The sequence below is a fragment of the Zingiber officinale genome, chromosome 3A (assembly GCF_018446385.1).
Source record: "Zingiber officinale cultivar Zhangliang chromosome 3A, Zo_v1.1, whole genome shotgun sequence".
NCBI classification, from domain to species: domain Eukaryota; kingdom Viridiplantae; phylum Streptophyta; class Magnoliopsida; order Zingiberales; family Zingiberaceae; genus Zingiber; species Zingiber officinale.
In genome coordinates, this window is record NC_055990.1 from 107,652,063 (window position 1) to 107,724,151 (window position 72,089).

At 41.0% G+C, this 72,089-nt stretch overlaps 2 protein-coding genes, 1 long non-coding RNA gene and 1 other non-coding gene across 5 annotated transcripts; 1 reads left to right on the forward strand and 3 right to left on the reverse strand.

The window, feature by feature from the left end:
- Nucleotides 1-5,661: 5,661 nt before the first annotated feature.
- LOC122053945 lies at nucleotides 5,662-6,279 on the reverse strand. Its single transcript, XR_006132462.1, has 3 exons — nucleotides 6,182-6,279; nucleotides 5,914-6,092; nucleotides 5,662-5,819 (listed from the first exon to the last, which is right to left on the reverse strand). It is a non-coding gene; the product is annotated as an uncharacterized LOC122053945 (long non-coding RNA).
- Nucleotides 6,182-6,259, forward strand: LOC122054533. The gene has a single exon (XR_006132820.1). It is a non-coding gene; the product is annotated as a small nucleolar RNA snoR35 (small nucleolar RNA).
- Nucleotides 6,280-30,478: 24,199 nt separating the features above from the next.
- On the reverse strand, nucleotides 30,479-31,148 carry LOC122053946 (60S acidic ribosomal protein P2B-like). 2 transcript variants are annotated; one of them, XM_042615844.1, is made up of 3 exons: nucleotides 31,024-31,148; nucleotides 30,724-30,956; nucleotides 30,479-30,516 (listed from the first exon to the last, which is right to left on the reverse strand). In XM_042615844.1, the coding sequence occupies exons 1-3, from the start codon at nucleotides 31,109-31,111 to the stop codon at nucleotides 30,490-30,492; spliced, it is 348 nt and encodes a 115-aa protein (XP_042471778.1). In that variant the 5' UTR covers nucleotides 31,112-31,148; the 3' UTR covers nucleotides 30,479-30,489. The 2 variants fall into 2 exon arrangements, with proteins under 2 accessions (XP_042471778.1, XP_042471777.1); XM_042615843.1 differs by having other exon boundaries at nucleotides 30,724-30,971; nucleotides 31,003-31,141.
- Nucleotides 31,149-31,219: 71 nt separating this feature from the next.
- On the reverse strand, nucleotides 31,220-31,738 carry LOC122050564 (ethylene-responsive transcription factor 3-like). The gene is made up of 2 exons (XM_042611460.1): nucleotides 31,680-31,738; nucleotides 31,220-31,610 (listed from the first exon to the last, which is right to left on the reverse strand). Exons 1-2 carry the CDS (start codon nucleotides 31,736-31,738, stop codon nucleotides 31,220-31,222), a joined length of 450 nt encoding a protein of 149 aa, XP_042467394.1.
- Nucleotides 31,739-72,089: the final 40,351 nt, after the last annotated feature.

Below are 72,089 nucleotides of genomic sequence, written 5' to 3' on the forward strand. Positions count from 1 at the left end.
ATTATCTCTCCGTTAACACCAACATCAAATTCTAGACAGGATAAGCATACATGCTCAAACAAAAAAAAACCACAACTTATAATCCAACTTTTTATCTCATACATACTTGCATGCAATATTTCCATATTCCATAATATGCATGGCCATCAAAACATAATCAATACATACATGATTATTAAAACATGACATACCTGCTAAAAAAACACAACTTATTGAAAAAAAGCGAACTAGAAACATTAAAAGATTCTCATCCTTATATTCCAAAGCATAGGAGCGCACAAGGAAAAAAATAAAGGTGGAAAACTTCCTAGGGGATACCATGATACATAATGCCTTAAATTCTAACAACGAAGCAAGACAAATCTTAAACCTGCTGTCCTATTAATATTATAAAGGCATTTAACAATTATCCTCAATAGGCAATATGATTAATCACATGACAAGTACTCTGATCTTTATGTTTCAAAGCATGAGAATGCACAAGAAAACGTAAATGAGAAAAACCTCTTATTAGCTACCATGAATCGTAATGCCTCTAATTCTGGAAAGTGGTGACACAAATCTTAACCGTACAATCTTTTTAATATTAACTAACCTTTTTTCCAACAACTTATTTAACTCATTGACTTATTATCTTATATGAAGCTCTGTTATTTGTTTTTTCCTAACAAATATTAATTAAAAATTAAAACATTAATAAAGTTATGGTGGCTAACGAGTGATTAAAAATAACGACTGCAATATCGCATGATATTAATAACATAACAAAACTACAAAAGTGCAACATGGGGATTTAGAACGTGCATGATCACATGATATGGTATGATACAATTATTAAAATATAAAAATTTCACAGCCTCCTAAGGTCATTGAAAATCTAACTTCAAGATATCTAAACATCCATGAATTTAGGGAATTAAAATAAAACATAATGTGAGAAGAATATGCTAAATCCGGAACCTAAGAATTTGGGTAAACTTGGTTGCTATTCTTCTATTACTTTCAAGTGTATCATGGATAAAAATATATACATGTTAGAGGTTATTATTAAAGGAACTGAAACCCAAGAGTTTAGGTAAATATGATAGGGAGTAAGAATAACATAAATACACTAAACAAACTCCGAAGTTATCATCTAACCTATCATGATATCTAGACATACGTAAATTTAAGAGATCTAATTAAAGCATATCATAGCATAGAACATGCTAAAGTAGATTTCCGAATAATAATATATCACCTATGAAAAAAAAATCATACTAGGAAATAAAAAGAGCATGAGCATAATTAAATTCAAATCCGAAAACTCAACCAAAACTAGAATCCGAAATCTTCTCAAGGCATATAAGGTTATCTTGATTAGAAAACAAGTAGAAAACATAAACACCATCACAACTATCTAAATTTTAAAGTTTATCACTTAACTTACCATGGTATTTAAACGTACATAAATTAAAGGGAACTAATTAAAATATAATAAAGTATAGAACTTGCCTTAAACTCTATCTTACTACCAAGCCTTCCCTTCTCTTCCTCCTCTTAAAGCTAGGACCGGTGGTGGGGCTAGGGCGGAAATTGCAAAACAAATATTGGAGCAACTCTTTTCTTTCTAAGGATGCATATATATATATATTGGTGGTGCCAAGTCCATTCTAAAAATAAATTTGAATGATTCCATAATAAACTCAATTTCTATACATATTAATCTTCATATCAAGTTAAATAAATTCAAATTTATTTATATTCATATCTCCTACAAATTTATTTATATATATATATATATATATACAAATTTTCCTACCTATTATTTTTGGATTTTTATCTTAAAAGAAATATATATGTATATATGTATCTTAATTAAATTTCTTACATAAAAATCATAGGAAATAAATTTTATATAAATTTTATATTCTTACTAAGTCTTATAAATTTTATATATACCTATTTTTTTATAAAATAAACTTTATTTATATCCAACCGTTATAATTGATCAATCCAAATTTCATAAATATGAACTGACTTAATTAATTTAATCTAACTAAATTTATCTGTTTAAATTATTCAATTATGTATGAATTTATCAAATAAACCCTCTTAATTAAAATAATTTAATTTCAGGCACTACACCTTATGTGTCCGCAATAGGATTTATCATGTATGTTATATTATGTACAAGGCCCGATATATCATATGCTTTGTGTGTTACGAGCAGATATCAGTCAGATCCAGAAATGAATCATTGGTCGGCTATCAAGATAATTCTTAAGTACTTGAGAAGAACTAAAGATATGTTTTTGGTATATGGAGATGGTGATATGATCATACACATGTATACAGATGCCAGTTTCTAAATGGATAAGGATGACTTCAAATTTCAGTCTGGATTCATATTAATAATAGATGGAGGTGCAATTAGTTGGAAGAGTTCTAAGCAAGACACTGTTACATATTCTACTTATCTGACAGAATACATTATAGCTTTGGAAGCAACAAAGAAAGCAGTTTAGATCAAGAAATTCGTTACCAAAGTTGGTGTGGTTCCATTCACTATTGAAGCATTACTTATTTACTACGACAATATTGGAGCCATTGCACAAGTAAAGGAACCTAGGTCTCATCAGCGATCTAAATACGTGTTTCGCCGCTATCATTTGATCAAGGACATCATTAGTAGGAAAGAAATACAACTAGAGAAAATTCCTGTTGAAAGGAATCTAGCAAATCCTTTGATAAAGGCTCTACCACAAAATAAGTTTAAGAGTCACGTCCAAGCTTATGGTTTAGGACACTGTGGCAATTGGCATCAGACCAAGTGGGGGTGTTAGATTTTGAGGGATGTCCTAAAGCAATCATCTTATAGTTTATTATTTATTTGATAAATATAGATTCACTATTTGAGTGCATATTATATGTTTGAATAGTCCTAAACTCATTTACTGAAGCTCCTCAATATAATTCATAGTATTAGAGAATTTGTGATTGGATCACAACTTGTGATTATCTCTACATGTGTAATTATGAGCGTATTGAAATTTCTCTAGTTGTCGAATTAGTGCATTCGGATATTATCAATTCTATAAAACTAGCATGGGTTATACTCCAAGCGGCTATTTCTCACTAGCTGAAGACATTGGGATGTCTAGAATTAAACGTGGATGCTAGTTATGGTAAATAGTTCATTGGAGTAACTTGATGTAAGACTTCATATGATTCTCTACATATATGGATATGTCTGTGAAGTTCTTATTGCAACTCGAGTGCTAATTTTCTTCAACTTGAGGTATATAAGTCATCTTGGTTATGGAAATTTATACTTTGACATCTTAAGCAAACATTTCTTGGAGGTGTGGACACGAGATGATTGGGTATAAGTCAAAGTGCTCGAAGGTATTTGGATAGCCCACCTAGGATTCACTGCTCCTTGTGAGGAGACATATATCCTATGGTCACTCATTAGGATTATTACTCAAAGTCTTTGGCCAAAGTATTACATGTTAAGAGTATGAGACTCTTGTACATATGTACGAGTAATTTGAATCAGCAGAATGAGGAAGTATTATTTGGGCTAGGTGTGACGTAGTCAGCCTAATAGGGGCAGACACATAGACCATGTCCTGAACCAAGTGTGTATAAGACAAGTGAAAGAAATGAGGTGCGACTCACTGAAGCTGCTGAAGGGTTCAGAATTAGTTCTGAGATCAACTGTGATTTTTCGGTTAATTGGGGATCATGATGTACTATAAGGTGTCACTCATGATCATTCCATAATTAAGTTGTTAATTATGGATAACCAAGATAAATCAGAAACCTATTGGGTCACACGCACTATGAGTTTCTAAAAGACGTAAAACAAGTTAGAGAATAAGATTCTCAGATTAAGAGATAATTGTTTGGTAGGACCATACATAAAATAAATATAGAAATATTTGTTGAAACGGAAGTGCGGATGGGTCACATCTCTTATGAAAGAGTTGGACCCTATTTGGATTAGTCGTGAATTAATTTGGTTTAGCCATGAACCAACTTGATTTAGTTGTGAACCAAACCAAGGGGTTAATGGACTAATTTTTTGTTAAGGCATAATGGGTTGGATTTGGACTTTCTAATCCAACTCATTAAAGAGAACTATATATTGATATGGTTAAGAGAGAATTAATATACAATTCATTATTGGCTTGATTAAGTTTTGGAAACCTAAATCCAATACCTCTCTCTCCCTCTCTCTTACCATCGACCACAACAAGAGATTCTCCTATTGTTGCCATGAGCCACCCAAAGGAAGATCTTCCTTTTTCCTCTTCTTCCTCTTCTTGATCCTTCTACTTCACTCATGGCTAGTATCTTCTGAAGGAGAAGATTGTTCTCTTGGAATTATCTAGATGACCTCGGTATGGATACAAATAGAGGCGAGGTTTGATAATGTCACAAAAGGTTGGTGCTCTTCACGTTATAGGTCATCCGTAAGGTATACATAGAATAATTATTATTAAATTTTATTTTATCACTACAACAAAAACCTTCATAGACATCGATTTTCCACTGGTGTCTATTTCATTTTCGACCGATGTCTATGAAGCCGATGTTAAAAGTCTGTCATTTTAGACATCGGGTTAAAACCGGTGTAGTATCACTTAACGACACCGGTCATCGAATCGGTTATTAACCAGTGTAGTATCACTTAACGACACTGTTTAATCAACGGTGTAAAACCGATGTAATATTGTATGTTAATAACACCAGTTTTGGCAGCGGTAAATGACCGATATAATATTAGTTAATAACACCGGTTTTACAGCGGTGGAAAACCGATGTAATATGTATATTTTTTAACAGCACAATTTGATTTCCGAAACAATGAAAAACCGACAATAACAAAAAAAATACACAAATATTCACAAATTATACAAATATTCTTCATTCAATAATATCCATAAAACACACAAATATTCACAAATTATATAAATAATCTTCTTATAACAATATCCATAAAATACCCAAACATTCTTTTTACATCAAAAGCTAGCTAATAGATATCAAAATCAAGGTAGAACATTCTTTTAACACATCAAGGTAGAACCGCACTTCAAATGTAATCTAGCATGCATTCAGCCCACTCGAACCGCACTTCATCAATTTCAACTCTGGAGTACTTGAGATTTGTAAACTGTAAAAACACATAAATCCACCATATGTCAAATAACTAAAACAAATGTGTACATGTATCAAATAAAATAGAATACTGAGTTTTTAAAGGCTGCTGTGGAAGATAACGAATATAACATAGAATCTAAAACTTTCATATATGACACTTAGTATATGCTGCTTAGAATATAACATAGATAATTTGCTCCTTCTAATTCAAGTGTACAGATTGATAAGAACCGACAGCATCATACAACAACTTACTAGGCATGATAATGGTTGAACAAAGAAATATGACTACACAACAAATCCAGTGAAGGAAGCATAGAAGAACAAAGCTACCTCTGATGAAGAGATATACTATTTATTGTACTACCTCTGATGCCATCTTGGTATCCTGAATATCCTACAAGCAGAGATAATCCTCCAGAACTGATGCTTCTTCCCATGTTACCACTGCCAACAATGTTGCCTACAGAGCTTGTAAGTCTTGGCCCTACATTACCCAATATCGGAGAAACTCCCAAACCAGGAACAGAACTACGATTCCCAGAAGCTGAACTTGAGGAAATACCAGTTATTGACCCAGTGACTTCATTAATATTACTACTACTAAAAACATGATTTCCAACAACATTAATACCCCCTCTATTTGTGACACCAGAGCCATGAGGCATCTGCATGAAAAAAAATCCAGAATCAATACTATAAAACACATTCAAAGGACCATATGATGCAGTGAAGTAATGTGGAAATAAACTCATGCCAGACCTAAGATAATGCAACCAAAAGATTGTTTGATGAGAACTGTCCACTAGGAATGCTTCCTCCTGGTTGCTGAACACCACCTGATGGTACAACACCCATTGCGGCCTCTCTGGATGCAAGTGAACCAGGCACATTTGGCAGGTTGAAGCTTCCATGAATATTATGCAATCCTTGAAGACCACCTATTTTTTTACAAACCGTAATCAAAATTCCACATACAAGCAAAATTTCACATGAATATGTTAATAAAGTTTATGTAGGAATGTCTAACCAGAAGGATGGAACCCAGGCACTGCCGCAGACTGGCCAGAAAACAATGTGGTATAGGGTCGGCCTGAGGAGTCCGCAAGATTAGATGTTGAACCATTATGAGTTGACTGTACCAAGAGACCCAGTAATTTGATCTGCAAAAGCAAGACTAGTAAAAGCACAGGGCATGGGCTAGGTGCTAACAAACTTGGTATGCTAACCAACAAGAAAGAAACAACCGCGTCAAGTTAGTATTTACATAAACTGTATTGAACATCTACACCAAACAACAAAAGCTACTCATCTCTAACAATTGAAACTCAGCTAAGAATAAGAAATTATATTATTAATACCAAGAGTAAAATTACATCAGATACAAATCCCATACATAAAATAACAGATAGGTAATTTGGGATGAATATTGAAGTCTATAACTATTTATTCTACTTCTCTCCATCAAGCTAGAACATAATGGAGCATAGACATTGATGGTGCTTAGTTTGTCAAGTTGTACTCAATAAAGATTTGAGTAGCACTTTAGATATTAAGTTAGCAAATCATATGAAGTGGCTACACTGGTAGCCGCTAGAAGAATAAATGATGCTAGTCATACTATAAATACTGAAGACTTGTTTAAAGTACTTGATCCTGTCCGAATGCTGAATCAGTGGACGCTGGGCACGAGGCGCTCTCCGACTGCTGACGTGGATCTTCGACTGGTGGCACGATGCTCTGGCGGACCTGCACAGAAGTCGGGCCAGGAAGGGGTTCCTGGCGGCGACCCTCCGACGCTCAAGTCAGGTAAGCAGGTGGTGGAAAAAGTAGCTCCAAAGGTCTTGAACGCGTACCTCCGGCGAAGTATGAGGCTCTTTATATAAAGCGGTGAAAGAGATCCTGTGCGTCCACCGAGGCACATACATGTCCGAAGCCCATACTTCGGTATGTGTGTGTCAGAAAGCTTACCTGACGCCATTCTGCTACAGTCCAATCACGTCTTCGATGGGACAACAGAACACCTCGTTGTCAGACTTGGAGTATGGCCTAGCCAAAGGACTTGACGGCTGTGAGAAGATGTTCCTGCCCCCCTTTACCCACCGCCAACCGGGATGTACGTCCGGCCGGCTGGACGGAGACCGCCGTCCGGCCGGCCCTCATCCCCTGCGCCGGCCGGGCGGCACGCCCCTCACGTCTCGCCTGTCGCCTGCATTGATATGCTGGGGAAACTTCCAGGCGAGTGCCTTCCGCTCGGCCCTTAGACATTGTTTCAACTGAGCGTCGGAACCCCGACCCCTGTCAGGGCACCTTTTACTGTTGGATGCTCCTCGGTTGGCCGATCGGTCTATCCTTTTCTTCCGAGTCCGGTCGGCTCATCCTCCTCCAGTGGACCCCCCCGGCCCTTTGATCTCCACGTGGCGCTGACCTCTTGCAATGGGGTCCCCTGCCTTGACCACCGGATCACTTGTCTTCCCCTCAAGTCTAGTCGAAGGAGGCGAAGTCCGACTGACTGGACTGCCGATCTGATCGAATGGCGACCGATACCTTAGTCCGCTCGGACAGGCTAAGGGTTACTCGGCCGTTCGGCGATATCTTACCCGTGCCTTGGAAATTATGTCGCGACGTCTGTCAACCACGTGCGTTAACCCGTAACTTGCTGACACGTGGCTACCTTTCTCTTGTCAGGGTATGGCGGTGGCGTCACTTCCAATGGGACAGCCATCATTTGAAATGAACGGCTGGATGATGACCTCGTTATCGATGACCTGGATCGGACGGCTGAAATTGATAGCGGTCGCCCTTGCCCTTATAAAGCTCCGACTTCCATTTTCCGTCGCATTTCGGCCTCATCTCCTCCCGACGTCTCGCTGCTCCTTTCTTCTCCGACGACCCTACAGCTTCTTCCGATCATTTCCCTTGCCCGTAAGGCTTCCTTTTCCTTGCTGCTTCTCCTTTCTTCTATCTATTAGCTATTTCTTTTATCATCCCGCACTCTTTCCTAGTTTTATTTCTCCTTCCTTCCATCACGCGTCCATCCCTGGCCTTATACCATGACCAGTACCTCACAGCCGACCGGCGGTGCTCCTGGTCTTTGGTATTCGACCATGGAAAGTCGGTTCGACGAGGAGGACGCCTTGCGCCTCACTCGAACCTATGATCTGCCGACCGACCACCACATCATAGTAGCTGACACCACCGACCGGCCACATGAACCGCCGCCCGGCACCGTTCTTTTCTTCCGAGACCAATTTTTGGCCAAGCTGCGTTTTCCACCCCACCAGTTCTTCTTGCAAGTCTGCAATTATTTTCGCATTCCGCTCGGCCAAGTAGTCCCTAACTCCATTAGGCTGTTGAGCGGAGTGATAGTCCTTTTTAAACTGAACAACATCCCCCTCAACCCTAAGATTTTTCACTACTTTTTTTATCCCAAGCGAGTCAAGTGGGGTACCTTTATTTTCCAGTCAAGGATAGGTTTCGTCCTTTTTGATAATATGCCGAGCTCCAACAAACATTGGAAGGAGCACTTTTTCTATGTGCGTTTTCCCGAGCCGCCAACTTTCCGTACCAAGTGGCAGACGGCGATGCCGGCGCAACCAGAGCTTGGCAAATTTAGAGGCGATGCGGCATACCTTCATGTGGCCGAGCGGTTGGTGGGTCAGCGCTATCACATTGACAAGCTGCTCCTTCCGGGAGTAATGTATATATTCGGCCTGTCTTCTACCCCCGCCAATTTGCCCTGCAGCATGAGTAAGCGATTCTCATCTCTCCTTTTTCTTTTGTTCTAATTGATTTAATCTTTATTTCTGCAGCTGAAGTTATGTGGCGTGCTAAGGCGACTGAGAAGCTCAAATTGAAGGCCGCTCAGATTGAGGCGGTGAAGAACGGGGAGGTCGCCGAGCTGGGCCTTGATCCAGCTGATCCGACCGGCGAAGTAGGTGAGGGGACTCAGGATGCCCCCGAAGCCTTAGCAGCTACTACCTCTCATGACGAGGCAGCGGGCAGCCCAGAACCTTCTACCCAAGCCGAGGTGGAGGGTCGTTCGGCCGATGATGTTCCCCTACTCACTCGGAAGCATAGACGGCCAGAGCCGGCATCTGCATCAACTGCCTTTGATGAGCCACAGCTCGAGCGGGGCGCGGATGCTCCGATGTTATCGGGGACCATTTCTCTAGAGAGTACCCGACCCCACATGGCTCTCCAATGGCAAGCTATGAGGTGTCGCCGTCCAGCCCTTCAAGAACTCTGCGCCGTATTAGGCGTTTGGACGAGCTTCCCTCCACGTCCACCGGTGGGCCGTCCGGTAAGGCCGAAGCTTCTCAGAGCGAGCCGAGCGGCCCGAATTTAATTAAAACCGTCCTGCGCCTCCCCTCAGAGGAATACATGGCTGCTGCTGATCGGCCATTGGTCCCCGAGCAGTAGATCACCTTGACGGGCCCTCTTGCAAAAGCTTGGGAGGATGCTCGGCGCCGAATAACCGCGATGACTCCTAGGCAGCTCGGCGACAGCAACCTTCAACAGGCCACCGGGGTATGCTCTTTTTCTTTGTTCGTGTATTTGGATTTAGTTTTTAACCTGTTCACTTTTGCTCGCAGAACTGGGTGGAGCAGATTGCCATTAGCAATCGGTTGGCCGAGCTGGAGGATGAATTGAAAAAACTTAGAGCCGCAGGGGACAACCGACAACCGACGGCCGCTCTGGAGAAGGCCAAAAGATTACTGGAAGCCTAACAGAAACGAGCTTCCGATCTGGCGAGCGAGGTCGCTCGGCTTGAAGCGGTGGTCAAACAACGAGATAAGGAGATCAAGACGGCAACCACTCGGAAGCGCCAGGCCATCGATGACATGGACCGAATGAAGGTGGAGATCAGAGGGCTAGAGCAACGCATCAAGGATTTGGATGCCCTTCTAGCCACAGAGAAGGAGGGCCGCTCGGCCGATCTACTCAAATTTGAAGGGGATTTAAAGGCTCTTCGTGCTGCCAACGATGCCTCCCAAGCCGCGCTCAAAGAGTATCAGGATGGGGAGTCGGCTCGTTCTGACGAAGTGAGGAAGGCGTTCGTCCGCTCGGACGATTTCGGAGAGAAGTTCAATGACAAGATTTCCCTCACTTTTGAAGAAGCGATTAAGGCGGCGGTAGATTACTTGAAGACTAAAGGCCACCTTCCTGCCGAGCTGACCATCCCCCCAGAGGATCTGTCTACCGTGATGGGCGCCATTCCCGATGCTCTTTTTGACTTTGATGCGTGAGGAGTGTTTTTTACCAACTTTTTTGTATCTTCACCGTTCGGCGCAACTTATTTTCGTTGTAACCCTTGCTCGCCCAGCGTTTTAGTGTAAATGGATCGTCTTTCCGTTCTTGCAGCTTTTGTTTTGACAAGAAATTTTTCTTTCGTCACATTTAAGTGTTCTTTAAAACTCCTCCGCTCGGCTTCATACTTTAACATGGACTCAAGCCGATTGTCTTCAAAAAGTCTTTCGCCATGCAACTGCGCAGCCGCTCGGCGTGCGAACGTCACTCGTTCACGTGCTTACTTCTTTAATTCTTCTTAACCATCCTTCGATTTACACCCTACCTCAACGGGATTTTACTAAGCGAGCCGCTCGGCCGGGTGTTGGCCTTAAGGAACAGGTTCAGTCATCGGCCGGCTCTTACCGTCGGATTGTATTACGTGGATGGATATCCGCTCTGACGTTTATAGACGCCGGTTCATCTCTCGATATTTAACGTCGGAGCTCGACGGTCTTCCGCTCGGACGTTTATAGACGTCGGCTTGTCTCTCGATATTTAACGTCGAAGCTCGACGGTCTTCCACTCGAACGTTTATAGACGCTGGCTCGTCTCTCGATATTTAACGTCGGAGCTCGACGGTCTTCCGCTCGGACGTTTATAGACGTCGGCTCGTCTCTCGATATTTAACGTCGGAGCTCGACGGTGTTCCGCTCGGACGTTTATAGACGTCAGCTCGTCTCTCGATATTTAACGTCGGAGCTCGACGGTCTTCCGCTCGGACGTTTATAGACGCCGGCTCGTCTCTCGATATTTAACGTCGGAGCTCGACGGCCTTCCGCTCGGACGTTTATAGACGCCGGCTCGTCTCTCGATATTTAACGTCGGAGCTCGACGGTCTTCCGCTCGGACGTTTATAGACGCCGGCTCGTCTCTCGATATTTAACGTCGGAGCTCGACGGTCTTCCGCTCGGACGTTTATAGACGCCGGCTCGTCTCTCGATATTTAACGTCGGATCTCGACGGCCTTTTTAAGGCTAACTTCAATACAACCGCTCGGCAACGATATCTTTCTCCCAACTCGGATAACGTACTCCTGGCCGAACGGCTCGGGGTCTTCTTCGTCGAGCGCTTGGCTCGAATATTATACCTTTGGCCGAACGGCTTGGGGCCTTCGTCATCGAGCGCTTGGATCGGATACTATACCTCCGGCCGAATGGCTCGGGGCCTTCGTTCTCGAGCGCTTGGCTCGGATACTATACCTCCGGCCGAACGGCTCGGGGCCTTCGTTATCGAGCGCTTGGCTCAGATACTATACCTCCGGCTGAACGGCTCGGGGCCTTCGTTCTCGAGCGCTTGGGTCGGATACTATACCTCCGGGCGAACGGCTCGGGGCCTTCATTCTCGAGCGCTTGGCTCGGATACTATACCTCCGGCCAAACGGCTCGGGGCCTTCGTTATCGAGCGCTTGGCTCGGATACTATACCTCCGGCCGAACGGCTCGGGGCCTTCGTTCTCAAGCAATTGGCTCGGATACTATACCTCCGGCCGAACGGCTCGGGGCCTTCGTTCTCGAGCAATTGGCTCGGATACTATACCTCCGGCCGAACGGCTCGGGGCCTTCGTCATCGAGCACTTGGCTCGGATACTATACATTAGGGAGATAGGCCGCTCGGCAAACCCATTGGCCATCCTTTGAATTAATTTTGCTTCCTGCATTACAAGGGTACGGGTGACCAAAATATATGCAAAAATAAGTTACATTAGTGCACCTTTCACCCAGCCCGATAAGGCTGGAGATGATTCGCGCTCCACGGCCGGTCCAGTTGACGCCCGTCTTCATCCTCCAAATAATAAGCGCCCGAGCGGAGCTTTTCAATAACCTTGAAGGGGCCCGCCCACGGTGCCTCTAGCTTGCCGACGTCGCCGACCGGCTTGACTTTCTTCCAGACGAGATCGCCGACCTGGAATGATCTGGGGATTACGCGGCGGTTGTAGTTTTGCTTCATCCGCTGCCGGTATGCCATCAGCCGAACGGACGCCTTGGCTCTTTCTTCTTCGACCAAATCCAGCTCCATGTTCCTCCGCTCGGCGTTGTCCTCATCGTAATTTTGGATCCGAGCGGACTCGACGCCGACTTCCACAGGAATGACCGCTTCGCCGCCATACACCAAGTGGAAAGGCGTGACGCCCGTCCCTTCCTTTGGAGTCGTTCGGATGGCCCATAAGACGCCCGACACTTCATCTACCCAACTTCCTCCCAAGTGATCGAGCCGAGCGCGCAGAATGCGAAGAATTTCCCGATTGGCTACCTCGGCTTGACCGTTACTTTGGGGATAGGCCACGGACGTGAAGTGTTGCTCGATGCCATAGCTTTGACACCAATTTTCGAGCAACTTTCCTGTGAATTGCCGCCCATTATCGGAGATAAGTCGACGGGGGATGCCGAACCGACAGATGATGTTCTGCCAAATAAATTTCTTGACCATCTGCTCGGTGATCTTGGCTAGCGGCTCAGCCTCCACCCACTTGGAAAAATAGTTAACCGCCACTAATAGAAATTTTCGTTGTCCGGTCGCCATAGGAAACGGACCCACAATATCCATTCCCCATTGGTCGAACGGGCAAGACACAGTGGCGGCCTTCATTTCTTCTGCCGGTTGGTGGTAGAAGTTATGGTACTTCTAGTACGAAAGGCACGTTGACATGGTCCGAGCGGCGTCCGCTTGTAAAGTCGGCCAAAAGTATCCAGCTAGCAGGATCTTCTTAGCTAGTGATCGTCCGCCCGGATGCCCTCCGCACGATCCTTGATGTACTTCTTGGAGGATGTAAGTGTTACGCTCCGCAAGTGTACGGAAATGTCGCAAGTAATATAAAAGATTATCGTATCCACAGGGACTGGAATAAGCACTAGAAATGTCTCAATGCGAATTAGCTAAACAACTATCCAATTGTTTCAAATGCAAAGTGAAAGTAAACAAATCTAATATTAAAGATCAACAAACAAGAGTTTAGTGTTTTGGGTTATGATAAAGGGAGATTCTAGGAGTTTCGGTTTCTTTGTAAGATTTCTTGCATGTAAATGGTTCACCAATTCTTATCCCTCAATTGTCAAACACTTGTAGAAAGTTGCCGGTTCTCTCTTGCAATAGATAACCGGCTAAGGACTGAGAAATGTATCTAAATATGATCAATTAGACGTGAACCTACGTTGTCCTTACACAGAAGCGCACCTATTACTATGCCTTCCTCGGATATCAACATAGAAGCCCACAACTTATTAATCTATCAAGATACAAGAAACTAATCACAAGATCCATCCTACTCTCTTGAATATTCCTATTTCCTCTTCAAGATTATCTCTCAAACGTCCGTACACGGGCTTGCACCTGTCACGTGGATCCCTCGGATGATCGAGTGAGAGTTTATCTTTACAAAGTCCACAAGAAATCCAAACAATCAATCAAGAATGAGAATTAAGCACAAATCACCATTAATCATTCAAGATCTAATTGATACAAGCAAGACAATGTCATTGAAACAAAGAAATGGCAAATCCATAAGACATTACATCAATCCATCATACAAATACTCCCTTAATCCTAGAATACAAGATCTACTCCATGAATCGAGGAAGAAAACCCGAAGAAATAAATATTACAAGCATTTCTTAAATCCCCAATCCAAGAAACCAAGAAAAGGGGGAAAGAGAAAACTTATCTACGAAGAAGTCTCGTCTTCGGATCCAATCCTCGCTCCGGAGTTGAAATCGTCGAGAACTCCCCTCGAATCGCCCAGAAATCCTCCCAAGAATGGGAGGAAACCACCAAATCTTGCCTTCTCCCAAAAGGGGAGAGATCCCCTTTCAATTCATGAAGGAAGGTTTAAATAGAGGAGGAAATCGGGCGACACATAGCCCCACGACACGGTCGTGTGAGATTCACACGGCCATGTCCAGTTCCTTCTCTGCCAAAGCTGCACGGCCGTGTGGTTCACACGGCCAAGACCCTTCTGCTCTCTGGAAATGCTACACGGCCGTGTGGTGCACACGGCCACCACCTGCTTGGTCTCTGGAAACTTCACACGGCCGTGTGGTGCACACGGCCACCACCTGCTTGGTCTCTCGAAACTTCACACGGCCGTGTGATGCACACGACCACCACCTGCTTGGCCTCTGGAAACCTCACACGGCCGTATAGATCCACACGGCCATGTAAGGCATATGCTCTGATTTCTTCAAATCAAGACACGGCCGTGTGAGATTCACACGGCCATGTCCTCTTCCCTTCCTGTTAAGACTACACGGCCATGTGTGGTGCACGGCCTGATGCTCTCTCCCTTCAATTACTTCCAAGCTTGCCCAAGGACGCATAATCTTCACCAATTTCGACTCCTGTGTACAGAAAATGCACAAAAAGCAGATCTCCGAACCAAAAGAGTAAATATGCTAAAAGGAAAGCTGGAAGTATAAAAATGCATAAATCAAGCATGCTCAAAGTATGTAAATGTGCGTAAAAACATGCATAAAAGAGTATACAATCTACGCACATCACACCCCCAGACTTAAACCTTTGCTTGTCCTCAAGCAAAATGCAGCAGTCTAAATTCATATGTTCTACAACACATTCATAAAACCTAGTGCACTTTCCTAATTCTATCAAAAAGTTTCATTAACAAGCATGATCATGGAAACAAGTAAAGTATGGTTCAAGCATAAGAATCTTGTGCACAGTGTAAAAGTAACTCAACACCCTTCAAGTTTCAATCCATGTCCTAGTCAAGTCGTCATCAAATTTGAACTCCTAATGTTTCCAGTGAAAGACAAGTAACCAGTGATAGGCACTTACTCACCATTCACTTGGTTCATATTTCTCAACTAACCCAAGGTCTCAAAGGTGTGCTCAATCTCAAGGGAAACTAAGCAGTCATTTTCCCAGTAACCTAACTCGGTCTCAAAGGGGTGACTTGCTAGATTTCACTCATGACAACTATTTTTTATATCCCTTTTTTTTTTTTATAAGTGTTTGCATTGTGCAAAACTTATTCACAAATGTACTTTTAGCACACATGTTGGGATATTTTGATTTTTCCAAATGAGCTTTAATGATTTGAGCCTCATCTAGTAACCAAAATGAAAGTTGAGAAATCACCATGGAAACCAAGTACTAAGCAAACAAGATGAATCATGACTATTTCAATGACATCAACTATTCAAGCATCAAGCACAAGTGTAGTGAAGGTAAAATCCTTAAGGTTGAACCAAAACTAAAACTCATCACCATAAGATTCTTAGCTTATTAATGCTTCCCAAGATAGAAAAAAGAACTACACAAAGTTTACTACTAGCATCATTCGAACATCATGAATCAAGACAATAATCGTGCTAACATTTCACTTGAATCCAAGAAAGCATATAAGTGAAGATTTGATGTTCTCAAAAAAAATTTTTTGCCATGATTATTTCAAAAACAAGCAAAATAAGGCAACAAGCAATGAAAATAAGAACCAACATGAAAAACTAACAAAAACTAAAAACTGAAAACCAAAAACATGAAAAACTAACAAAAACTAAAAACTGAAAACCAAACTAAACAGTACATGACACCATACATGACACCCCCCCAGACTTAAACTTTTCATCGTCCCGATGAAATCAATATGGTGGAGGAGGTGGAAAATCAGGGAAGGAAGATGCAAAATCTTTAACAAACCATTTAACTTCGTTTCTGAAAAAATTATGATACTCAAACAATTTATCAATATCATCCTGCACAAATCTCATAAAACCTCTAAGATCTTCATGAAATTCCATTTTAGCCCTATAAGCATTCATCATTTTAGAAATCTTATCACACAATTCTCTTTCACTCTTGAAACAATCTTGTAGCTTTTTAAATAGTTCCTCCTCCATAAGCTTCTTATCTTCAAGAAATTCATTAGTTGAATCTAAATCACTATGAATATTCTTTAAAGCAAAATTAAGTTCTTGAAACATAAAACTATGAATCTCTTGGTTACCCTTAGAAACATTTCTTGGAGTAAAAGTTGACAAAGCTCTAGATTGTTGCCTAGCTAACTTTAAACACCAATTCTCTTTATTATGAATTGTAGTAAAATCATGATTGGGCAATTTTAAAGGGAAACCATTTTTAATGACTAAACTAATTCCATGCTCTTCATGCTTAATCATTTTCATTGCTAAACATGAATTGAAATCCAATGTACAAGAACTCTCCACCACCTCTAATTCACTTAAATCACATCCTAATACTAAGGCCAATTGAGTAAGTAATCTCCCAAAAATAATAGGTGTGGTAGAATTTGATTTCCCTAATTTTGCCAAATGTCTAAGAAAGAAATAACCAGAATTAATTTGAACATTTTCGACCATTGCCCACAAACAATACAAATCTATAAGTCTTACTGATCCCTCTTTGTCCTCCCTTCCAAATATAGTGTTTTTCATGACTAAGTAAGCATATTTAAAAATAGGATTGATAATTTGGAAAACTCTAGAATTATGAGGATCAAATAGAGGTTGTTCAGAAATTTGTTGCCAAAAATATGAATTCTCAAATTGGGGCAAAATCACACACACATCATTCTTTGGCAATTCATAACAAGTATTAAAATCCCCCAACGTCCATTCATAACTTTCATTAAACAAACGAAATTTACACTTCCCCCCACCTTGAACATTATCAACCTCTATTGAGCTTAAAAATTCAAAAACAATTCTAGGATAAGTAGGATATTTCATGTTCACTAAACCACTCCATCCTATCCTTTCAAATAGCCAAACTAAATCATCCTTAAACCCCAAAGTTTCTAAAGTTTCAACATCAAGAAACCTAGTGCCTAAAAGAGGTCGTTTAAATAAAGAAGAATATCTATACCGTTGCTCATCACTAGAGAAAACAATACCAAAGTCATTAGAAATACCTTTAAAGCAAACATTCCTCTCCTTTCTTGCAACCACCTTCTCCTTCCCTTTTCTTGTGGCCGAAATCTCCTCAATCACGTTTTCCATGGAAGAAAATCAAATCTCACGGTCGTGTGCCGCCCCACACCCCGTGCCCTAATTCCTTAAGAATATGTGGATCAGGCCGTGTGATATCACACGGCCATGTTCATTTCTCGTCGCACGGTCGTGTCTGTGACATGGCCCCCTTCCCTTTCTTCTCTGGATTCCAGACACGGGCCGTGTCTGGGACACGACCTAAACCTCTTCTTTCACGGGTTTCTTCGCACGGCCGTGTCTGGGACACGACCTCTCCATCTTTCTCCTCGGGATTCTTTACACGGCCATGTTTGGGTGACACGACCTAAGTACTTCCCTTCCCTGCAACCTTTGCCTGGCCGTGTATAGCACACGGCCGGGCTTTGTTTTGCACCTAACCTGAAAACAAAATCAAGAACAAGTAAAAAACAACAAAATGAATTTATACTAGCTAAAAGAGTTCAATCTGGAGGGCGGGGTTCAGAAAAATACAACCTTTGTACCTTTTCTATTTTCGTACCATGAATATATTTTTTCAGACATTGACCATTTACCTTAATTATCCCAAAATCTTTGTTCCAAATATCTACAGCTCCAAAAGGGTAAACCTTCTTTACCTCATATGGACCCGTCCACCTTGACTTAAGCTAACCAGGAAAAAGTTTTAATTTTGAATTGAACAACAAAACCAAATCTCCTACATTAAAGTCTTTACGAAGAATGTGTTGATCGTGCCATTTCTTCGTCCTTTCTTTGTAAGATTTAGCATGCTCATATGCATCCATCCTTAATTCATCAAGTTCGTTCAACTGAAGCTTCCTTTTCTCCCCTGCTTCCTTTAAATCCATATTCAAATTTGCAATTGCCCAATAAGCCTTATGTTCTAGTTCAACTGGAAGATGGCAAGGCTTACCATAAACTAATCGAAATGGGGTCATCCCAATAGGAGTTTTATAAGCAGTTCGATATGCCCATAAAGCATCATCTAATTTCAACGCCCAATCCTTTCTTGAAGTGGATACAGTCTTTTCCAATATGGACTTAATTTCCCGGTTAGATATCTCAGCTTGCCCATTAGTTTGAGGATGATAAGGTGTTGCTACTTTATGCTTCACTCCATATCTTCTAAGTAAGTTTTCAAACTGTTTCTCTATAAAATGTGATCCTCCATCACTAATGGCTGCCTTTGGCACCCCAAATCTTGGAAAGATAATACTCCTAAATAATTTGATAACTGTTTTCGCATCGCACGTAGGAGATGCCACAGCTTCTACCCATTTGGACACATAATCTACTGCCACAAGAATATACCTATTCCCATATGAAAGAGGGAAAGGTCCCATGAAATCAATTCCCCAAACATCAAATAACTCAACCTCAAGAATGTAATTTAACATCGTTTCATTTCTTCTAATTATATTCCCAGTTCTCTGACATTGATCACAGGACTGAACAAACAACTTAGCATCCTTGAATAAGGTTGGCCAATAAAATCCTGCTTGAAGAATTTTCGTAATCGTTTTTGAACTACCCAAATGTCCTCCATAGGACGAAGAATGGCAATGAAACAAGATATCTCTAACTTCTTCTTCAGGTATACATCTTCGATAAATCACATCATTGCATTTCTTATACAGGAGAGGTTCATCCCAAACATAATTCTTAACTTCTGAAAAAAAAACTTTTTCCTTTGTTGATGAGAAAAAATCCGGAGGTAACACTCCACTAGCAAGGAAATTCACAAAATCTGCATACCAAGGAGTTTTCACACTTGATAAGGCTAATAAGTGTTCATCCGGGAATATGTCATCAATAGGCAAATCAAAATCCACCTCATTTTCTGACTTTTGAGCTATTCTAGACAAATGATCCGCTACTACATTTTCAGCTCCTTTCTTATCCCTAATCTCAAGGTTGAACTCTTGCAAAAGTAAAATCCACCTGATTAACCTAGGTTTAGCGTCTTTATTTCCAAGTAGATACCGGATAGCTGCATGATCAGTATATACTATTACTCTTGATCCCACTAGATAAGATCTAAATTTATCAATAGCAAATACCACTGCCAATAATTCTTTTTCTGTAGTAGAATAGTTTACTTGGCCTGCATCAAGTGTTTTACTTGCATAATGGATCGCATGTAAAATCTTATTTCTTTGCTGTCCCAAAACTGCTCCTACAGCAAAATCACTAGCATCACACATTATTTCAAAAGGAAGATCCCAATCAGGTGCTTGAATGACTGGAGCTGTTGTAAGAGCACTCTTGATTTTATTGAAGGTTTCAATACATTCGCTATCAAAACAAAACTCAACATCTTTAATCAACAGATTAGTTAATGGCTTGGAAATCTTTGAAAAGTCCTTAATAAAACATCTATAGAAGCCAGCATGTCCTAAAAAACTCCTAACTCCTTTTATATTGATGGGTGGGGGTAATTTGTCTATTACTTCCACTTTTGCTGGATCTACCTCAATACCACGCTCTGAAATTTTATGCCCAAAACTATTCCTTCCTTAACCATAAAATGACATTTTTCCCAGTTCAACACTAGGTTTGTATCTTCACACCTTTTTAGAACAGTAGAAAGATTTGACAAACAAGAATCAAAGTCATTCCCATAGACTGAGAAGTCATCCATGAAAACCTCCATAATTTTTTCTATTAAATCTGAAAAAATTGCCATCATGCATCTCTGAAAAGTGGCTAGAGCATTACAAAGCCCAAATGGCATCCGACGATAAGCAAAGGTACCATAAGGACAAGTAAAAGTAGTCTTCTCCTGGTCTTGAGGATGAATTGGAATTTGAAAAAATCCAGAATATCCGTCCAAGTAACAAAAGTAGGAATGTTTAGCCAATCTTTCAAGCATTTCATCAATAAATGGTAAAGGGAAATGATCCTTCCTTGTTTCTTTATTCAACTTCCGATAATCAATGCACATTCGCCACCCCGTCACTGTTCGTGTTGAAATTAGCTTATCTTCTTCATTCTAGATAACAGTCATTCCTCCTTTCTTTGGAACCACATGGACTGGACTCACCCATTCACTATCCAAAATTGGGTAAATAATCCCTGCATCAAGAAGTTTAATCACTTCCTTCTTTACTACCTATTTTAAATTTGGATTTAGTCTCCTTTGATGCTCAATTGAGTTCTTGTACCCCTCTTCAAGTAAAATTCTATGCATACAGAGAGATGGAATAATCCCTTTTATATCATCAATTATATATTCAATGGCCTTTCTATGCAACCTTAACTCATCCAACAGTCTCTTTGTTTCAAACTCATTTAACTGAGCATTAATTATAACTGGATAAGTAGAATTCGGCCCAAGAAATTCATACTTAAGATTTGGTGGTAATGGTTTAAGTTCAAGTTGAGGTGGTACTATTTCTGGTAAACTGGCTCTTGTTCTATCAACATAGTCTCCCCCTTAGCCAAGCTTTCTTCTAACAACTCTTCATTGTCTAAAGACAGATCATCCTCCTTATGATCACCAAGACATACCCCCTTTTCTGTTGAAAATGCTTTTTCACCAAACATTTTTGATAATTATTCACAACACCAAGGAAATAATGTTTGGAAATCATTTTGATTCAAGATAAGCCCTTTTTCAACATCATCCTTTTCTCTAATGATATCCATTGTTAAGAATGAGCTATCTTGCTCTGCCCAATCATTGGAATTTTGCGTAATTCTACCAACTATCTCAAAAGTTTCTTCTAGACTTTTTTTCAAAAATGATCCTCCATATGCTAAATCCAGTTGATTCTTATTTGAGAAAGAAAGCCCAACATAGAACAAATGCATAATTAACCATTTCTCAATTCCATGATGTGGACATAACTGCAGAAGAGAAGAATATCTTTCCCAGGCTTGGTATAATTTTTCTCCATCCAATTGCTTAAAATTTAAAATTTGACTTCTCAAATAAGTAGTTTTCCTTGGAGGGAAATATTGGTCAAGGAATTTTTGCTCTAACTCATCCCATGTTCTGATACTTTGAGACTTTAGAGAATCGTACCATCTTTTTGCAGCATCCTTCAGACTAAAAGGAAAAGCAAGCAGCTGAACAATATCAGATGAAACTTCTTCATATTTCAAAGTATAACAATATCTATAAAACTCCATCAAATGGGAATAAGGATTTTCAATCTCCAATCCTCCAAACTGAGTTTTCTGAACCATGGAAACAAAAGATGGTTTGAGTATAAAATTTCTTGCTTGTATGTTAGGGTAAACAATTGCTCCCATTTGTTTTGCAAACTTCGGAGCTCCATAATCTCCTAGTGACTTGCACACCATGTTCAAATATTCTTGTTCTTCGATTTGCCTTTGCAGAATTCTTCTTTTATGGAAAGTTCTGTCAATCTAGGGGTCAAAAGGAAAGAATTCCCCTGCAAAGTTAGATCTTCACATACACAAGAACAAGATAGCAAATGACAATTCAACAGAAAAAGAAAAATAAAAGAATAAAAAATGCAGAATTGAATTTGTACAAAAAGAATTAACAAGAAGTAAAAGTTATACAAGAGAGTAAAAACAGAAATCTAATGATTAGTTACAACTATGCAATATGAAAGGAAAACAAATGTTATGTTTAGTCTAACTCAATTGATAATTCCTAATGTTATAGCGCAGTCCCCGGCAACGGCGCCAAAAACTTGTTACGCTCCGCAAGTGTACAGAAATGTCGCAAGTAATATAAAAGATTATCGTATCCACAGGGACTGGAATAAGCACTAGAAATGTCTCAATGCGAATTAGCTAAACAACTATCCAATTGTTTCAAATGCAAAGTGAAAGTAAACAAATCTAATATTAAAGATCAACAAACAAGAGTTTAGTGTTTTGGGTTATGATAAAGGGAGATTCTAGGAGTTTCGGTTTCTTTGTAAGATTTCTTGCATGTAAATGGTTCACCAATTCTTATCCCTCAATTGTCAAACACTTGTAGAAAGTTGCCGGTTCTCTCTTGCAATAGATAACCGGCTAAGGACTGAGAAATGTATCTAAATATGATCAATTAGACGTGAACCTACGTTGTCCTTACACAGAAGCGCACCTATTACTATGCCTTCCTCGGATATCAACATAGAAGCCCACAACTTATTAATCTATCAAGATACAAGAAACTAATCACAAGATCCATCCTACTCTCTTGAATATTCCTATTTCCTCTTCAAGATTATCTCTCAAACGTCCTTACACGGGCTTGCACCTGTCACATGGATCACTCGAATGATCGAGTGAGAGTTTATCTTTACAAAGTCCACAAGAAATCCAAACAATCAATCAAGAATGAGAATTAAGCACAAATCACCATTAACCATTCAAGATCTAATTGATATAAGCAAGACAATGTCATTGAAATAAGAAAATGACAAATCCATAAGAGATTACATCAATCCATCATACAAATACTCCCTTAATCCTAGAATACAAGATCTACTCCATGAATCGAGGAAGAAAACCCGAAGAAATAAACATTACAAGCATTTCTTAAATCCCCAATCCAAGAAACCAAGAAAAGGGGGAAAGAGAAAACTTATCTACGAAGAAGTCTCGTCTTCGGATCCAATCCTCGCTCCGGAGTCGAAATCTTCGAGAACTCCCCTCGAATTGCCCAGAAATCCTCCCAAGAATGGGAGGAAACCACCAAATCTTGCCTTCTCCCAAAAGGGGAGAGATCCCCTTTCAATTCATGAAGGAAGGTTTAAATAGAGGAGGAAATCGGGCGCCACACGGTCCCACGACACGGTCGTGTGAGATTCACACGGCCATGTCCAGTTCCTTCTCTACCAAAGCTACACGGTCGTGTGGTTCACACGGCCAAGACCCTTCTGCTCTCTGGAAATGCTACACGGCCGTGTGGTGCACACGGCCACCACCTGCTTGGTCTCTGGAAACTTCACACGGCCGTGTGATGCACATGGCCACCACCTGCTTGGCCTCTGGAAACCTCACACGGCCGTGTAGATCCACACGGCCATGTAAGGCATCTGCTCTGATTTCTTCAAATCAAGACACGGCAGTGTGAGATTCACACGGCCATGTCCTCTTCCCTTCCTGTTAAGACTACACGGCCATGTGTGGTACACGGCCTGATGCTCTCTCCCTTCAATTACTTCCAAGCTTGCCCAAGGACGCATAATCTTCACCAATTTCGACTCCTGTGTACAGAAAATGCACAAAAAGCAGATCTCCGAACCAAAAGAGTAAATATGCTAAAAGGAAAGCTGGAAGTATAAAAATGCATAGATCAAGCATGCTCAAAGTATGTAAATGTGCGTAAAAACATGCATAAAAGAGTATATAATCTACGCACATCAGTAAGCCGAGTCCTCCGAGCTCACGTATTTCAACAGCGAGCGTGAGAAAGGCTTTTTGTAAAGCTGATCGTCGATGAGTGTGAACCGACCGGCTCTCCTCCTTAGCAGCTGGGCTTCATTCTCATTGGATGGTGTGGCGCCCGAACGGAGGAACTCTATGATGGGTGTCCGCCAGTCGCTTGGAAACGTGAGGCCTTCCATCCGGTCAACGTGCGCAACCAACAGTACTTTTTCAATTGGCTGCTGAATGGCGACCGGCGTTATTGAGCTTGCGAGTTTGGCTAACTCATCGGCTGCTTGATTTTCTGCTCTGGGTATCTTCTGGACAATAACTTCTCTAAAATTGGCTTTAAGTTTCTCAAACGCTTCAGCATAGAGCTTGAGCCGGGCGCTGTTAATTTCAAAAGTGCCAGAAAGCTGCTGCGCGGCCAACTGCGAATCCGAATGAAGTATTACCCGACCGGCGCCTACATGCCGGGCGGCCTGTAAGCCGGCTATAAGGGCCTCATATTCTGCTTCATTGTTGGTAGCTTTATAATCCAGCTGGATGGATAAGTGCATCTTTTCTTCTTGAGGGGAGAGCAACAATATTCCAATCCCGCTTCCGAGCCGAGTGGACGACCCATCAACATATACTCTCCACATAGCTTCCGGCTCCGACCTTTGCACCTCAGTCACAAAATCGGCCAAGGATTGCGCTTTGATTGCCGAGCGAGGCTGGTATTAGATGTCAAATTCACTTAACTCCGTCGTCCATTTGATGAGCCGCCCGGACGCTTCTGGATTCAATAATACACGCCCGAGCGGGTTATTGGTTTTGACAATGATGGTATGCGCCAGGAAGTATGGGCGAAGGCGTCGAGCGGCGAGGACCAGAGCAAAAGCCAGCTTCTCGAGTCCAGTGTAGCGAGATTCAGCATCTTTTAAAATGTGACTAAGGAAATACATGGGCTTCTCTCCGCTCGCCCTTACTAACGCCGAGCCGATTGCTTGCTCGGTTGAAGACAAGTAAATACAAAGTGGCTCACCCGCAGCCGGCTTGGCTAATACTGGGAGGGAATTCAGATATGCCTTCAAATCTTTGAACATCCGATTGCATTCTTCGTCCCAGTGAAATTTAGTGGCCTTGCGCAAGATTTTGAAGAAAGGGAGGCTCCGGTCGGCAGTTTTGGAGATGAATCGGGACAGGGCGGTTATCCGACCGGTCAAACGTTGCACTTCCCTAGTATTTCTTGGAGGCGGCATGTCTTGCAGAGCTTTCACCTTGCTAGGATTTGCTTCGATTCCCCACTCGGTCACTATGTATCCCAGAAAACGCCCTCCTTTTGCTCCGAATAGGCACTTTTGGGGATTTAGCTTGACTCCATATTTGTGCAGCGTTCGAAAGGTTTCCTCCATGTCTTTGAAGAGATCGGCCGCTCAGACGGTCTTGATGAGAATGTCGTCCACATACACTTCCAGATTTCGCCCGATCTGTTCTCTGAATACTTTATTCATCAAGCGCTGATAGGTGGCTCCCGCATTCTTCAATCCGAACGACATCACATTATAGCAATATGTGTCATCGGCCGTCACGAAGCTGACTTTTTCTTGATCTTCACGGGCGAGCGGCACTTGATGATAGCCTTGGTAAGCATCGAGCATACATATTAATTCGCAGCCGGCCGTAGAGTCCACCAGCTGATCTATCCGGGGCAGAGGATAAAAGTCTTTCGGGCAAGCTTTATTGAGATCCCTAAAATCTATGCATACTCTCCACTTATTGCCCGGCTTGGAGACTAATACCACGTTCGCCAGCCAGCTCGGGAACTGCACCTCGCGTATGTGCCCGGCTTCCAGAAGCTTCTCCACCTCCACCCGGATGATGGCGTTCTGCTCGGCGCTGAAATCTCTTTTTCTCTGCTTGACTGGCCGAGCGTCCGGTCGGACGTGGAGCTCATGCTGCGCAATACTTGGTGAAATTCCGGGCAGCTCATGTGTCGACCAGACGAAGACATCATGGTTTCTTCTGAGGCATTGGATCAACTCCTCTTTCTGCTTCACCTCCAGATCGGACGCGATGAATGTTGTAGCCTCCGATCAGGTTGGGTGTATCTGTACTTCCTCCTTTTCTTCATAAACTAAAGAGGGAGGCTTTTCAGTTATAACATTCACCTCGATCCGTGGCGATTTCCGAGCGGAACTTGCTTCTGCTCGGACCATTTCAATGTAGCATCGCCGAGCTGCCAGTTGGTCTCCCCGTACCTCTCCTACTTTGTCTTCGACGGGGAACTTGATCTTCTGGTGGAAGGTTGAGATGGCTGCCCGGAACTCGCTGAGCGCCGGTCGTCCCAAAATGACGTTGTAGGACGAGGGAGAGTCCACCACCACGAAGTTCATTGTCCTCGTCCTCCTGAGCGGCTCTTCTCCTAGTGAGATGGCTAGCCGGATTTACCCGACCGGCAGGACTTCCTTGCTCGTGAAACCGTAGAGTGGAGTTGTCATGGGCAGCAGCTCGGCTCGGTCAATTTGTAGTTGATCGAACGCCTTCTTAAATATGATGTTGACCGAGCTTCCTGTGTCAATAAATACGCGGTGAATAGTATAGTTGGCTATTACCGCTTTGATGAGCAGAGCGTCATCGTGGGGTACTTCAACTCCTTCCAAGTCCCCTGGACCGAAACTGATTTCCAGTCCGCTCGTCGGCTCTTGGCTGCAGCCGACTGCATGGATTTGGAGCTGTCGGACGCTCGCCTTTCTGGCTCGGTTAGAATCTCCTCCAGTCGACCCGCCTGCTATGATATTGATCTCGCCTCGAGAAGTATTGCTTCTATTTTCTTCTTCTCGAGCGGATGGTCGAGACCATTCTCTGGACGTTCGGCGATTCTCCTGCCTTGGGGAGCGATGCCGATCGGGAGTCTGTTGCTGTCGCCTATCAGCTCGCGTCCGATCGGCTTCATGAGTTCTTTGTCTCCTGTCGACTGAGGGAGACCGTCGGCCGCCGTTCCGAGGCACGGGGTGAGCCACGAAGGGAAGACTTCGACAATCCCTTGTGTTGTGCGTATCCGTCCGGTGGAAGGAGCAGAACATCGGGGTCCATTTCTTCTTTGGCTTGGGTCGGGCGGCCGCTACCTCTTGCACGTGGGACCTCACATGAGGGGAGCGAATTGCTTCGGCCCTCGGTCCTCTTGGCGGTTGATGAGCGGTGGGAGGCTTCCGCTCGGCAGGTGGAGCCCGATCAGTCGGAGCTTCCTTTCTTCGAGCCGCTTGGGCCTCCTCCACGTTGATGTACTCGTTGGCTCGGTGCAGCATATGATCATAGTCTCGAGGCGGCTTCCGAACGAGCGAGCAGAAGAAGTCCCCGTCCACGAGGCCTTGTGTAAATGCATTCATCATTGTCTCTGAGGTGGCCGTTGGAATATCCATGGCTACCTGATTAAACCGCTGGATATAAGCTCTGAGCGGCTCTCTCGGCTCCTGTTTGATGGCAAACAGACTAACACTGGTTTTCTGATAGCGCCGACTGCTTGCGAAGTGGTGGAGGAAGGCCGTCCGGAAATCCTTGAAGCTTGTGATGGATCCGTCCGGCAGCCTCCGAAACCACCGTTGAGCAGATCCCGCGAGAGTGGTAAGAAAAACTCGACATTTTACTCCATCAGTGTATTGATGGAGCATAGCTGTGTTATCAAACTTACCCAGATGATCATCTGGGTCGGTTGTCCCATTATACTCGTCGATCGTTGGGGGCACGTAGTGCTTCGGCAGAGGATCTCGTAGAATGGCCTCTGAAAATTGGCGATTAATCCTCTCGGGCGATGCGTCCGCTCGGGGGGCTTTCCCTTTTCTATCATCTCGTCTAGGCATTTCATCCGAAGAAGATCCACGATCTCTATGAGCTGCTGCGGCTTCAGGGGTGCGGAATAGGGCTCGATGAAATGCAACGGTGGTCGGCGGTGCTTCCGCTCGACCACCAGACGCGGACGTTGCTTGCTGCTCCGGCCGCTCGGCTGTGGCTTTCTGTTTTTGCTCCACAAGCTTGGCGGCCCTTATCTCGATCAGAACGTCGAGTTCCTCCGTCGAAAGCGTCACCGTGTGTTGTCGTCCAGCCTCGTCCATTGTTTCCGTTCGGATGCAGGAGCGTTCCCACAGACGGCGCCAAATTGATCCTGTCCGAATGCTGAATCAGTGGACGCTGGGCACGGGGCGCTCTCCGACTGCTGAAGTGGATCTTCGACTGGTGGCACGATGCTCCGGCGGACCTGCACAGAAGTCGGGCCGGGAAGGGGTTCCCGGCGGTGACCCTCCGACGCTCAAGTCAGGTATGCAGGTGATGGAAAAAGTAGCTCCAAAGGTCTTGAACGCGTACCTCCGGCGAAGTATGAGGCTCTTTATATAGAGCGGTGAAAGAGATCCTGTGCGTCCACCGAGGCACATACATGTCCGAAGCCCATACTTCGGTATGTGTGTGTCAGAAAGCTTACCTGAAGCCATTCTGCTACAGTCCAATCACGTCTTCGATGGGACAACAGAACACCTCGTTGTCAGACTTGGAGTATGGCCTAGCCATAGGACTTGACGGCTGTCAGAAGATGTTCCTGTCCCCCTTTACCCATCGCCAGCCGGGATGTACGTCTGGCCGGCTGGACGGAGACGGCCGTCCGGCCGGCGCTCATCCCCTGCGCCGGTCGAGCGGCACGCCCCTCACGTCTCGCCTGTCGCCTGCATTGATATGCTGGGGAAACTTCCAGGCAAGTGCCTTCCGCTCGGCCCTTAGACATTGTTTCAACTGAGCGTCGGAACCCCGGCCCCTGTCAGGGCACCTTTTACTGTTGGATGCTCCTCGGTTGGCCGATCGGTCTATCCTTTTCTTCCGAGTCCGGTCGGCTCATCCTCCTCCGGTGGACCCCCCCGGCCCTTTGATCTCCACGTGGCACTGACCTCTTGCAATGGGGTCCCCTGCCTTGACCACCGGATCAGTACTACTAAAAAATTTCTTAGAAATAAAGATTATAATGCAATGTTTTTATCTTCAAAGGAGAAACGGTAACCATAAGATGTAAGTGATTGGCTTCAGAGCCCAATTACAACCTAACCAAAAGTGATTCCTTCTTCCTTTTTTTTCCCCCATGAAGAATAAATTAAGAGAGTTAGAAAGACAAGATTTTATCTGGAAACACTCCCAAAGTAAAGCAGGCATGCATTTGTATTAATTTAAGATGGCAATCTATGGCAAGCCCAAAGACAACTAACAAATAAAGGTTTTATCCTATACTCATGCATTATCACACTCCATGAGTCTAACCTCTAACCTTTATACTCATGAAGCCAACATCACTAATGAACAAGATATCAAATATAAAAATGTCTCTAAAACTTCAAGCATACCAAGATAAAACCCTGACAAAGGGTAAGGTAGTCAACCTGTACGATCGACTTTCCAAACTGACGAAAGAAATAAGTCTGCATAATGTGATGTGACGATATTAATAAAGGAAACAAGTAAGATACATTCCTAGGCTCTATAAGATCATTTAGGCAAAGAGCATTTACACCTATCATCCATAAACTGGAGTTAGGTGTTACCTTTGATAAGGAGTCTTATGTTGCTAGAGATTCTTGTATGCTTTTCCTAGTGTATTAAAAGTTCATACAAAATTTTGGATTTAAGGAACTTACCACCCAAATGACAAGGCTATTTCTACTCCAAGAATTTGACGAGTGGAACTTCATAAAGCTTGACTGCCTTCTCATTGTCAATGCTTGCATCAACACTCTTATTAAATGTTTCATTTGCTTGACAGAGCACTAGAAGAAAGATACTTTCTTTGAAGAACAAAATGGCTTAAACTAGAGATGATTAATCACCTTTAATCGCTGATTTAGTTTTCCTATAGGCAAGTAGTAATTAGGCAAGCAACCTACTGAATAAATCACATTCATTCTACTTTACTGCAGGGCTGAAAAACTCACACTGCCTTATATCCTAATTCAATAATCAAAGTAAAAAATTGCAAGCCATCATAGCAAAAAAAAATTAACAAGGTTGTGTAATACCACAAACTTGGTGAAGGATCAATACACACAAGAGAAGATATAGAAACAAATTATTCAAACCATACAATTGGAAGAAGCGATTCTAACTTAAAAAATATGGGCATCAGAAAAGTATTTGAGGAACAATAAAAGCAACTAAGCAAGATTCATCAAGAGGCTGAACTAATAATCACACTCACCTAAGGTCCTGAACAACTAAACTAAAATATAGAAAGCCAAGTGAATCCTCAGGCAGCAGTCCTTGGCAAAAATTGCCAAAAAAAGTATGAATATTCTCGGTGCACCTCATCATACTGTCCTAGTTTTTTCCTCTACCTTCATGTAGCTAACTCTTCAGATTAAATAATCTAAAAGAAGATTGAAGGAATAATTATAAACTTGATTGTTCTTCAGTCATTTCTTCTTCGTGGGTGGAATTCAGTTCTTAAGAGAGATTTCTTATTTATATATGGTAGATCCAACTCAACAGTCAAAGTTTTCTAATTCAACATAAATCAAAGAAGATCAGATAGAATAATTTAATTAGATACCGCTAATATGCATTTTGATCAAATGAAATCACTGGCATAAATATATAAAACGGCGAGCATGTAAGAAAGCCCATAAGCAGCCGATTCAAGAATAACAAAACAAAATGGAAAGCAGAAAGACTTGTAAATTCTACTTTGTCTGACTTTGAAATCATAACGATAGTAGAACATTAAATTAACTAACATGGATCTAACGCTATAGCCACCTCCATTAATCGAACAAACTAAAGCCCATATCCTGCAATAAGAAAAACATAAAATGAGAAACGAACAATTTTAAAAAAAAGCAACTATAAAATCAGATAAAATTTACATAAAAAAACGTGTTTTGGCCAATCTATATTATCCAGAGGGTTTGTTTGGCGACGAGAAACGAGAAAGAAAAAAAACCACAAATTTATGTCGGAAACGAAAATTTGCGGGAGGAAAAGACAGGGAGTTTCACCTCGTCGGATTCCTCCTTCTCCTCCACCTTCTCCTCCTTCTTAGGCTCCTCTACAGCTGGGGCGCCGCCCGCGCCGCCGCTACCAGGGGCGGCGACCCCGATGGCAGCCACAGAGCTACCGGAGGGCACGGAAGCGAACTTCTCCCGGCCGGCAGCGATGACTTCCGTTATGTCCTTGCCCTTGACTTCCGCGAGGAAGTGGTTGATCCTCTTATCCTCTGCCTCCGCTCCCACTACAAGCAAGAAACAAGGATCACCGAAATGAAACCAAGATAAATATGAGAGGGAAGAGAGTTTGACCTGATTCAAGGATGGATCTGATATCATCGGCGGAGGGGTTGGGGTTGCCGCCGAGGACGGCGAGGAGATAAGCCGCCACAATTTTCATCTTCGCTTCGAGATTTGCAGACGACGATGCCGCTGTGCAAGGTCTCGGACCTCTCGGTGATGATTGTGTAGAATGAGGTGGGCCGGCTTAATTCCAATTTGTATCTTATCAAAACCCTAGGGTTGGGTAAGCGGAGGGAGGGCAGCGGAATGCAGGAGTAGGGGTGGGAGATGCAGCAGCGGCGGCGGCGAGGGGAAAGTTGGTCTTGGCCTTGGAACCACAGAACGCGCGAGCGGCGGAGTCGTAGGCCAGGGCGACAGCATCGGCCGAGTCGAAGGTTCCAAGCCACACCCTGACCTTCTTCCAGGGGTCCCTGATCTCGGCCGCGAACCGCCCCCACGGTCGCTTGCGCACGCCGTGGAACCGCGTCTCCGCTACTGCCGCCGCCGGCTCCACCAGAACTCGGCCTTTCTTCATCTGGCCAACAGATCGACGGAATGAAAAGGAACAAAAGAAGGGGGAAGAGGGAGCGAGAGATGGGATCAAAGGAAGAGGAGTGCTGATTTCGCCATGTCGAATTGTTCAAAATTGGGGAGATAAATTGGCTGGTTGCTTCATCCACACGAACCAGTAGACCGCGACAGCGCCGATGATGGTCGTCGTCCATATCACCGTCGAGAGATCCATTACTCGTCTTTCAAATGATAACTCCTAAAAGGAGGATGTCGGAGGATTAGGGTTTCGATTTATGGTGGGCGAGGAGAAACCCAAAAGAAAGGGCGCTAAGAAAGTCCGCCAGAATTTTGGTTCATAGACACCAATTTTAAAAACCGTGGTTAAAATCGGTGTCTATTAATGAAAAAAAGGCGCTCATAGACATCGGCTAAAAAAACCGATGTCTATGAGCGAAAATCTGCGCTCATAGACACCGGTTTTTAGAAAAACCGGTGTAAAATACTCAAAGACATCGGTTTTTGCTTAAAACTGTTGTTGTTCCACTGATGTCTATGAAGGTTTTTCTTGTAGTGTTTTTATAATCTTGTCTCCATGATTAATCTTGCATACGTACAGTGTATGTGATATAATAAATTAGTTTATTTATCATTAAGTCTTTTGCTGTGCATGTTTATGAAACGTGATTTTAGCACACACCGTATCAGGCATATCCCAACATCTATATGGGACCTTTTCATACAGAAGGATGCCTTTTGGCTTATGTAATACCCCTGCCACTTTCCAGCACTAGAAGATGGCTATTTTCCCAGATCTAGTAGAGGAAATAATGGAAGTCTTCATGGATGATTTTTTGTGTGTATGGGACCAGTTTTGATTCCTATTTGTCAAATTTTTCCAAGGAATTACAAAGGTGTGAAGATGTTAACTTGGTTATAAATTGCGAGAAATTTTACTTTATGGTTAAAGAAGGAATACTTTTGGGACACATGATTTCTAAGAGGGGCATTGAAGTTGATAAGGCCAAGGTCGAAGTGATAGAGATATTACCTCCCTCGATGAATGTGAAAGGGGTTCGAGTTTCCTTGAGCATGCTAGATTTTATCGACATTTCATAAAAGATTTCTCTAAGATTTCGAAGTCGTTGACAAATCTACTCTAGAAAGATGCTGAATTTAATTTTGGGCCAGAATGTTTGGAGGTTTTCTACAAAATAAAGAGAGCATTGGTGACAATTCCGATGATGCAAGCCCCTGATTGGAGTCTGCCCTTTGAGATTATGTGTGACGCTAGTGATTATGCAGTTGGAGCAATGTTGGGATAAAGGAAAGATAAAAAGTTGAATGTCATACACTATGCCAGGAAAATGATCAATGATACACAAGTCAATTATGCAACAACTAAGAAAGAATTGCTAGCGGTGGTATTTGCTTTTGATAAATTCAGAGCATACCTAATGTGGTCAAAAGTGATAGTCTACACTGATCATGCTACAATTCGGTATCTTCTGAGCAAGAAAGATGCAAAACCTTGACTCATACGATGGATATTATTACTCCAGGAGTTCGGTCTGGAAATCAAAGATAAGAAAGGAACGGAGAATCTTGTTGTAAACCATCTATCTCGACTAAATCAGGATGGGAAAGAAAGGATAAATGATGAGATACCTATCAATGACTCTTTCCCCGATGAGCACCTGTTGGTGGTGAGAAGTTCAGGAGCTCCATGGTATGCAGACTTAGCAAACTTCTTAGCATGCGGAATTTCACCACCAGGGTACACATTTCAACAGAGTAAGGAGTTCTAAGCAAATGTAAAATACTTTATTTGGGATGAGTCATTCTTGCATAGGAGGTGCACGAATACTAGCTACAAAAGATGTGTTCCGGATGAGGAAATTCGTAACTTCTTATATCATTGTCATGCTTTGTCTTATGGAGGGCATGCAGGAGCCAAGAATACTGCAGCAACAATTCTACAGGCTGGATTTTATTGGCCAAACATATTCAAGGATGCAAGAGATTTTGTAATGGCATGTGATAAATGTCAAAGGACTAGGAACATTACTAGGAGACAAGAAATGCCACAAAATGCCATTTTGGAGGTGGAGCTCTTTGATGTTTGGGTCGTAGACTTTATGAGACCTTTTCCTACATCAGGGGTGAACAAATACATTTAGTTGCTATGGATTATGTCTCAAATTGGGTTGAAGTTGTGGCCTCACCACATGTGATGCCAAGACTATCATTAGCCTTCTTAGAAAAATTATTTTCCTCAATTCAAAATTCCATAAGTAGTAATTAGTAATGGAGGATCACATTTTATTGAAAGATAGTTTAGAAATTTATTGAAGAAATATGGAGTAACACATAAGATAACCACCCTGTATCATCTCCAAATAAGTAGTCAAGTAGAGATATCAAATAGGGAGATTAAAAGTATACTAGAGAAGACGGTGCTATCATCTTGAAAGGATTGATCCTTAAAATTAGATGAAGTGCTATGGGCATATCATACCACCTATAAAACTCTAATAGGAATGTCTCCATTTAGGCTTGTTTATAGAAAACCTTGCTACTTACCTATGGAACTTGAGCATAAAGCTTCTTGGGCTATTAGACAACTAAACTATGATTTGAAGGCAATAGGTGAAAATGGGAAGCTTCAACTAAGTGGGTTGGAATAAATCCGGCAAGATACATATGAGCATGCTAAGGCATACAAGGAAAGGACCAAAACATGGTACGACAAGCACATTATAAGAAGAGAATTCCATGAGAGGGACTATGTATTACTCTTCAATTCAAGGCTTAAATTTTTTCCTATAAAATTAAAATCAAGATGGTCAGGACCCTTCCAAGTGAAAAAGGTATATCCATTTGGAGCGGTGGACATTTGGGACAAAACAACAGGGGTATTCAAAGTTAATGGGAAAAGGTTGAAGAAGTATCATTTCAATATGCAAGTGGAGGAAAAGAGAGCTCGGTATGTTTGTGAGCCTCCTGACCCTAGCTAATGACCAACACTAAGGCATGGTAAGCTCTTTGTGTCATGTCCCGAGGGTATACTTGTTCGCCAGAATGGATGGTACCCCCTAGAGACAATATGAGAAATACGATATCAAACTTAGATCAAGCAAATTAAACCTCGATGAAAAATAAAAATGTGCTAACTTTTTAAATACCAATGCGTGTATATATGCATGAACATATGAACATACTAATTTACACAAGATAACAATTATACTATTATTACAAAACCTCATCGATTCAACGAAGGAAAGAAATAATAAATAGCAGTAGTGGAACAGAAAAATAAAACAACTCGAACAGAAATCCAAACTCGAGTGGGACTGGCAGTCAAGACCTTTGAGTGACATACACATCCTCTATCTGCTAACCTAAAAAGTCAAACAAAAATAATGGGTAGTGAGTACAAAATATTCAGTGGGCATAAGATAGTGCATGATACTATATATATATGGAGATCAAATGATATAGTCTCAAGTAATAATACTTACTACAAAAGTAAGAGTACCTACATAAAACCATCTACTAAACAAATCCTAACCAACAACGTAATTCATCACTAACCTGCTCCACCAGATATAATCAAAAAATAACCTGCATAAAACAAACACATACCAAGCACTTAACAAATATATATCAAGTCTTGACTATGTGCAAACTCATGTTGCCACTATCTGGTCTAGTGATCACTGTCTGCAAGCAAACTCATGCTGCTACTATTTGGTCTAGTGGGCAGACAGGATGAGATAGCTATCTAATTCCTCAACTACTGACTACGGGCAGAATCACGCTACCACTATCTGGTCTAGTGGGTAGTAAGAGCGTATAAATGTCACTATATGCGGGTGAACTCACGCTACCACTATCTGATCTAGTTGTCAGATAGGACGTGCAGCTATCTAGCTATGGACTATGGGCAACAACACGCTACCACGGATGGTTCTGTGGATAGTCGTATGCATCATGATTGCTGATAACTCTCTTAACCATAAATGACATACAATGGTTGATAGGATTTACTAACGGTTACTAACGACTCTCTCAACCATAAATAGGAGATGATGCGATGATGATAAAGGGCCCCATCCTGCTGCCATTGTGGAGGTCAAAGTCAAGGCGAAGATGGCATCGACCGGTCGGGCGAGGCATGCCCCGACCGGGGAGGCGACTCCGACCCACCGTCGCCTTCGATACGAGGAGCATTCAAACAATCGATGCTCAAGGGAGAATGATGTACAGAAGCTGAGCCGAGCGGCTGCCCCGCTCGGCCAGACAGCAAAGCCTGACATTAACAAAGCTCAACTTTGGCCGAGCGGCTACCTCGCTCGGCCTGACAGTAGGACTCGACAACGGTAGAGTGGAACTTTGTTTAAGCAAACGAGCATCGAGATTCTGGCTAACTGAATGGGGCACCAGAGCGGTGAATAGACGGCCAAGCGGCCAACCCACTTGACCTAGTGGTATAGTACGTTGATATCCCTCAATATCCTTTTGGGAATTCGTGCCACCGACACCGGGCATGGGTTGCTAGAAGATCGTACGGCAGAAGGTTCCACTGACACTTCAGATATATGCTCGGCCCGTTAGAGTACTGTGTCAGGGACACTTTACTAACAAGTCTTTTTAGGAAAAGCTTTGATATGTGTACTCACCTTAGGAAGCGTGCATGCGTGCTACCAAAGCTCTATATAAAGGGGAGTCCAAGCATCAGTGGAGGTATGCAATATTTACTATTTGTGCTACAGTTCTTGTCTCTCTACTTCATTCCTCATCGCTGGGACTGACTTGAGCGTCGGAGGGCCAACGCCGAGGACCCCTTCCCTGGCTCAGCATTGACGTAGTTTATGTTGCAGGTCTGCGCGGAGTTCACAGGAGGTCAGCGTGAGCACCACATCCCCAGCTTTCCATCTCTTCAACTTTCGAGCAGGATCATATTTGGCGTCGTCTGTGGGAACGTCAACTGCATCTGAGCCGAAAAGATGATGGATGTTGGACGACTCACCACCGTAACGCTCACCCAAGAGGATCTTGAGATTCTCGTCCAAGCCCGAGCAGCAAAAATGGTCGGCCAACAACAACAACAAGCATTAGCCAATCAGCTAGCACCACAGTCTGCAACATCGGTGGTCGATAGGCGAGTGGGGCAAGAAGACCGATTGGAGCAACTCTCCGTATGGGGGCAGAACAGAAGGTCGATCGGCACACAGGGAGAGGCGCTGCCCGCGCCGATCCCCTTCCATGGAGCTTTGTTCCAAACCCCCTCGGAGATAGCCCAAGTGCATCAGGAACGGGGATCATCTGCAGATGATGCTCCCGTCCAAGAAGCATGGAAAGGCAAGTCACCCTGAAGCAACGCATCTCCTGAATGGATCAACCGACAGTTCTCAGAGGATATTTTACAAGATCCTCTACCCAGACATTACACCTCACTGGCGATTGGGGCGTACAATGGATCGACGGACCCAAATGATTATCTGGATTGGTTCGACAATGAGGCCACGATGCACCAGTATACAGACGGAGTGAAGTACAAAGTTTTTCTCACTATGCTCTCCGGATCGAATGACGAACGACTCGATACGAAGCTTCAAAGATCTCCGAGCCGCATTCCAGCATCATTTCGCCAACAGCCGACACTACCAGAAGACGAGTGTCAGCCTCTTCACCCTAAAGCAAGGGCCCAAGGAAGCGCTCCAAGTGTACATCCAGTGATTCAACCAAGTCGTCATAGACATCCCCTCGGTCTCATTCGAGACCATGATGAACGCCTTCACCCAGGGGCTCATCCAGAGAGATTGTTTCTGGTCACTCATCAGGAAGCCGCCCAGGGACTTTGACCACATGCTCAAAAGGGCCAATGAGAATATAAATGTGGAAGAAATCCAAGCGGCCAAAACAAAAGAGGCGTAGATCGAATTCTCGGCGCCGACCATCGAGTAGTCATCAATCGCCCAAGGGGCCTGTAACACCCATAGGATCCCTAGCAATTTTATAAAAATTATTGCATGATTAAAATGGGCTTTATGTAGACTTTTCAAAAAAATAAAAAGAGCAAAAAGAACCAAAAAAAAAGAGGCATGATAAAGGTTTGAACCTTGAACCTCTTGGTAGGTGGTTGTATGTGATAACCAGTAGCCCCAGCAGGGGTGTGCTGTTAGGAAGAGAAGGGAGATTGTAGTTAAGGGTGGTGAAAGTGAAGGCCCCCTTCACTTAGAAGGAAAAGTTTGAGTTTCCTTCTTCCTTCCCAATGAGAAGATGGTTTTGCCTTCTTCCTTCATTTAGCATAAATAAGAGAAAGGAAAGGAAAACTTCATTTTTTTTTCTTCTTTCTTCCTCCTCCTTCCTTCTCCCACTGAAATCCCAAGCCCATCTTCTTCATTGCCGAAACCAAGCTAAGGGGTCTTCTTCCTAGAAAAACTTCTCAAGCAAGGGTACTTTTCCTTAGCGAAAGGAGGTAAGTATTCCCTCACCTGCAGTACAAGTAGCTTTCGTATGCTTTATGCTTAAAGGTTGCTTGAAAAACCTAGGGTCTTACCTTGTAGAGTTTCGGCCAAGATAAAGTTAAGAGATTATCTATGGTTACTAAGAGCTTTCATGCTTCATGTTGTAAAAAAAAAAAAAACTTGGAACTATGCTTTTAGGGTTTCGGCCAAGAAGGAATAAAGGCCTTAGAGGAAGTTGTTAGACCTATACTATGCTTGCTTATGCTTCCTCATGATATATGACTTTCTATATAATGTTAGTTTAAGTTTTCATGCCTTATGTTGCATTAAAAACCTAGAGTCTTACCTTTAGGTTTCGGCCAAAAGAAATGAAAAGGTTTAGAGAAAGTTTTTTGACCTAAATTAGGTTTTCTTATGCTTCCTCATGATGTATGATCTTCTATATATTGTTAGTTTAAGTTCCATGCCTTATGTTGCATTAAAATTTAGAATCATGCTTCTAGAGGTTCGGCCAAGATTTGAACATTAGGGTTAGAACCTCATTTATACCTACTAAGAGTCTCACTTGCTATACTATGTATGGTGTAAAAGTTTCATGCTTTAAGTTGTTGAAAGAAAACTAGAATCATGCTTACATGTTTCGGACAAGACAAGAAAAATGAGGTTAAGGAGCTACCTAGGGTTGTTAAAGGTCTCACATGTTATGTTAAGTATTATGAGAACTTAGGTTATTGATCCCATGTTTTTATGTTGCTTGAAAACCTAAGATTCATGCTCACAAGTTTCAGCCAAGATAAGAAAAATGAGGTTAAGGAGCTACCTAGGGTTGTTAAAGGTCTCACATGTTATGTTAAGTATTGTGAGAACTTAGGTTATTGATCCCATGTTTTTATGTTGCTTGAAAATCTATGACTCATGCTTATATATTTTGGCCAAGTTATGATTTAGGGTTTGTAGAAAGTTCAAAACTCAACCATGCATAATAATGACTCCTTATGATGTGATATGGATTTTATGTCACCATGTTATATGTTATGTACACTTATGCCACCATGTTATGCTTTCTCTATGATATGTTATATGTTATGTGCACTTATGCCATCATGTTATGCTTTCTCTATGATATGCTATATGTTATGTGCACTTATGCCATCATGTTATGTTTTCTCTATGATATGCAATATGTTATGTGCACTTTATATCATCATGTTATGCTTATGCAAGGCTTATGTATGATGAAAAGCCTAAGAGACGCTTCCCTTAAGTTGAGATTAAGAGCACTCTTCATGATATGACAAGAACATGATATGCCATGATATGACAAGAAACATGATATGCCATGATATGATAAGAAACATGATATGCTATTTTACTTTTGTATGACTTGTACCGGGGATGGGCTCCTAAGTTGCCCCTAGGTCGATGGTCAAAGAAACGGGCCTAGTAAGGGATGGGCTCCTAAATGCCCCTAGGTCGATGGTCAAGGAAATGGGCCTACTTCCTAATAGGTTCAAGATTAGCTATCTCGGATCTATTTAGGATATGCGTAAATTCATGTATGTGGTACAAAGCCGGGCCCTCATGTTGAGATTATGTTTAAGTACTTATATGATATATGTTTTCAAAAGGACATCTTGCATATACTCATTTCATGATAGATATTTTCAAAAGGACATCTTGCATATACTTATTTCATGCTAAATGGTTTTCTTTATGCTTTAGTAAGATTCTTTTTGAAAATATGTCTATGATGCCTAGATGATCATGCTACTACTCTATGTTTATGCTCTCACATGCTATGTTATGATTTGCTTAAATGAGTATGACACTACTTTATGCTAGCATGCAAATTTTATATCTAGATGTTGGTTAAATGAACATGTCACTACTTTATGTTTAAATGCATGATTTATGTTTTTGTGAGTAGGAAAGGATCTTACTAAGTCTATGTGCTTATAGTTTAATTTCCCTTGTACTACAGAAAAGGGAAAAGAATGGTTAAACTAAAAGGGAGCAACAAGAAGAGCAAAGATGTGTGTGGCAGTGGCATGGTGGAATAGATCTGCTTTATGCTTATATGTTTTAAAGCTTTGCATGTGATCCTATTTTGCTACCTAATGTTTTTGATGGATGATACTTGATGGTTTATACTCATTATGAACTTTTGTTTTCATGTTCCATGTTAGTATGCTTTATGCTCAAGTTAAGTAAAATATCATGTATCACGTAGCAAGTAGTAGATGTTAAATCAAGTTATGAATGATAGCATGCTTACACGTTAATATGATACATGATTACATTGTTCACATGACATGTTTTTGATATATGCTTTATGATAACGGACATGCTTCTATGATAACATGATTATTAGTTTTTATTTATTTACTTCCGCTGCCATATATGCATGTATGTATGTTTCAAGTGACCCCGTCCTTCGTAAGCAGTGGAAGGGCGGGCGTTACAGTTTGGTATCAGAGCAGGTCTGCCTTTCCACTACACACACATCAAGCCTCCATCCTGCCACTCCAAGTAAGAATTTCTATGCCTACTCTTTTTCTTTTATGTATGATAAGGAATGCTTTAATCTAAGTATGCATGCCTACTCTATTCTTTTAATTATGATAAGGAATGCTTTAGTCTAAGTATGCATGAATATAGGTTAGAATGGTAATCTTATGCTAGCCTTATTGTCGTTGATGAAGATAAGAATGGCTAGAAGACGCAATACCAGAGCTGATGAGACAGTATCCCCACCTGATCTGATGCATGTAGTTACCGAGCTCCAGGATCAGGTTACAGAACAGCAGCAGGTGATTAATGCTCTGATGAATCAGCAGGGGAACCCTGCTACCCCACTAGTGAATCAGAATGTGATGCCAGTCGTACCTACGGATGTACCAGTACCACCGGCACCAGTACCACCCATGGGCCCTGCCCCAGTGGTTCGACAGGAGACGTACCTGATTCAGTGGCAGAGGCTGAAGCCGGAAGCCTTTTCTGGTACTTGTGAACCATGGAACGCTCAAGCCTGGTTCAAGACTGTAGAGAGTATAGTAGAGCTATTGGACTGGCCTGAACATGAGAAAGTCAAGTGTGCACCGTTCTGACTTACGGGAGATGGCAGAATGTGGTGGGACAGAGTTAAACCAAAGAGACAAGTGAATCAAATGAGATGGACGGTCTGAATTTTTCGAAGAATTCTTCCACAAGCGTGTGACAAACAAGCACTACAACGAGTTCACCGAGTTCCGGCAAGGTGACCTATCAGTTAATGAAGTTGTGAAGAGATTCAACCGACTAGCGCGCCTATGCCCAGAGCTGGTCAGTACAGAAAGAGAAAGGGTCAGACTCATGCTGAAGATGCTCAGACCCGAGATACCTTTGAATGTGGTCGACGGAGTTAATAGACTGCAGACCGCAGAAGAGCTAATCAGCAGTGCCCTGATCACCGAACACTACTTGAAGGCGCTAAACGAGGGCAAGAGTCAAGCCCAGTCGGGAGGATAGAAATCTCAAAGCACCAGAGCCAGCTGGAAAGGAAACCACAGTGGCAAGAGGAAGCAATGGAACGACACTAAGGGTGGTCCAGCGAACAAGCAACCTATGTACCCTCAGTGTACCATATGTGGAAAGAAGCATCCTAGAGTATGTTGTATGGGCACAAATAGGTGCTACAATTGTGGAATGGAAGGGCATAGAGCCAGAGACTACCCTACCCAGGTTCAGACACATCCTCAGCAGTATGTCCAGAACAGGGGTGCTCCCCCACAGCTACACCAAATGCAAACTGCTATAGAAGGGACTTCAATAAGCCAAGGGAGATTAGAAGCCCCGCCAGTTACAACGAATGCTAGGATTTTCTCCCTCGCCAAGGAAGACGTGGCGAATCGAAACCAAGCAAGGGTACTTTTCCTTAGCGAAAGGAGGTAAGTATTCCCTCACCTGCAGTACAAGAAGCTTTCGTATGCTTTGTGCTTAAAGGTTGCTTGAAAAACCTAGGGTCAGAGCTTTCATGCTTCATGTTGTAAAAAAAAAAAAAGAAAGAAAAACTTGGAACTATGCTTTTAGGGTTTCGGCCAAGAAGGAATAAAGGCCTTAGAGGAAGTTGTTAGACCTATACTATGCTTGCTTATGCTTCCTCATGATGTATGACTTTCTATATAATGTTAGTTTAAGTTTCCATGCCTTATGTTGCATTAAAAACCTAGAGTCTTACCTTTAGGTTTCGGCCAAAAGAAATGAAAAGGTTTAGAGAAAGTTTTTAGACCTAAATTATGTTTGCTTATGCTTCCTCATGATGTATGATCTTCTATATATTGTTAGTTTAAGTTCCATGCCTTATGTTGCATTAAAATTTAGAATCATGCTTCTAGAGGTTTCGGCCAAGATTTGAACATTAGGGTTAGAACCTCATTTATGCCTACTAAGAGTCTCACTTGATATACTATGTATGGTGTAAAAGTTTCATGCTTTAAGTTGTTGAAAGAAAACTAGAATCATGCATACATGCTTCGGCCAAGACAAGAAAAATGAGGTTAAGGAGCTACCTAAGGTTGTTAAAGGTCTCACATGTTATGTTAAGTATTATGAGAACTTAGGTTATTGATCCCATGTTTTTATGTTGCTTGAAAACCAAAGATTCATGCTCACAAGTTTCGGCCAAGACAAGAAAAATGAGGTTAAGGAGCTACCTAGGGTTGTTAAAGGTCTCACATGTTATGTTAAGTATTGTGAGAACTTAGGTTATTGATCCCATGTTTTTATGTTGCTTGAAAATCTATGACTCATGCTTATATGTTTCGGCAAAGTTATGATTTAGGGTTTGTAGGAAGTTCAAAACCCAACCATGCATGATAATGACTCCTTATGATGTGATATGGATTTTATGTCACCATGTTATATGTTATGTACACTTATGCCATCATGTTATGCTTTCTCAATGATATGCTATATGTTATGTGCACTTATGCCATCATGTTATGCTTTCTCTATGATATGTTATATGTTATGTGCACTTATGCCATCATGTTATGTTTTCTCTATGATATGTTATATGTTATGTGCACTTTATATCATCATGTTATGCTTATGCAAGGCTTATGTATGATGAAAAGCCTAAGAGATGCTTCCCTTAAGTTGGGATTAAGAGCACTCTTCATGATATGACAAGAACATGATATGCCATGATATGACAAGAAACATGATATGCCATGATATGATAAGAAACATGATATGCTATTTTACTTTTGTATGGCTTGTACCGGGGATGGACTCCTAAGTTGCCCCTAGGTCGATGGTCAAAGAAACGGGCTTAGTAAGGGATGAGCTCCTAAGTGCCCCTAGGTCGATGGTCAAGGAAATGGGCCTAGTTCCTAATAGGTTCGAGATTAGCTACTTCGGATCTATTTAGGATGCGCGCAAATTCATGTATGTGATACAAAGCCGGGCCCTCATGTTGAGATTATGTTTAAGTACTTATATGATATATGTTTTCAAAAGGACATCCTGCATATACTCATTTCATGATACATGTTTTCAAAAGGACATCTTGCATATACTTATTTCATGCTAAATAGTTTTCTTTATGCTTTAGTAAGATGCTTTTTGAAAATATTCTATGATGCCTAGATGATCATGCTACTACTTTATGTTTATGCTCTCACATGCTATGTTATGATTTGCTTAAATGAGTATGACACTACTTTATGCTAGCATGCAAATTTTATATCTAGATGTTGGTTAAATGAACATGTCACTACTTTATGTTTAAATGCATGATTTATGTTTTTGTGAGTAGGAAAGGATCTTACTAAGCCTATGTGCTTATATTTTAATTTCCCTTGTACTACAGAAAAGGGAAAAGAATGGTTAAACTAAAAGGGAGTAGCAGGAAGAGCAAAGATGTGTGTGGCAGTGCCATGGTGGAATAGATCTGCTTTATGCTTATATGTTTTAAAGCTTTGCATGTGATCCTATTTTGCTACCTAATGTTTTTGATGGATGATACTTGATGGTTTATACTCATTATGAACTTTTGTTTTCATGTTCCATGTTAGTATGTTTTCTGCTCTAGTTAAGTAAAATATCATGTATCACGTAGCAAGTTGTAGATGTTAAATCAGGTTATGAATGCTACCATGTTCACATGTTAATATGATACATGATTACATTGTTCACATGACATGTTTTTGATATATGCTTTATGATAACGGACATGCTTCTATGATAACATGATTATTAGTTTTTATTTATTTACTTCCGCTGTCATATATGCATGTATGTATGTTTCAAGTAATCCCATCCTTCGTAAGCAGTGGAAGGGAGGGCGTTACAGGGCCAAAGACCGAAGGAGCGCAGCCACACCAGGAGACTAGATCACATGATGTGCAACATGTGGCATCCGGACGGCCAAAGGCATCAAAGGGCAAAATATGGATGTCAATGTTTTGTTCTTTCCACAAGTCGACGACCCACAACACACATGATTGTCGCGATCTGACACTAATCATCAGCCGACCGACTCCACGCGGGTACTGATGTCGATCTCCTTCTCCCGATCTGCGACAGAGGCATCAATCTGCTGAGCGGCGAGAGGGTGACAAAAGGGCGCCCGAGCGGCAACACCAACAGCAGCGGAGGGATGACACAGATCCCTCTCGAGTCCCGGCTGAGAGAAATAGGTCATCTGCTTAAGAAGAAGAAAATAGAACAACGCTTCCCGAGGAGAGATAAGCATGATCGTCGGAGGGCCAACCGATAGTGTTTCCAACCATGCTAGGAAGTCATACGCTCGATAGTTGGAGATCAACGTCGTGGGATGCAGCAAGGAGAAGGTCGAAGACCCCCCCAGATCAGCTTCGGCCCCAACAACTTGGAGGGGGTGGAGATCCCCCACGATGATGCGTTGATCATTCGAGCAGTAATCGTTAATTACACTATTTACCGGACTTTTGTTGATATAGGGAGTTCGGTGAACATCATTTTCAAGAAGGCGTTCGATCAGTTACAAATTGATCGAAGTGAGTTGTTGCCCATGACAACCCCGTTGTATGACTTCACAGGCAATGAAGTGATGTCGCTTGGACAGGCCTGCCTGGCTATCTCGCTCGGAGAAGAGCCACTGAGGAGAACCAGGACCACCAACTTCATCGTGGTGGGCGCGCAATCGGCCTAAAATGTCATATTGGGTCGACTGGTTCTGAACGAGTTCTAGGCGGTAGTACTACTTACTGCCAGAAAATCAAGTTCCCGGTGGATGACCGGGTGTGAGAAATCAAGGGCGATCATCTTGCCACTCAGCTATGCTACGTCGAAATGGTCAAGTCCGAGGCTAGGAGCGCTCGGAAGACTCCATGACTGGAGGTAAACGCAATCACTGAGAAACCCCCTACCTTAGTATACGAAGAAAAGGAGGAGGTCCAAATCCACTACAGCCAAGTGGAGGCAACAACCTTCATCACCACCGACCTGGAGAAGGAGAAGAAGGCAGAGCTAGTCGCCTGCCTTAAACAAAATCATGATGTGTTCACCTGGTCGACACACGAGCTTCCCAACATCTCCCCGAGCGTGGCTCAGCACGAGCTTCATGTCCGACCAGACGCTCGGTTGGTGACACAGAGAAAAAGGGATTTCAGCACAGACCAGTATGTGATCATCCAAGCGGAGATAGAGAAGCTACTGGAGGCCTGCCATATTAGGGAAGTTCAATTCCCGAGCTGGCTAGCCAATGTTGTGCTAGTCTCCAAGACGAGCAACAAATAGCGGGTCTGTATTGACTTCCGCGATCTGAACAAGGTATGCCCAAAGGATTTCTATCCGCTGCCCAGGATAGATCAAATGGTGGACTCGACGGCAGGCTGCGAGCTAATCTGCATGCTTGACGCGTACCAAGGATACCACCAAGTGTTGTTCACCTGAGAAGACGAGGAGAATGTCAGCTTTATTATGGTCGACGAAACATACTGCTACAACGTTATGCCTTTCAGACTCAAAAGCGCCGAAGCCACTTACCAGAGGTTGATGAACAAGGTGTTCCAATGGCAGATCGGTCGTAATATAGATGAATACGTCGACAACATATTAATTAAATCCCTCCGGGCTACTGACCTATGCGCAAATATCAATGAGACTTGTCGGACATTGAGGACTTATGGGATAAAACTAAACCCCGGCAAGTGTCTGTTCAGCATGAAGAGTGGCCACTTCCTGTGCTACATCATCACCGAGAGGGGCATTAAAGTCAACCCTAGCAAGGTCAAAGCTTTGTAGGATATGCTGTTGCCTCAGAACTTGGAAGAAGTTCAAAGGCTAACCGGTCATATCACGGCGTTGTCTAGGTTCATATCCAAGTCATCCTATCGGAGCCTGTCATTCTTCAAAGTACTTCATCGAGCCACGAAATTCCAATGGGACACAGAGTGCAACCGGGTGCTGGAAGAGCTGAAGGAATATCTAAACTCACTGTCTGTATTAGCCAAGCTAGTAGTTGGTGAGCCACTTTGAATTTATCTATCATCCAACGAACATGTCGTTCGATCCGCTCTGGTTAGGTAGAATGACCAAGATCAGTAGCATGTATATTTTTTGAGTCATATATTGAAGGATGTTGAATCTCGCTACACCGGTCTCAAAAAACTAGCGTGCGCTTTAATTCTAGCCACTTAGAATCTTCATCCGTACTTCCTGGTGCACATAATCATCGTGCTAACTAACAGTGCCCTGGGACGAGTCCTTCTCAACCCAAAATCATCAGGAAGGCTAATCAAATAGACGACCAAGCTAAGTGAATTTGATATTCAGTATCAACCCTGAGCGGTAATCAAAGCTCAAGCCTTAGCAGATTTCATCATAGAAGTCCAGAGTGACAAGCTGGCAGCAACATGGAAGATATATGTGGATGGCTTGTCTACTCGTCATGGCAGCGAAATCGGTATACTACTTATCTCATCTCGGGAAGACCAGATGCAGCTCTCCATTCGGCTGGACTATCGAGCCACTAATAACGAAGTAGAGTATGAAGTGTTGATCACCGGCCTACAGGCAGCTCGGCATGTGGGAGTAGTTAAAGTCCTCATCCACTCGGACTCCCAACTTGTCACCCAGCAGCTATCTGGGACATTCGAAATAAGCAACGCTCGGCTAAGGCTCTATGCAGAGGCTTTCGAGAAGCTGAAGACCAACTTCCAGGAGGTCATTATACAGAAGATCCCCCGATCGCCGATCATCCTAGGGCAGTCGATCGAACAAATCTCACTCGTGGCGCATATCGACCAGATGGAAGGAATAACCTTCCCAAGTGATTGGAGGACAACTCTGACGGAGTTTCTACGTTCAAGAGCTACACCTTTCGATCTAGAACAAGCCTGCTTATTGAAGAAGAGGGTCGAATGGTTCAACTTGGTCGGGGACCAGCTTTACAAGAGGGCCTTCTCCAAGCTCCTTCTCAAGTGCGTCAGATCGAAAGACGGTGAGTACATTCTGCGAGAGGTCCACCAAGGCTCATGCGGAGGCCATCCGGGCGGACGTGCTTTAGCTCAAAAGATACTCCTGACCAGATATATTTGGCCGACCCTCCAAGAGGATGCCACTCGGATTGTGGCCACTTGCATGTCTTGTCAGAAGTATCACAACATGCCTCACCAACCAATCGACGAAATGAAAGCGTCCACAATATCATACTCGTTTGACCAATGGGGCATGGATATCATTGGGCATTTCACCATGGCGACCGGTCAGCGAAAATTTCTGCTCGTCACGGTTGACTACTTCTCTAAGTGGGTGAAAGCTGAGCCACTGGCAAGAATCACTGATCAGATGGTTATTAATTTTGTGTGGAAGAACATTATTTGTCGGTTCGGCATCCCATGCTGACTCATATCCGACAATGGAAGACAGTTCGCCGGTCAGGGGCTTCGGGAATGGTGCAAGGGCTATGGCATCCAACAAGCTTTCACCTCTGTGGCCTACCCTCAGGGCAACGGGCAAGCTGAAGTCACCAATCGAAAAATCCTTCGGGTTTTGCGTGCTTGGCTCAACCACGTTGGAGGCAACTAGGTCGACGAGCTCCCTAGTGTGTTGTGGGTTCTCCGCACGACCCCAAAGGAGGCGCCCGATGTAACCCTCTTCCATTTGATGTATGGTGGTGAGGTAGTTGTCCCCATGGAGGTTGGAGTAGAATCCGATCGGATGCAACACTACGACGGAGGAAACGCAGAACGGATGCTTATGGAGCTTGACTTGGTGGATGAAACACGGGTGAAAGTAGCGGTTCGACTAACGGCGTACCAGCAATGGATGAAACAGAACTACAATCGGAAGGTGATCCCAAGGTCCTTTCAGGTCAGCGATCTCGTTTGGAAGAAAGTAAAGTCGGTTGGCGATGTCACCAAGTTCGAGGCCCAATGGGCAGGACCATTCAAGTTCGTGCAGAAGCTCCATTAAGGCGCCTACTATTTTAAGGATGAAGAGGGAAGGCAGCTCAAGAGACCATGGAGCGCAAACCATCTTCAGCCCTATAGGGCTGGATGAGAGGTGCGCGAGTGAATACTATACTTTTTATATTTTTTGTATGTTTCCTAAACGCAGGGCAAAATGTGAATAAAAAGTGAAGGCCTCTTGAAGTACATCTTTGTCAGCGGTCGAGCGGCGACCTTAAACCCGAGTTTATACTAACGATCAAGCGGCAACCTTAAACCCAAGATCATGTAGTTTGCATTAACGGTCAAGCGGCGACCTTAAACGTGTGTTTCCATCAACGGTCAAGCGGCGACCTTAAACTCTTGTCTCCATCAACGGTCGAGCGGCAACCTTAAACGCGTGTCTCCATCAACAGTAAACTCTTGTCTCCATCAACGGTGGAGCGACGACGTTAAACTCTTGTCTCCCTCAACGGTCGAGCGACCACCTTAAACTCTTGTCTCCACCAACGATCGAGCGGCGACCTTAAACACATGTCTCCATCAATGGTCAAGCGGCGACCTTAAACTCTTGTCTCCATCAACGGTCGAGCTGCAACCTTAAACACGTGTCTCCATCAACAGTAAACTCTTGTCTCCCTCAACGGTCGAGCGGCCACCTTAAACTCTTGTCTCCACCAACGATCGAGCGGCGACCTTAAACACATGTCTCCATCAACGTTCAAGCGGCGACCTTAAACTCTTGTCTCCATCAACGGTCGAGCAGCAACCTTAAACTCTTTTCTCCCTCAACGGTCGAGCGACGACCTTAAACTCTTGTCTCCATCAATGGTCGAGCGACGACCTTAAAATCTCGTCTCCACCAACGATCGAGTGGTGACCTTAAACTCGAGTCTGCACATATTCCTCAACAACGGTCAGGCGGAGACCTAAAATCCGGGTCTTCATCAATAGTCAAGTGGCGACTATAAACCCTTGAGTCAGAGACTCCCATACCTCAGCCGGGTTTTGAGTTATATTAGAGACACGGGCTCTAGAAGTCGAGTGGGCTTTGTTGGAGTGTATACTAAAAGTCTAGCTTTTGTATAAATATTTATAAGAATCACATTGGTCAAGTGTCTACATTTAAATATACCAAATGTAGATGTTCAATTAATTTATATTGTAGATAACATAGTGTGTGGTGTCACACATAGAAGATCGTGTTATCGGTTCATTATAAATTATAAACAGTAGCTCATGACCAAGATGGAAAGGAACAAACCATTGGAAGGTCGTACTGTAATTAGGTATTAGTTTATCTTAACTATATAATTACATTAGTACACTTAGAGTGTATTGAGTAGGACCATTAGAGGTCGTTTCTTTTTATACTGACTTTATAAAGGAACAAAGACCTCAGTTATTATGGAAGTGTGTGCTCTTAATCCTAATATAATAACAAGCACATATATTTGATATTTATTTCTTTAATTTATCAATGGGTGAGATTTAGTTCGATAAATCAATAAGCCCGATAAGTTGGGAAATGATATCACTTATAGTGTGTGTTGTTGATTATAGAAGGAAACTGTGTCCTAGTGATCTAGGTTGATAATGTCCCCAAGAGGAGCTCATAAGGATTGTCATGTTAAACCCTGCAGATGGACTTAGTCCGACATGACGATAAGTTTGAGTGGTGCTACTCTTGGACTAAGATATTAATTAAGTGAGTTGTCAGTAACTCATTTAATTAGTGGACATTCGACATCTTAAACACAGGGAGACTAACATACTCATAATAAGAAGGAGCCCAAAATGTAATTTGGAATTGGTGTGGTAGTTCAATAATAGTTCTTTAGTGGAATGAATTATTATTGATGGAATTAAGTTGTGTGTTCGGGGCGAACACGGGAAGCTTAATTTCATCGGGAGACCAAAACCAATTCCTCCTCTCGGTCCCTATCGTAGCCTCTTGTATATAGAGATTTATACCCACCTATACCCACCTTTCTACCCACCTTAAGGTGGCCAGCCAAGCTAGCTTAGAGCCCAAGCTAGGGTCGGCCAAAGCTAATGGTGAAGCTAAATTTAGGTTGTCTGCCAAAGCTTGGGTCCCAAGCTTAGGTGGCTGACCACTAGAAAATAAAAAGGGAATTTTATTAAAATTTCATCGGGAGACCAAAATCAATTCCTCCTCTCGCTCCCTATCGTAGCCTCTTGTATATAGATATTTATACCGACCACATATCCACCTTCTTACCCAACCTATAGGGGCCGACCAAGCCAAGCTTGAAGCTCAAGATTAAGGTCGGCCAAGCCTAAAGGTTGAGCCTTAAGGTGGTCGACCAATTGCTTGGAGCCCAAGCTTAGGTGGCCGGCCACATCATATTAAAAAAATATTTTTATTAAAATTATTTCTTATGTGGATATCATGGTTTTAAAAGAGAGTATGAAATTTAAATCTTTCCTTTTATAGCTTTATACAAAAGATTAAGAAAAGATTTGAAGTCTTTCCTTATTTGTAGATTGAAAGGTGGATTTTAATTTTAAGAAAACTTTCCTTTTTAACCATGTTCATGATTTAAAAGAGAGTTTAAAAATTAAATATTTCTTTTATAAGTTTCTACAAAAGATTAAGAAATGATTTGATATCTTTCCTTATTTGTAGATTGAAAGGAGATTTTAATTTTTAGAGATAACTTTCCTTTTTGAAAATTATCCACATGTTTAAAAGAAATATTTTAATTTATAAAAATTCCTTTTTATAATCCACCATGAAGGGAAAAATTATTGGAAATTTTTTTTATAAATTTCCGAAAACAAATTAGGAAGTTTTAATTCTTGTGTTAATTAAAACTCTCCTTGTTTTGGGGATTAAAGTGGTCGGCCATTACAATTGTGAAAAGGATTTTAATTTTAATTAATTAAATTTTCCTTTTCATGGAAAAGTAATAAGGAAGTTTTTATTTAAATTTTCCTTATTTGCCAAGACCAAGGATTATAAAAGAGGGGGTAGAGGTACCTTCATGGGTGCTAACTCTATTTTTTTCTTCCTCTCTTTTTCTCCTTGGTGTGGGCAGCCCTAGAGGTTTTCCCTCTCCTCTTCTCTTCTTCTTTAGTGGCTGGTTTTATCCTCTCTTGGAGCTCTTGATGGTGGCCGGTTCTAGCTAGGAGAAGAAGGAGAGAAAGGAGGTTTTGTTTCTTGCATCCCTTGGAGCTTGGTGGTGGTGGTCGGACCTCTACTTCTCTTGGAGAATTGTGGTGGCCGAATCTTGCTTGGAGAAGAAGGTGGCTTAGGTGGATTCTCATCTCGGTAGATCATTGCCCACACAACGTCTGGGATAAGAAGAGGAATACGGTAGAAGATCAAGAGGTTATTTTTTATTACAAAGAAAGGTATAACTAGTAATTATTTTTCGCATCATACTAGTTTTCTTTGTATAGTTATTTTTGGAAATACCAAACACAAGAGGCATATGATTCTAGAGTTTTTTTCGAATTTGTTTCGAATTTGTGTTTCTTTTGTTTTATTTTTCGAATTTGTGATTCGATTGTTCTTTTTGGTTAACCTAGAGTTATTTAAGGAAATTAAATATTAGCTTTCCTTAAAAGACTTTGTCTAGGCGGTGGTGGTTGCTCCCATATCCAAGAAGGTCATGTGCCTCGCCATGCAGTCTTGGAAGCCAATTTTGGAAATTAATATTTAATGGAATTAATAACATAGATGGATTTGAATCAATAGTGTTAAGTTTCGCTTGCGATTCAAATCTAAACCATTAAGAATAGATAAGTTAAATTTGGAATCAATGATGTTAAGTTCCATCTGCGATTCCTAATTTAACTTCTAAAGAACACAAAAGATTATTTAAGGAAAGGTTCGACACTTGTACAAAATTTTTGTACAGTGGAACCGGTACGATTTTCCTAGGACTAACTAACAATTGGTATCAAAGCTAGGGTTTGCCTCTGTGTGTTTGGTTTTCAAATAGATTATGCACATGTCATACATAATTTAGGCAGGATAATAGTAGGATGTGCTAACTTTGTGGTTGCAGGCTCCAACTATTATGGCATATAGATATTGTGTGTGATTAGACCCTTGGACATGTCAAGGGAATTTTATTGTGTGTGCATGATTGTAATATTAAATACAGCAGGAGCTGTATTAGTTATTAGGGTTTTACATTTTTGTTCTATCTAGAATATATGTACATTCTTTTATGGAATATAGGATCGATGTATGTAAAATTCTATATTTATCGCGGATCGTATCCTTGCGAGGCGTGGTGCTATCGGAGGACCAGAGGCGCAATGGAATAAGAAGCAAGATAGATGCGACAACTCGACCCAATGGCGGTCGCTAAAGATGGCAGCAGCTAGGGTTGGAGCACACGGAGGACAGTGATGAAAATGTCATAATAGTTGGAAAATTAATTTTCAAATTTATTGCTTTTATTTACTATGTGTGTGCATGTGTTATATGCTAGCATAGTTTAAAATTCCTTATTTTTAAATAACTAAGTGGGAGAGGGATTAGTATATAAATCCCACAGTCTCCATTATTGGTTTGTAAGTGATGCAACAAGCTTGCGTGTTGGCTCTGAGTGTCTCCCTCCATAACGGATGAGTTTGTTTGCGGATCACTAGATCAAACTTCCTTAATGGATGGTTATAGGAAATTATTTAGGATGTCTGTGATCTTCTCCAACTGAAGGGGCACAATTCTATTTAATGGACTTAGTATCAAAGTAATGGTATACACTTAGATGCATCTAATAGTATCCTCCCCAACGGAGTCACTGCTATTACTTGTGTGACCAAAAAGGAAACCAACTATTAATTTGTCATAGGACTAGGTTGACAAGATAATAAAATTAATGGGTTAAAACCCCTCTTACAAATGATTGATTTTGTATACGTCCACACTAACGTGGCATACAAAATTAACGGTGTTTGAGATAATTTTATTTGTCATAAAGTTACGTTGACAAGATAGTTAATGGGCAAAACCCTCCTCTTACAAATGTTGATTTTATATATGTCCACACTAACGTGGCATGCAAAATTCACAGTGTTTTGAGGTATTGGTAAATTTAAATAGTATTGTTAGAGGAATCAATATTATTTCAAATTTAGAGTCTTGACCAAATTTATGATTAAAGATAGACCAACTATTAATTTTATTTGTCATAAGTCGATAAGATAATAAAATTAATGGGTAAAATCTCCTTTTAGAATTTGTATACGTCCACACTATCGTGGCATACAAAATTCACGGGGATTTTGAAATGTTGGTCTTGACCAAATATTTTTGTGATTCTTAGGATTTCAAATGTTAATCAATCCCCTAGTTGTTATACTATAGAATAGACTTAGTAGTCCCAATTGTAATGATTGGAAAACGTGGACATTAAGGTAGATTGTCCTCTCAGAACTGAGAACAATAACGGAGTATTTTATTAGTTATCGAAACATATTTAGTGGTGTTATCTACCAGTATATGGTGTGTAGATACATGAACCACTGATCATGTCTGTAATTCATTACAGAGGTTCAGGAAACCCAATGTTGGTTGCTACTCGTAAAACCTAGAGGTTCCACTGTACAAAAATTTTGTACAAAGGTCTGAACCTTTTCCTAGCTACCATGTGTTCTTTTAAATTAAATTTTGGATCGCCTACGGAACTTAACACGTTTGATCCAAAACTTAATCTATTTGTTCTTTTAGATTTTGACTTGGATCTCCTACGAAACTTAACACGTTTGATCCAAATCACCTAAGTTATTAATTCCATTAAATATTAATTTCCAAAATTGGTTCCCAGTACTGACGTGGCGAGGCACATGGCCTTCTTGGATATGGGAGCAACCACCACCGACTATACAAAACCTTTTAAGGAAAGCTAATATTTAATTTCCTAAAATAACTTTAGGTCAACCGAAAAGAACAATCAAATCACAAGGAAAATAAAAACAAAAAAACACTATATCGAAAACAAATTCGAAACACTAGAATCGTATGCCTCTTGTATTTGGTATTATTTCCAAAAATAACTAGTATGATGCGGAAAGGAAAAATACTAGTTATACCTTTTAGAAAGACCTCTTGATCTTCTACCGTATTCCTCTTCTAACCTCGGATGTTGTGTGGGCAACGATCTTCCGAGATGAGAACCACCAAGCACCTTCTTCTTCCTTACAAGTTTCGACCATCAAAACTTCTCCTAGGATGAAGAGGTTCGGCCACCACCACCATGCTCCAAGGGATGCTAGAAAAGAGGCTTCTTTTCTCTCCTTCTCTCCTTCTTAGATCCGGCCACCAAAGCTATCTCCACCATGAGAAGGTTTCGGCCACACAAAGGAGAGGAGAGGAAAGAAAGGGCCGGCCACACCCAAGGAAGAAAAGAGGGAGAAAAATAATAGAGTTGTACCTAATAAAGCCTCCTCTACCCCCTCTTTTATAATCCTTGGTCTTTGGCAAATAAGGAAAATTTAATAAAAACTTCCTTAATTCGTTTGCCATTGAAAAGGAAAATTTATTTAATTAAAAATAATTTTCTTTTCATCATGATAATGGCCGACCACCTTTAATCACTTAATCAAGGAAATTTTAATTCACACAAGAATTAAAACTTCCTAATTTGCTTCCGGAAATTTATAAAAATTTCTCAAATAATTTTTCCCTTCATGGTGGTTTATAAAAAGGAAATTTAATAAACTAAAATCTTTCTTTTAAACATGTGGATATAAAGAAAGTTATCTCTATAAATTAAAAACTCTTTTAATCTACAAATAAGGAAAAATATCAAATTTTTTCTTAATCTTTTGTAGAAACTTATAAAAGAGAATATTTACTTTTAAACTCTCTTTTAAATCATGAACATGGTTAAAAAGGAAAGTTTTCTTAAAATTTAAAATCCTCCTTTAATCAACAAATAAGGAAAGATTTCAAATTTTAAACTCTCTTTTAAACATGTAGATGATTTACAAATTAGGAAAGTTTTTACCAAAAATTAAAACCATCATTTTAAACTACAAATAAGGAAAGAGATTAATCTCTTCTCTTAATCTTTTGTAGAAAGCTATAAAAGGAAATTTTTAATTTTTAAACTCTCTTTTAAAATCATGATATCCACATAAGAAATAATTTTAATAAAAATCCTTTTTAATATTCTAGTGGCCGACCACCTACATGGCTCATCCACTTGGTCTTCGCCGGCCCTAGCTTGGGTTCCAAGCTAGCTTGGCCGGCCTCATTGGATGGGTAAGAAGGTGGGTATGCGGTGGGTATAAATCTCTATATACTAGAGGCTACGATAGGGACCGAGAGGAGGAATTGGTTTTGGTCTCCCGATAAAATTAAGCATCCCGTGCTCGTCCCGAACACACAACTTAATTTTATCAATAATAATTCATTCCACTAGAGAACTATTATTGAACTACCATACCAATCCCAAATTACATTTTGGGCTCCTTCTTATCATGAGTGTGTTAGTCTCCCTGTGTTTAAGATAACAAATGTCCACTAATTAAGTAAGTTACTGACAACTCACTTAATTAATATCTAGCTCCAAGAGTAGTACCACTCAACTTCATCGTCATGTCGGACCAAGTCCACCTGTAGGGTTTAACATGACAATCCTTATGAGCTCCTCTTGGGGACATTCTCAACCTAGATTACTAGGACACAGTTTCCTTCTATAATCAATAACACACACTATAAATGATATCATTTCCCAACTTATCGGGCTTATTGATTTATCGAACTAAATCTCACCCATTGATAAATTAAAAAAATAAATATCAAATATATGTGCTTGTTATTATGTTAGGATTAAGAGCACACACTTCCATAATAATTGAGGTATTTGTTTCTTTATAAAGTCAGTATAAAAGAAACGACCTCTAATGGTCCTACTCAATACACTCTTAGTGTACTAGTGTAATTATATAGTTAAGATAAACTAACACCTAATTACACTACGACCTTCCAATGGTTTGTTCCTTTCCATCATGGTCGTGAGCTACTGTTTATAATTTATAAGGTACTGATTACATGATCTTCTGTGTGTGACACCACACACCATGTTATCTACAATATAAATTAATTGAACAACTACATTTATCACAAATGTAGACATTTGACCAATGTGATTCTTATTTCTAGATAAATGTTTTATTCCAAAAGCTAGGCTTTTAGTATACATCCTAACAATCTCCCACTTATACTAAAAGACTAACCTGACATATCTACTGCCATACATCTGATTCCCATGCCTTTCAAAAAGCTCTTGCCTTAAGGACCTTAGGTTATCATCTAATGCAATCTAGGCGGTAACAACTTCTCCTCGTTTATACGATTTCTCGTATTGGGTGGTACTTGCGCTTTATTGTGTTTACTTGCCTTATAGACTCATGGTTTCTTCGAGTTTGCTACTGCACCATTATTATTATAATAAATTGTAATAATCTTTGGACAAACTAGAAATCATATCTAAGTCTATCTTGAGGTTATTTAAGTCATTCAACTTTTATGGCTACCTCAGAGGCTTGCCATATACTCAGCTTCTATGGTGGAGTCCAGAAAAACACCTATGCTTATCACTCTTCCATAGTTATGACTTTTCCTCCTAAAGTAAACACAAAACCCCGAGGTCGACTTATTATTGTCCCTATCCGATTGGAAGTCAAAATCCGTGTAACCTATAGGAACCAAATTAACTGCCTTGTAAGCTAGCATATAATCTCTAGTGCCTCTAAGGTACTTTTAATATATGCTTTACTGCAGTCCAATGTCCTTGTCTAGGGTTACTTTGATATATGCTAACTATGCCCTTGGCAAAACAGACTTCTGATCTCGTGCATAGCATACATTAGGTTGTCAAAGCATAAAGAACTGCCTACATGTCCTCAATCTCCTTTGATGTCATCGGAGACATCTCTTTAGATAAAGACACTCCATGCTTAAGAGGTAAGAAACCTTTCTAGGAGTTTTGCATGCTAAAACCGAGCAAGGATTTTTCCGATGTATTAAGCTTGGGATATATATTTTTTTCTTGCGATCCCTTATTACTTTGATCTCAAAAATATATACATTCTCCCAAGTCCTTTATATCGAATTATTTGGACAACCATACCCTTACTTCTGACAACATTTTGATATTGTTTCCAACTACCAAAAATGTTATCTACGTATAGTACAAGAAACACCACCACGTTTCCATCACACCTTTTGTATACATAAGACTTATCCGTTTACTCAATAAATCCATAGGTCTGGATTACTTTGATAAACTGGATGTTCCAAGACCTTGAAGCTTTGCCTCAGTTCATAGACTGATTGAGCTTGCACACAAGATGCTCTTAGCCCTTTACAATGAACCCTTCTGGTTGCTTTATATGGATGCTTTCTTCAAGACTTCCATTAAGGAATGCTGTCTTGACATCCACTTGCCAAATAGATAAAAGAATCCGGATAGACTTAAGCATGGCTACCAGTGAAAAAGTTTCCTTTTTCATCTAGCCTTGCTTTTGAAAGTTTCTACCTCCCTGTCTATCCCTCTTTTCCTATTATAGACCTTTTTACACCCAAAGGCTTTTACACCATTTGGTGTTTCTACAAGCTTCCAGATTTTATTAGAATACATATATTCTAATTCTGTTATTCATTACTCTTTGCCAAGATGTTGCATCTTTATCTTGGAGTGCTTCGTCATATGTCCGGAGATCAGGTTCATGTCCTCCAGGGATCGAGTCCAAAAACTCTCTCAAAACATGAATCCTTTTAGGTTGCCTAACAACCCTCCCACTACGACAAGGAACTTTCTGCAATTGTGTATCATTTGTGATACGTGTTGCAGTTTCCTTGTGGTATCTCATCTTGTACAGTTGGTACTAGATTAGACATGTCTTTTATTATTTCCTTAAGAACAAATTTTCTTATGGGCACATGGTTTATTACATAGTCCTTTTCTAATCGGTCATTGATGCTAACAATGACCTTCTGATTTTTAAGACTATAAACCTACTTTCATTTCTCTAGGATAACCCACAAACAAGTGAATTCCTGTCCAACTTATCATTGTCTCTCTTCTGCATATGTGCTGAACTACCCGAATCCGAATATGCTTCGAAATAGGCTTACGCCTATTCAGCAATTCTATATGAGTAGAGAGTTCTGTCTTTGGAAGGTACTATATTCATTTTCGTTTCCAGAGTATATTCTTAAAATGATTTTGGTAATATTCTAAATAACTCATCAATCTACTTATTTCCATAAGAGTCCTATACCTTCCTTTTTCTACACCATTCTGTTGGGGTGTACCAGGTGCAGTTAGTTGGGATTGAATCCCTACTTCTGATAAGTGACTCCTAAATTCTCCCAAGAGGTACTTGCCACTACGATCTTACCATAGTGACTATTACTTTAACATTTCTCCGCATCAGCCTTGTACTCTTTGAACTAATCAAAGTACTTAGTCTTGCGGTACACTAAGTAAATTTATTTGTATCTTGAATAGTTGTCTATAAAATAGATGAAATATTTAATACTACCTCTTGTCTGGATAGTCATAGGATCACACAAATCAGAATGAACCAATTTCAATATATCTTTGACTCCATACCCCTTAGACTTAAAAGCTTCTTGGTTATTTTTCCTTCCAAGTAAGACTCGTAGGTTGGAAAGATTTCCACTACTAATGAACCCAAAAGTTCATCAGCTACCAATGAATCCTACTCAAGTTAATATAACCTAGCCTTAGATGCCAAAGATATAATTGGTTCATTTCCGAAGGTTACTTTCTCTTAAAGTTAGAAGATGTATTACTAATTTCCATTTGTTGCATCATGAGAGTTATAGGATTTATAAATTGCCAACCAACGTACCAGAACAGATAACTTCTCTCTTTTTCTTAATAACAACTTTGTTATTAAAAGAGACAGAATATCAAGTTCTTTGAATAGTTTAGAAACTGAAAACTAGTTCTTTCTAAACTTGGTGCGTAAAGACAATTACTCAAAAATCCATGTTTTATTCTTATCAAAAGATAAACATCTCCCACTGCAACAGCTACCATTTTTACAGTAGTGTCCATGTGGACGGTGTTTTAATTTTCATTTAGTTGCCGGGTTTCCTAGAACCCTACAATGAATTGTGGACATGATTAATGACATCTGTATCTACACTCCAGGTTCTGGTAGATAACACCACTAAACATGTTTCAACTAATGAATTAAATACACCTATATTGTTCTTAATTCTAAGAAGACAGTCTACCTTAATGTCCAAGTCCTATTTCCAATCATTACAATTGGGACTACTAAGTATTTTCTATAGTATGACTACTAGGGGATTGACAAACATTTTAAATCCTAAGAATCACAAAAATATTTGGTCAAGATCAACTCCTTAAAATCCCCATGAATTTTGTATGCCACGATAGTGTGAACATATACAAAATCGAAGAGGAGATTTTATTCATTAATTTTATTATCTCGTCAACTTTACTTTATGACGAATAAAATTAATAGTTGATCTGTCTTTGATCAAATATTTGGTCAAAATTTTTTGAATTTAAAATAACATTGATTCCTCAAACAATATTATTTAAATTCACCAACACCTCAAACACCGTGAATTTTGCATGCCACGATAGTGTGGACGTATACAAAATTAAACATTTGTAAGAGGAGGGGTTTACCCATTAATTACCTTGTCAATAAATCTTTATTACAAATAAAATTACCTCAAACACCGTGAATTTTATATGCCACGATAGTGTGGGCGTATACAAAATCAAACATTCGTAAGAGGGGTTTTTAATTTTATTATCTTGTCAACCTATTTATTTGACAAATTAATAGTTGGTTTTCTTCGGTCACACAAATAATAGCAGTGACTCCGATGGGGAAGATACTATTAGACGTGCCTAAGTGTATACCATTACTTGACACTAAGTCCATTAATAAGATTATGCCCCTTCCGATGGGGAAGATCACACGCTCTTAATTAACTTCCTATAGTCATCCAAAATGGAAGTTTAATCTAGTGATCTGCAAACAAGCTCATCCGATATGGAGGAAGGCACTCAGAGCCAACGCGCAAACTTGTTACATCACTTATAAACCAGTAATGGAGACCATGGAATTTATTTAAAATAAATCCCTCTCCCACTTAGTTATTTAACGTGAGGAATTTTGACTATGCTAGTCTACCTAACATGCATACTAACAAGCACACACAACACAGCATAAAAAGCAATAAATAGAAAAACTAATTTTCAACTATTATGGCTTTTATCTATTGCTGTCCTCCGTGTGTCGCCAACCCTAGCTGCCGCCATCTTTGGCCACCGCCACCGGGTCTAGTTGTCGCATCCATCTTGCTCCTTGTTCCGCTGCACCTCTGGTACTCAAAAAGGTTTCACGCCTTGCAAGATTCGATCCGCGACATAAATAGAATTTTACATTTTTCGATCCTATATTCCTCGAAGGAATGTACATGTGAACTAGATCAAAAAATAAAATCCTAATAAAACTAAATACAGCTTCTGCTGTATTTTATAATACAATCATGCACACACAATAAATGCCCTTGACATGTCCAAGGGGCCAATCACACACATAATAACTATAAGTCATAATAGTTGGATCCTGCATCCACAAAGTTAGCACATCCTACTATTATCCTGCCTAAATTATGTATGACATGTGCATAATTAAACTAATACCAAATACACAGAGGCAAAACCCTAGCTCTGATACCAATTGTTGGTTGCTACTCGGAAAACCTAGAGGTTCCACTGTACAAAAATTTTGTACAAAGGTCTGAACCTTTTCTAGCTACCATGTGTTCTTTTAAATTAAATTTTCGATCGCCTGCGGAACTTAACAAGTTTGATCCAAAACTTAATCTATTTGTTCTTTTAGATTTTGACTTGGATCTCCTGCGAAACTTAACACGTTTGATCCAAATCACCTAAGTTATTAATTCCATTAAATATTAATTTCCAAAATTGGTTCCCAGTACTGACGTGGCGAGGCACATGGCCTTCTTGGATATGGGATCAACCACCACCGACTAGACAAAACCTTTTAAGGAAAGCTAATATTTAATTTCCTAAAATAACTTTAGGTCAACCGAAAAGAACAATCAAATCACAAGGAAAAGAAAAACAAAAGAACACTATATCGAAAACAAATTCGAAACACTAGAATCGTATGCCTCTTGTATTTGGTATTATTTCCAAAAATAACTTGTATGATGCGGAAAGGAAAAATACTAGTTATACCTTTTAGAAAGACCTCTTGATCGGCCACACCCAAGGAAGAAAAGAGGGAGAAAAATAATAGAGTTGTACCTAATGAAGCCTCCTCTACCCCCCTCTTTTATAATCCTTGGTCTTTGGCAAATAAGGAAAATTTAATAAAAACTTCCTTAATTCTTTTGCCATTGAAAAGGAAAATTTATTTAATTAAAAATAATTTTCTTTTCATCATGATAATGGCCGGCCACCTTTAATCCCTTAATCAAGGAAATTTTAATTCACACAAGAATTAAAACTTCCTAATTTGCTTCTGGAAATTTAAAAATATTTCTCAAATAATTTTTCTCTTCATGGTGGTTTATAAAAAGGAAATTTAATAAATTAAAAATCTTTCTTTTAAACATGTGGATATAAAGAAAGTTATCTCTATAAATTAAAAACTCTTTTAATCTACAAATAAGGAAAGATATCAAATTTTTTCTTAATCTTTTGTAGAAACTTATAAAAGAGAATATTTAATTTTAAACTCTCTTTTAAATCATGAACATGGTTAAAAAGGAAAGTTTTCTTAAAATTTAAAATCCTCCTTTAATCAACAAATAGGGAAAGATTTCAAATTTTAAACTCTCTTTTAAACATATAGATGATTTACAAATTAGGAAAGTTTTTACCAAAAATTAAAACCATCCTTTTAAACTACAAATAAGGAAAGAGATTAATCTCTTCTCTTAATCTTTTGTAGAAAACTATAAAAGGAAATTTTTAATTTTTAAACTCTCTTTTAAAATCATGATATCCACATAAGAAATAATTTTAATAAAAATCCTTTTTAATATTCTAGTGGTCGGCCACCTACATGGCTCATCCACTTGGTCTTGGCCGGCCCTAGCTTGGGTTCCAAGCTAGCTTGGCTGGCCCCATTGGATGGGTAAGAAGGTGGGTATGCGGTGGGTATAAATCTCTATATACTAGAGGCTACGATAGGGACCGAGAGGAGGAATTGGTTTTGGTCTCCCGATAAAATTAAGCATCCCGTGCTCGCCCCGAACACACAACTTAATTTTATCAATAATAATTCATTCCACTAGAGAACTATTATTGAACTACCGCACCAATCCCAAGTTACATTTTGGGCTCCTTCTTAGCATGAGTGTGTTAGTCTCCCTGTGTTTAAGATAACAAATGTCCACTAATTAAGTAAGTTACTGACAACTCACTTAATTAATATCTAGCTCCAAGAGTAGTACCACTCAACTTCATCGTCATGTCGGACTAAGTCCACCTGCAGGGTTTAACATGACAATCCTTATGAGCTCCTCATGGGGACATTCTCAACCTAGATTACTAGGACACAGTTTCCTTCTATAATCAACAACACACACTATAAATGATATCATTTCCCAACTTATCGGGCTTATTGATTTATCAAACTAAATCTCACCCATTGATAAATTAAAGAAATAAATATCAAATATATGTGCTTGTTATTATGTTAGGATTAAGAGCACACACTTCCATAATAACTGAGGTCTTTGTTTCTTTATAAAGTCAGTATAAAAGAAATGACCTCTAATGGTCCTACTCAATACACTCTTAGTATACTAGTGTAATTATATAGTTAAGATAAACTAATACCTAATTACACTACGACCTTCCAATGGTTTGTTCCTTTCCATCATGGTCGTGAGCTACTGTTTATAATTTATAAGGTACTGATTACATGATCTTCTGTGTGTGACACCACACACCATGTTATCTACAATATAAATTAATTGAACAACTACATTTATCACAAATGTAGACATTTGACCAATGTGATTCTTATTTCTAGATAAATGTTTTATACCAAAAGCTAGGCTTTTAGTATACATCCTAACACCCAACAACTATATAAATCACCGTCCACATGGGCACTACTATAAAAGTAGCAGTTGTTGCAGTGGGAGATGTTTATCCTCTGATAGGAATAAAATATGGATTTTCAGAAATTGTCTTTACGTATTAAGTTTGGGAAGAACCTGATTTCAGTTTCTAAACTATTAAAGAATAGATATTGTGTCTATTTTGATAACAAAGTTGTTATCAAGAAAATAGGAAAGATATCTGTTCTGGTACGTTGGTTGGCAATTTATAAATCCAATAACTCCCACGATGTAATAAATGAAAATTAATAACACATCTTCTAACTTTAAGAGAAATCAACCTTCAGAAATGAACAAATCATCTTTTTGACATCTAAGGCTAGGTTATATTAACTTGAGTAGGATTCAAAGGATAATAACCAATGAACTCTTGGGTTCATTGGTAGTGGAAATCTTTTCCAACCTGCGAATCTTACTTGGAAGGAAAAATAACCAAGAAGCTTTTAAGTCTAAGGGGTATGGAGTCAAAGATATGTTGGAATTGGTTCATTCTGATTTGTGTGGATCTATGACTATTCAGGAAAGAGATAGTTTTGAATATTTTGTCAATTTTATAGACAACTATTCAAAATACGGGTACATTTACTTGATGCGCTGCAAGTCTAAGTGTTTTGATAAGTTCAAAGAGTATTAGGCTGATGTGGAGTAACGTCAAGGTAAAAGTATCAAGTCACTACGCTGAGATCGTAGTGGCAAGAACCTCTTGGGAGAGTTTAGGAGTCACTTATCAGAAGACGGGATTCAATCCCAACTAACTGCACCTGGTACACTCTTATGGAAATAGTTAGATCAATGATAAGTTATTCAGAATTACCAAAATTCATTTTGAGGATATACTCTGGAAATGGAAGTGAACATAGTACCTTCTAAGTCAAAACTCTCTACTCCCATAGAAATACAGAATGGGCGTAAGCCTAGTCTGAAGCATATTTAGGTGGTCTAGCACATGAAAGACACTGATAAGTTGGACAGGAATCACTTGTTTGTAAGTTATCCTAGAGAAACGAAAAGGGGTTTATAGTCCTTAAAATCGGAAGGTCATTGTTGGCACCAATGCCCGATTTTAGAAAAGGACTATACTATGAACCACAAGCCCATGAGTAAAAAAATTATTCTTAAGGAAATTAAAGGACATGTCTAATCTAGTACCAACTGTACAAGATGAAATATCACAAGAAACTGCAACACGTATCACAAATGATACACAATTGCAGAAAGTGCCTCGACGTAGTGGGAGGGTTGTTAGGCAACCTAAAAGATTCATGTTTTGGGAGAGTCTTTGGACTCGACCCCTGGTGGGCATGAACCTGATCCCCGGACATATGACGAAGCACTCCAAGATAAAGATGCAGCATCTTTGCAAAGAGCAATAAATACATAATTAGAATATATGTATTTAATAGAGTCTGGGAGCTTATAAAATCACCAAATGGTGTAAAAGAAATTGGGTGAAAATAAGTCTACAATAAGAAAAGAGGGATAGACAGGAAGGTAGAAACTTTCAAAACAAGGCTTGTTGAAAAAGGAAACTTTTCACCGGTAGTCATGCTTAAGTCTATCCGGATTCTTTTAGCTATGAGATTTAGCAAGTGGATGTCAAGACAGCTTTCCTTAATGGAAGTCTTGAAGAAAACATCCATATATAGCAACCAAAAGTGTTCATTGCAAAGAGTAAAGAGCATCTTGTGTGTAAGATGAACCAGTCTATGGATTGAAGTAAAGCTTCAAGGTCTTGGAACATCCGGTTTAATAAAGTAATCCAGACCTATGGATTTATTTAATAACCGAATGAGTCTTGTGTATACAAGAAGTGTGATGAAAACGTGGTGGTATTTCTTGTACTATACGTAGATAACAATTTTGGTAGTTGGAAACAATATCAAAGTGTTGTCAGAAGTAAGGGTATGGTTGTCCAAACAATTCGATATGAAGGACTTGGGAGAATATATATATTCTTGGGATCAAAGTAATAAGAGATCGCAAGAAAAGAATATTTTACTTATCCCAAGCTTCATATATCGAAATAATCCTTGCTCGTTTTAAGCATGCAAAACTTCAAGAAAGGTTTCTTACCTTTTCAACATGGAGTAGAAAGAGAGTTTGAAATCTAAATCTTTCCTTATATATCTTTTATTTTTATTAAAATTATTTCTTGTATGGATATCATGGTTTTAAAAGAGAGTTTGAAATTTAAATCTTTCCTTTTATAGCTTTCTACAAAAGATTAAGAAAAGATTTGAAATCTTTCCTTATTTGTAGATTGAAAGGTGGATTTTAATTTTAAGAAAACTTTCCTTTTTAACCATGTTCATGATTTAAAAGAGAGTTTAAAAATTAAATATTTCTTTTATAAGTTTCTACAAAAGATTAAGAAAAGATTTGATATCTTTCCTTATTTGTAGATTGAAAGGAGATTTTAATTTTTAGAGATAACTTTCCTTTCTGAAAATTATCCACATGTTTAAAAGAAAGATTTTAATTTATAAAAATTCCTTTTTATAATCCACCATGAAGGGAAAAATTATTAGAGAAATTTTTTATAAATTTTCGAAAACAAATTAGGAAGTTTTAATTCTTATGTTAATTAAAACTCTCCTTATTTTGGGGATTAAAGTGGCCGGCCATTACAATTGTGAAAATAATTTTAATTTTAATTAATTAAATTTTCCTTTTCATGGCAAAGTAATAAGGAAGTTTTTATTTAAATTTTCTTTATTTGCCAAGACTAAGGATTATAAAAGAGGGGGTAGAGGTGCCTTCATGGGTGCTAACTCTATTCTTTTCTTCCTCTCTTTTTCTCCTTGGTGTGGCCGGCCCTAGAGGTTTTCCCTCTCCTCTTCTCTTCTTCTTTAGTGGTCGGTTTTATCCTCTCTTGGAGCTCTTGATGGTGGCCGGTTCTAGCTAGGAGAAGAAGGAGAGAAAGGAGGTTTTGTTTCTTGCATCCCTTGGAGCTTGGTGGTGGTGGTCGGACCTCTACTTCTCTTGGAGAATTGTGGTGGCCGAATCTTGCTTGGAGAAGAAGGTGGCTTAGGTAGATTCTCATCTCGGTAGATCGTTGCCCACACAACGTCCGGGATAAGAAGAAGAATACGGTAGAAGATCAAGAGGTTATTTGCTTACAAAGAAAGGTATAACTAATAATTATTTTCTGCATCATACTAGTTTTCTTTGTATAGTTATTTTTGGAAATACCAAATACAAGAGGCATATGATTCTAGAGTTTTTTTCGGATTTGTTTCGAATTTGTGTTTCTTTTATTTTATTTTTTGAATTTGTGATTCGATTGTTCTTTTTGGTTAACCTAGAGTTATTTAAGGAAATTAAATATTAGCTTTCCTTAAAAGGCTTTGTCTAGGCGATGATGGTTGCTCCCATATCCAAGAAGGCAATGTGCCTGGCCATGCAGTCCTGGAAGCCAATTTTGGAAATTAATATTTAATGGAATTAATAACATGGGTGGATTTGAATTAATAGTGTTAAGTTCCGCTTGCGATTCAAATCTAAACCATTAAGAACCGATAAGTTAAATTTGGAATCAATGATGTTAAGTTCCGTCTGCAATTCCTAATTTAACTTCTAAAGAACACAATAGGTTATTTAAGAAAAGGTTCAACACTTGTACAAAATTTTTGTACAGTGGAACCGGTACGATTTTCCTAGGACTAACCAACAGGCTTCACTGGTCTTGGACCAACATATCGGATTTCAAATCACCCTCATTCGGGGTTGTGTGGTCTTCACTGATCTCGGGACAGCCTACAAGATTCTCTGTCTCCCCCGTTCGAGGTCGAGCGATCTTCAAAAGCTCAGTAAGGAGACAAGCATCGGCTGCTCAAAAGCCAAGTCTTCAAAATATAGTGATCGTTCGGCATGGTTCTTCAAAGCATCCCTGGAGTCGATCAGAGATTTGCAAAATCATAACGGAGCTCAAAATCATAACGGAGCTCTGAATACAAAAGGGATCGGTCGACTAGATAGATTAATCATGGATGACTGGAGTGATAAGGCCACGAGTTGCAATGATCAAAAAAGTTGAAAAACATACAAGAAGATAAAGCTTGCCCAAACGGACAAGAATTCATTAAGACTTCAAAACTTTACAAAGCCTCAGAATTACATGTGATCTCGGGCCTCACTCAAGATAGTCTAGGACATCGTCAGACAACGAGGCAGTGAGCTTGTCCCATCTTATGACATTACTGGTCAGATCAGCCGGCAGATGGCCTCCCTCATAGAGCTAGTCAAACGTCCCATCGATGGCCAGGTCGAAGTGGCGCAAAGCCCGATCAGCGAGCTTCTCATTAAAAGCATCCAAGCGAAGGTAACTCTTCTTCCTAGCCTCGAAACGGCTAGACTCAGCTTCTTGGTAGGTCTTCAGGGCCACTCGGGAGGCCTCCAATTCATCCTTGGTGGTGGCCAGCGCAGTATCCTTGGAGGCGAGTTGGCCACGAAGGGCAGTTTCTTTGGCCGACCATCTGTTCTGCTCGGCGATTAGGAAGTCCTCAGCTTCCTTGAGCTTTTGTGTGAGGGCTCAAGCCTCCTTATTCTTCTCCTTGAGGTCTGCGATGGCCCGGTTCTTTCACGCGTTGGCTGACTCGATTTTATTATCAAAAGTGGTGACCTGTTTATTTAGCTGCTCCAACATGGTGGCCTGCCTGGTGCTCTTGGCCCGTTCGACCTCGAGCAGTTTATCACTCTTCTTTAGATCAACTTGAAGTTTGGCCACCTCGGTGCTTGTTTGTTCCTGAGCGACGGAGGATTGGCCGCTCAACGCCTTTAGTTTCTTTACTTCCTCCTCCAAAAACGCAAGTCTTTGGCACATGGCTAGACTCTCCACCCAGTACTGTGAACATCAAGCAAATATGAGTACCGATCGGGAGTGAATTATGCAAATGTAAAAGTAAAACTTACCCTAGTGGACATCTAGGTGTGGTTATCCGTGAGTGCCCCTGGAAGCATCACTGCCACATGAGCCTGGACATCCTCCCATATCTTGGCGAGCGGCCCCTATATGATCATCTGGTGATCCGGAGCTCGGGACTCGGTGCTGGATTTGCACCACTCCTTTGTCGAGAGATGCAAAATCATCGTAATGTGGCGCTAGCAGCTCGGGGATGATTGTGCAGAAGTCGCTCGCCCAGATGGTCGTGATGAAGAAGCCGGTCGGATGTCCGACTTCTTAGTCTTCGACTTTGGTCGCAGGAAGGCCACCGGTGGCACGCAAACCATCCCCTAAGGCAAACTGGACAGTGAGGGCGTCTGATCTGAAGACTTGGGGGCAATCGGCTCTTGGACAAAAGCGGGGGTCGACATCTCCACCCGTTCAGCAGAGCGCGCCACCGAAGTAGTAGAGTGCGATGAAGGCTTCACCCGACGGCTCTTGCGGCTTGCCAGTGGCTCTTTTGAGGAGTCAAAGCTCGAGTCCCCCTCAACTAGAATGATCGAGTGTCGTTCAGAAGGTTAGGAGCCGCCGGTCGCTTCGCCATTGGCCAGAGCGAGAGTTGCATCGCTCTCGTCTCGTTGCTCTTCTTGCGAGCCGACCGGCTACAGGCCTCGGCTCCCCAGTTCTTCAACAGTAGTCGCATTGATCACGGCATCTACGAGCTTCGCCTTGTCGGCCAAACGTGAGCGCAGCATGACTTCGGCTGCAAAAGAGGAAGAGAAATCAGTTAGACTCCAAGGAAAAGGTGAAGCAGTTTCATACCTAGGCTAGACGGAAGCCCAGTTCGGATCGGACTCAAGCCGAAGATGTAAAGGATACCCTCCAGCAACAACTTGTGGATGTCATACTTTTGACCGGCCAACATGGAAACTGCGTTCAGGTAGTCCGATCGGCTCTTATAATTCTTCAATGGAGGCTGGGTCGCCACGTCGAGCTGCCAGTGTAAGGGGAAATCCGGTCGCTCAGGAAAGCGCACAAAGAAGAAGTACTCCTTTTAGTGTTTATTGGAAGTTGGTATTTTATCAAAGAAAACCAAGCCCACTCAGGCTTGGAAAAGAAAAATCCCCGGCTCGAACGACTTGAGATAGTAAAATTAATGGAAGAACTAAGGAGTGAGCGGAATGTTGTGCAGGCATAAAAGGACAACCACCCCGCACAATAGCCGAAAGGAGTTCGACACTAGCTGATGGAGGAAGACTTAGAAATATTTACACATGGAAGAAAAGAAGGGGTGAATGGGAAACCGCAGACCGACGGTAAAATGGTCCCAATAAAAGGTGATATAGCCGGGCGGCGGAGAATCTGGCCGATCAGAAGGAGAAGGAAGGATGAGTTCATACTCGGGAGGAAGCTCAAAAGTGGCCTTCAGACTCTTGGCATCGTCGGTGTCAAACCGGGACTCGGTGAAAGTGTACTATAACCCTGGGATGCCGGCGGAAGTCTGTGATAAATTGGCCATTACAATATAAAGGTGAAGATTTGAAGAAAACCTACTGGCAGGGCTATAGCCGGAACACAGATGCTGAAAAACTCGAGAACAGGGAAGAACAACGCTAGAAGACAAAAAAACTCGGAGGTCTGTTCGATAGGGAGGAAGCTTACGAGCAAAAGGTCGGTAGAGAAAGGCTATAGGGAGGAGGTCCTCGAAGTAGTAGAGGAAGGTTGCCAGAGCACGAAACAGGTAGCACCAGAGAGCACGAAGGCGAAATGCGCAAAGATGGCGACACGCACGGGCTTATATACCTGGGGGTCGATCGACCAGAGCCGTTCGATCTAGGTCGCAGAAACCTAGGCTGAGATCTGGCCGTTGAATTTAAACCATCAAACATCACATCAATACCCTATCACATCAGGCGTGCGTCAACAGGGGCAGGACACGTGGCACATCGTCACAGGTCGGCATTTAATGACGGCATGGAAGCGCGCTCAGCCTTAATGCGCAGAGATTTGCACGATTTCCTAGAAATCTGGGTGATGTCAGCATGGCTCGCGCTCGCCCAAAGATAGACAAAGGAAAGATTTCACAAGTGCAAACCTTCGTCATGCCGATTGGATCAAGAGAGCATACCTACGCCTGAACGACAAGCTTCAACTGGCCGATTAGCGAGGATCGATCTTATCCCGATCGGGAGGAAACCTACTCAAACAATTGTCCAGTCAGTCGGACTTCAACTTCCTTCGACTAGACTTAAAATGGAGGCTTGTGATGCGGTGATGATGAAGGGCCCCACCCTGCTGCCATGATGGAAGTCAAAGTCAAGGCAGAGATGGCATTGGCCGGTCGGGCGAGGCATGGCTCGATCGGGGAGGCGGCTCCGACCCGCCGTCGCCTTCAATATGAGAAGCATTTAAACAACTGACACTCAAGGGAGAACGATGTACAGAAGCCGAGCTGGACGGCTACCCCGCTCGGCCAGACAGCAAAGTCTGACATCGACAGAGCTCAACTTCGGCTAAGCGGCTACCCTGCTCGGCCTGACAGTAGGACTCGAATGTGGCAGAGTGGAACTTCGTTCAAGCAGACGAGCATCGAGGTTCTGGCCGACCAGACGGGGCACCAGAGCGGTGAATAGACGATCGAGCGGCCAACCCGCTCAACCTGGTGGTACAATACGTTGATATCCCTCAATATCCTTTTTGGGAATTGGTGCCACCGACACCAGGCATGGGTTTCCAGAAGATCATACGGTGGAAGGTTCCACTAATACTTCAGAGATATGCTCGGTCCGTTAAGGTACAGTGTCAGGAGCACTTTACTGACAAGTCTTTTCAGGGAAAGCTTTGAGATGAGTGCTCACCTTGGGAAGTGTGCATGCACACTTCCAAAGCTCTATATAAAGGGGGTCCAAGTATCAGCGGAGGTATGTGATATTCATTGTTTGTGCTACAGTCCTTGTCGCTCCGCTTCATTCCTCATCGTGTGCGTAGATTATATACACTTTTATGCATACTTTGACGCACATCTACTTGTACTTTATTTATATAATGTATGTTTATCGCACCCTATTTCATTATAATGTCATACTTCCATTATATTCTATTCGGAGATCTGCTCTATGCTTGTTTTGATTGATAAGACGTGATTTGGAGCAAAAACGGAGCTTAAATGAAGTCTGGAGCTTCTAGAGTGTCACGGGCATGAGAAAACTAAGTTCTTCTAAGTTATGGCCGTGTGGAGACCACATGGTCATGTGGAGGCTGTTAGAGTGTATACTAAAAGTCTAGCTTTTGGTATAAACATTTATCTAGAAATAAGAATGACATTGGTCAAATGTCTACATTTATGATAAATGTAGTTGTTCAATTAATTTATATTGTAGATAACATAGTGTGTGGTGTCACACACAGAGGATCATGTTATCAACACCTTATAAATTATAAACAGTAGCTCACGACCAAGATGGAAAGGAACAAACCATTGGAAAGTCGTAGTGTAATTAGGTATTAGTTTATCTTAACTATATAATTACACTAGTACACTTAGAGTGTATTGAGTAGGACCATTAGAGGTCGTTTCTTTTTATACTGACTTTATAAAGGAACAAAGACCTTAGTTATTATGGAAGTGTGTGCTCTTAATCCTA

What these genes read in the sequence shown, in the direction of transcription:
- LOC122053946 (XM_042615843.1), bottom strand. Translation starts at nt 31,111, where the DNA reads ATGAAAATTGTGGCGGCTTATCTCCTCGCCGTCCTCGGCGGCAACCCC. An exon ending in TCAAACTCTCTTCCCTCTCA is followed by an intron (nt 30,972 to 31,002) that starts TATTTATCTTGG and finishes TCGGTGATCCTT; the next exon opens with GTTTCTTGCTTGTAGTGGGA. An exon ending in AGAAGGAGGAATCCGACGAG is followed by an intron (nt 30,517 to 30,723) that starts GTGAAACTCCCT and finishes TTCTTATTGCAG; the next exon opens with GATATGGGCTTTAGTTTGTT.
- LOC122050564 (XM_042611460.1), bottom strand. Translation starts at nt 31,738, where the DNA reads ATGGATCTCTCGACGGTGATATGGACGACGACCATCATCGGCGCTGTC. An exon ending in GGCGCTGTCGCGGTCTACTG is followed by an intron (nt 31,611 to 31,679) that starts GTTCGTGTGGAT and finishes TGGCGAAATCAG; the next exon opens with CACTCCTCTTCCTTTGATCC.